Source organism: Dermacentor albipictus, chromosome 9 (assembly GCF_038994185.2).
Source record: "Dermacentor albipictus isolate Rhodes 1998 colony chromosome 9, USDA_Dalb.pri_finalv2, whole genome shotgun sequence".
NCBI classification, from domain to species: Eukaryota; Metazoa; Arthropoda; class Arachnida; order Ixodida; family Ixodidae; genus Dermacentor; species Dermacentor albipictus.
Window position 1 is genome coordinate 58,032,126 of NC_091829.1, and position 72,089 is coordinate 58,104,214.

The following is a 72,089-nucleotide window of genomic DNA, read 5'->3' on the forward strand; positions in this document are numbered from 1 at the left end:
TCTGCTGGACACTGTGGACATTTGGAAAGTCCGGTCGCTCCGCAGAAGCCACACGAGGTACAGCTGCAGAGGAGTTATTTAGCACAAGCGGCCTTCCACTGTTCCGGCGAAATCGTGACTACCAGGCGCTCTTCTTTCCGGACACGCCGATAATGGGTGTGCTAGGCATCATCCACGTTGCAAACCGGGGGGTGGCCGGCATAAAAATGCAGCGTCACCCCTTGTACGTTTCTCGTCGGCCACCCCCGCGTTGAACGTTGTATCATGATTGGCCCTCGCGTTATCGGTATGCTCAGGAGCTGTAGCGGTGCGCGTCGCCATTTTGCCCCTGCGCTCATTGGTGACCTGTTCTAAAGTTTCTTTTTTCTGCGGTATATAGGTACTTCGATAAGCTATAAAGCCCTCGCTTGTGCGCATGCGCTACGGTAGCAGTTCCGAAGATCCGGCGGCCACGTCACCATCGTAGTCTGACATTTCTCGTAGGTGGCTATATTCCACGACGGCTTTCTTCTTGGAGCCGCGGTCTATCGCGCTCACTTTGCTTGATGTTACTCTTTCTTTTCTACGTGCACAGGCATTAGGCGCCCTTGGCGATGAGCCCAGTCGGAAAGACTAGGCTAATACTCGACTTAAATCGGACAGGAACAGCTGTAAATGTAGCTAATCGTAGCCGCGCATATACTTCCGAGCACAATTATGCTAACCTGTGCAAAATAATATAGAAGCCTCAGTTTCCATTTTCGGTCGACGACGCATACAGGCAGGCTTCTTATTTATTACTTCGAGCGTCAACACATCGCGGCAATAAATTACGAGAGGACGTGTGAAAAGGATTCGCCGCAGTGGTTTTGAGGCTGACGAACGTCTTGAAATGCAAGAGCACGTACACGTGAAAAAAATATGAAATAAATTTTGGGGTGGTAAGTCACTGCCTATTCTGCCGTTGCTACAGTTTTTCTCAAGGAGACATTGCTTGCACTGCATAGCACTACTTGAATTGTAGTCAGTTACTGCGATATCAAAATACTGTGTCTTTAACGTGGCCGGCTTAAGAAGGACTGAGGTGGGGTTGACAGCAGTTTTGGCCATTTTTCTTTATTCTCCCTAATGACAGCCTAGCTTTCGTTGTTCTGCAAGAAGATTAAATACTCTTGAGCTAAAATAAAACAAACTAGTGCGTACGCTTTCTAGCCGCATTATCGCTTTTGAAGCTCGACAAAGCGCACAGTTCTCGGTAACATTTTTAGAACGCTGCAGGATGTATGAAAAAGTTACTAACGTCGCTCCTGATTCTTTCTAAGTGCGGTAAGCCAGTCAGATGGTATTGATGGAGGGTGGGGCGATGGCAGTGCACAATATGTATATATATTATTGACCTGTATAACCAACGACTTATTCTGTCCCGCTTTTATTGTCACCTCTACAGTGCGAGACCTTTACAACGAATTCACCTGTACAATGAATGATCTTGGACGCCCCAAGCCCTTCATTATACAGGCGTTTGACAGGACAGTGCAACCGACTGCGGTCTGCTCCGGGACACCGTCAGTTGCTCTTCGGTCCTCGAAGATCCAGGACTTGCGTCCAGTGAGCTCCTCAACAACACTTTTCAATGTGGTGAACGCGGTTTAAGACATTGATCCAGGTCTTCAAAGAGGTGTGACGTAATAATGAACGTATTTCTCTCGCAGTTACCACTAAATCGCGGCTGAATTTTCATTTAGAGGAACTGCCGAGAGTGACGCTGTCGAGAAAATCTCACGACAGTGCGTTTCGCAGACACCAGCGTGATCTCTGTTTTGAATATAATTAGCACGCTACGTTTCGAAGAGCTGTCAAAAAATATCTTCGCCTGCGTCTGCAGAACTCACCCCTTCGTATTCCTTTCACTGTATTGCCCGTAACAACTTATGACGGCGCCTTTCCTCAAGACGGGTGGAGCTGCGGCTTGTTGGGGTAGTTTGAGTGTCGCCTTTGCATACAAGACTTGTGTGGCATGACCAGTGGCGTCTGTCAAGCTTCACAAAGCAGTAGCACAGCCACACAGTAAGCGTAAAATATAGCGCACACGGCACGCGCTAGTATATCACAAGGTGACTCATTGCGCATTTCCTCCCCCGTTCCCTAGGGAGAGGCGGGCCAGGAGAAAATCGAGGCACCTTAATGGAGCTTGTTTGAGGGCGCTACTTTCTGGTGCGGGTGGACGGTTAGTCACGTGATAATTAAATTTTTTTTCGCGTACTTTCTTCATCAATTGGGGAAAAGTGTAAAAGGGCAGAAAGTACCTGGCAGAAAACGTGCCACATTTTAATTTCTTTCAATTTCCTTCGAATTCTTCACTGACGTACACACCAGCATTCAGATCGGTAATGAAGAATGAGCTAATTGCAATTATTCACAGAATTGCATCACATCAACAACAAAATTAATAATAATAATATTTGGGGTTTTACGTGCCAAAACCACTTTCTGATTATGAGGCACGCCGTAGTGGAGGACTCCGGAAATTTTGACCACCTGGGGTTCTTTTACGTGCACCTAAATCTAAGCACACGGTTGTTTTCGCATTTCGCTCCCATCGAAATGCGGCCGCCGTGGCCGGGATTCGATCCCGCGACCTCGTGCTCAGCAGCCCAACACCATAGCCACTGAGCAACCACGGCGAGTTAACAACAAAATTACATGCGCCTACTCTACTCGACTGTGAACAATACGTACTTGGTTATCTGCGTGCAGAATGACTCGTCTTCTAAAAACCCAATGTATTATAGCTGGGACAGCCTGCACATTCTCGCTCAGACATTACTTTGGATCTTTGAGCGTAGTGAGCGACGCGGGCGAAGATGGAGTACAATCGGATCACGGCACCTCAGTATACATTACGCCGCACGCATCCAGTGCCACCGCGCGGAGAATCATGAAAAGTTTAAATGCTAAAGCATATAATCTACCCAACCTTTGGTCCGTCGATACGTCGCATCTAACAGATGAACGGCGTCATCGCTGGACAATGGCCCGAGCTGGACAATCATCGTACGTGAGTTCCGTCAGACATTTTCGAGTCGAAGCTCCCTTCACTTTCTCGTATGGCGAGCGCCACTTTCCACTGGGAGAGGAGAAAGGAGAGACAAAGCGTGCCGCGCCACAGAAAAAGCCTGAGCTGAGGTCTTCCAAGAAATAATTTTTCAGACGCACAGATCTAGTCTGGCGTTTTCTTTTTCACTGTGCGTCCGTTCTGCAGCGAAAACGAAGCAATTAATAACATTTTCAAAACTCCGCCGTACAGCTTCGCCTGCACTTAAATCTTCCTGAACCATTATTTTTTGGAAGATCCGTCTACTACGGCACACATATAGGAAAGCACGCAGTGCCGCAAAAAAGCCTCGCTAGCACAGCGCGGAACCACACAAAGACAGCACATGGCGCTGTAGTGTCTTTTTTTTAATGTCTCCCCAGTTTTTCAGCTACAGGAATACGTATTCAAATGATACAGAAAAATTCACTTCTGACTCCTTTCCTCTAACTAGCTAACGTCACTTTTCTCACATTTGTTTCTTTCTGTTATCATTTTGGAAGATTGCTTTTTTCCCTTTAATTAACACACAGATATCTTCATCCTCGTCGGACCGTTCAATCCTATTCCCTATTTACTGAGCTTGAAAAGCCTATTCGACGAACGTTTTACTCGCGCTCCTGAAATCTTGGCTAATCCCTCGTAGCGCGTATGCGCCGGGGTTGGAGGTCATCATCATCAATATCCTATGGAAAACGTGCAGGGAATGCTTAACAATGAGGAAAGGTGGAAGAAGAAGAAGAAGAACAGACCAAACTGAAGTCATCTTTACCCGATTACGTTGTCGAATACCAAAATTAAACTTCTATCGTCACAGGGCTGGTCTGGTGCCCTCCCCTCTGTGCCCAGTTTGTGGAGAAGATGAAACAATAAATCATGTTTTCATATTCTGCCGCCATTTCACTTCTTTAAGAAAAAAGCTAGAATCAAGATTTCCACAGCTTGGTTTGAGCTTTTCAATTATAGATATCCTTTCTCTAGGAGCCTCCTCTCTTGGACAGTATGGTATGGTATGGTATGAATAACTTTATTTAGGTCCTGAGGGATCAGGCTGGGACTGATGCGGGCCGCTCCAGTGCAGTGCCACAGGTATATTTGCTCAACCGTGGAGGATTTTATAATTGCTACAAAGAGATTGTCTTGAATTCTTAAACATTTTATTTTTGTTCATTTCCTCCAGTTAGCTTTACCATTTTCAGTTTTTAATAAAGATAGCCTAATTTCATCCAAATCTTGGCCAATCTCCCACAGTGGGTGTGCGCTATCGCATAAGGAATACCATACCATACCATGCCAGTAGCAGGCTGGTTCAGTGCTCATGCAGCGGTGTCGACTTTTCCCAAAAGTCCTGCTCCGGCTACAGCTACCCGCTTCCTTCGCTCTTCTCCTGCTTCACCAGGTTCCTTCTCCATTGCACCGCTGGAACAATGGAGGGCGCCATGGGTAAGATAAAGTTTACTTCCCCGTTTTTGCGCCACTGGCGTTATCTTGAATCAAGGTTTCAAAAAGGCGCGCCACCCGGGAGTTTGCTTAACGGCGTAAGATTGAAGCCACACACACACAAAAAAGTCGGCCCAACGTTTGATGACCGCACTTCAAGTTTTCAGTGTCTCCCAACCGCAGCGCCTTTGCAGGAGCGTCCGTCGCATGTTCTTCCGTAAGAAGGACGGGTGCGACAGTTAACATGCGTAGGTGCAGAACTCACACGGTGCGACAAATACGACAAATGTAGACGTTGCAGCGAGCAATCGAAGATGCAAAAGTATATCGAGGGTAACGGGCGCACTCGTGGTTGGCAAAGCAGACGAACGGGTGCGCATCGACTAAAACATACCGGAAACCGAACACACTGTGACGAGTCAGCTGAGCGCGATATCACGTGTTGGGCCAAATTTTTGCAAGAGAGAGAGACAGAGGAGAGAGAGAGAGGGGGGAAAGGAAATCCCGGTATGCTGTTACTCGTAGCAAGGCCAGATGCAACAGCTTAAGAGACCGCCGGACGAGAGAGCAGTGACAGTATGTGCCAAAGCAACGCAATGTCCCACTCCGACGTGACCACATTCTGTGTCCCGACGTCTGCTGATAGAGTGTGCCAGAAGATACCGAAAGAGTGGCCAAAGGGTCGCGCGAATACATAGGGGAGCGTGAGGCTCTAAGATAAAGAAGAAGAAGAATGGGCGCCGGGCACGAGCGGCGGCCACGGGCGCTGCTCGTTCAGTTCTGAACGTGCCACGCGTTCCAGGAACGAGGGCGATCAGACCCCAGTACGAGGCTGTTTCTGTGCTCACCGGTTCCGCCTTTTCTGCGAAGTCTCGCTCCGTCTCGAGCCACCCACGGCCTTCCCCTTTCACCTGAGCCACCGCGTTCCTTGGCCACTGTACCACTGGAACCATGGAGTATACTGTGGCTGCAACGGGTAAGAGAAATTCTACTTTCTCATTACTGCGCCCTTCAGCCTAAATGTAGGTTTTATGAGTGCATGGTGGAGGCAAAGAACTAGGAGTGGGCGTCAGCGGTTAACAATAAAGCCGAGCAAGGTCGGCCCAAAACCTGATCATGTCGCGGGAAGGGTAAGCACAGTGCTACCGCCTTACCATTATCGGCACCGGCTGCCAGGACTGGTCACGCACAGAGCTTGCCGGGCTTGGGTGAACTTACCGCACGGCAACTGTTGGGAGCGTAATTGCTTAACAATAGTGCAGTGCCCGGGATGCCCGCTTCGATTTTCATTTGCCCGTGCTACTTGCCCTTCGTCGCCACAACAAGCACTAAAGGACAAAATTCAGCCATCGTTTATGGACTCACCTCACGCTGAGGACTAAGAATAGGCGCCGTTTTAACGCTAATATTCTGATGGGCATTTCGGTTTGACGATGCTAGGCCTAGGTGACGGCATAGGGGCCGAAAAGTGGGTCTGTCATTGTCAAGCAGATGGGGCCACAACATTAGTGTGGAGGAATCTCTCAGACAAACTGACATTTTCTAGACTCACCATTTTCCCTGCCGGCAACGACTTCCTTTATGCGAGTTAGTCATGGTACCAACGGTAGCCGCCCGGTAAACTTTCTGGAGCCGAGTAATCCCTGCGCATGCGAAGTCGAGGCAACACGGCACCTATAACGGTAAGGCCGTAACGCTATGCTCTCAAGTGTCTTGCACTGCCGCACTCAAGGGGGCGCGCTCACAAACCTGCGGCTGAATGATGATGATGATGTTGAAAAACTTTGTTTATCCTTCTTTAAAGGGAAAGTGGCAATGGAATAGAGGGTGGGGGGGGAGGAACTTCTTGAAGTAGGCCTCCTTTATCCTCTTAGCCCACTCCAGGGTGGCCTCCTGAAAATCGGGCCTAGAGCCGCGCAAGGCAGCCTCCCACTGCTCCTCACTAGATATTAGAGACGGTCAGCTTGTACGCTAATCCAGTAAACGGGAGTGGTTTGGGCGGGTTACCGGATGGTCGGGGCGTAAACGTGAGCGGTGAAGCCGCCTGGTGTTGTAGAGCTCAACCAGACAAACGCATAGCTAAAACTGCAGTAACTCACCATATCCTGCTTCGCCACTCGTGCAAATTTTTGGCAGCGGCGTAATTGTGAACACAATTACGCCACTGTCGAATGTTTACCCCAGCAGCTAAGCAGGATACAGTAATTAGCTCTGTGGTTGTGTGGTTGAGCTTTGCGCCACCAGCTGGCGCCACCGATCGGGCCGCTCACCTTTACGCCCCCGCTAAACCGGAAAACCGCCCGCGCTTTCCCGGATACCGGACGCGCTAAAAGTCCCTATTAATTTCCCGAGATAAGGGGGAAGACATTCTCACAGATGCAGACGAATACGATAAATATACATTGTTGGCGACAGAGATACTGTGACAACGACTGAAGTAGGAAAAGGACTTGCCCTGAACTTTCAACTAATCTTATTCGAAAAAAAAAGTTACCATATATAAACCAATAGAAAATGTTTGGGTGAAAATTAGCAGGCCATCGTCATAGCGAATGCGCAACAAACGTCGAGGTTAAGCTGGTTACACTTACGGCGCTACGCTAGCACTAGCGGCATGCTTATTTTTTTTGTCAGTGAGAGTGATAAACGCTAACCTAACCCGCAAGTGAGCTTTCATTCCAGTATGGAAGAGTTCAAGGACCTCACGGGCAAGCTGCTGACTATGATGGGGTAAAATAGACGCGTCCCAAAAATCCTGCGACGTCATGGAAAGCCTTCATAATCGAAGGAAAAGCAACAAGTGTTTTTCAAATTCGTCGCTCTCATCGATAAGGAACTTCAATATCTCCCGAGCACTCGCAGATTACCACGAGATTATCCTTTTTTACGCAGTGGCGATCATGATCCCTGCCTAATTTTAATTTACGCATTCTTCATTTGACTATATTGGTGGATTTGAGTGGTTTATATTGAGCAAGTTGCGTTTATCACAGGTCACATTAGATTAAACCGCCCTGCGACAGAGCGCTCGTACCGGCTGGTCGACCATAGACGGATTTCATCGGAACTTCGACGACGTGATGCTGTCACATCTGGATTGGCCGGCAGGCTCGGCTGTTTTCAGATGGAGGCATAAGGGAAAACGCGATCTGAGGTTGTACTCGGCTGGAGGCGGTCATTTCGGGAGTCGACCAGCGTTTGTGCGCAGACGCGAGTAAAAGCGGATGTGAGAGAGAAAATATGAGGGCTTTTGCTCCTTCAATATCTGGGTTTGCCCAGGTACTACAGAGGAGAAGGTTCTTTGCTCGTTTTGTCTGCGTTGATCCCTAGGCGTGCCGGCATTGTGGAGTGAGGTCGCGCGCTGTCCATGCCCATGCGCGACTTCTCCATGCCCATGCGCTGGCTGCCGGCGCGGTGAACCAGGGGAAGCAGTGGGCAGCTGACGCCCCATTTGGTGATCGCTGTGTCTAAAGGTACGTCGGACGTACGCGAATCCAAGAAGCTAAAGGTTCTAAAGGTACGTCGGACAAGTTTTCTCACGCCTTACGGCGCACTACCTTCAAAAGACCATCACTGATTTTCCGAGTGTAGCAGTAGGGGCCGTAGTAGAAACAGGGTCAGCTGTCCTGGAACACTATCTTCGCTCTGTCCGGCATACCTTTAGCTTCTGGGCTTCGAGTACGTCTGACATACCTATAGACACAGCGATCACTTAATGGGGCGTCAGTGACAACTGCGCCTCCTGGTTCACCGCCCCGGCAACCAGTGTCGGAGCGTGAACTAGCGCATGGGCATGGCCAGTGCGCGACCTCACTACGCAATGCCGTCACGCCTAGGGACAAACGCATACAAACTGAACAAGGAAACTTCTCCACCGTAGTACCTGTGCAAAGTCGGATATTCAAGAAGCAAAAGCCCCCACATTTTCTCTCTCGCACCCACTTTTACTGGCCCCTGCGCACAAGCGTCGCGCGATTCCTGAAATGACCATCTTGTCCGGGTTGAGTTCGTTGGCCCAAGCCGCGCGTGTTTTGGGCGACACTTTTGAAGAAGAAATACCCGCTATGCACTCATTGGGCATTCGACAAACCATCGAGAGAGCAGGATCGAGTGCCGAAACGTCCCCGAAATCCTATTCCCAACGAGCGCACGACGTCACGATCAAGTGCTCCTCCGTGAAAACGAAATCGAAACTGGTTGGCGGATAGCTAATGCAGTGAACTATCTAGCGCGCTCTGAAGCCAGCCAGCACTTTTCTGGGTGTTCCGGGTCCAGCATTACCACTTAATCAAAAACTTAAGCAATAAATGTGCCATTACTGTTTTGATGTCGACGAGGAGGGCGTTAGGACAATGCTGCATCGGCAGGTCTACAATGTGCCACTGACCTGAAACTATAACGGCGCAGTGGCTGCAAAACGTTAATACACGCGACTTAGTTATAGCGATTGCCTTCTCACGTCCCTGTATGCTTTTCCTTTCAGAGCCAGTAGCTGGAATGGACATGTCGAGTAAGTTTCCGCCGATAATTGGCAACTTGGTGCCCTTTACAATACCTTTTTTCTTATTGCAATGTTTAAGTCACTTTGTGAAGACCAAATACCGTGAAGGTAGCAACAATTTCCCGAAATGATCATGGCGAATGTATATTTATGCAACTTATGCGATAAAGTACGTAATGTACGGTTCACAGAGCTTCTATATACCTGTTCGAAGGCCCATTGTGCCTCGAATCTTGCATCTATCATTTGTACATAATAATAATATTTGGGGTTTTACGTGCCAAAACCACTTTCTGATTATGAGGCACGCCGTAGTGGAGGACTCCGGAAATTTTGACCACCTGGGGTTCTTTAACGTGCACCTAAATCTAAGCACACGGGTGTTTTCGCATTTCGCCCCCATCGAAATGCGGCCGCCGTGGCCGGGTCATTTGTACATGTCCTTCATTTTAGGTTTATTATAATGTTAATGACATAACGATCTCCTCTCTTGCGTTTGTGCTGCGCAATTATTTTCAAGGATCTATGGAACACCAGCGCTAGAACTACTTAACAATCAACAAACTACGTTTGTCAATTTCTGCATATTTCCTTTGTTCTTATTACTATTTTATTATGTTCGAATTTTCCTGAGGAACAAGTTCATACACACCCTTATGTAACCCCTTCGGGCACCTAATGCGTAAGCAGGTTGTTATATGGAACACTTTGTACACAACCCTTAAAATCAGAACCGTCCAAGACAAAGATGACTAAACTATGCTAGACAGGACTGGCGCCCGCCTCCGTAGCACAATTCGGCAATGGCTGTTTTATAGCGTACGCTGTTGTGGGCTCATTCCAATAGATGTTTCGGTTGACGATGGTGTCCGGTGTCCGGTAATGAGAACAATAAAACACTCGGTTCCCGCCGGGATTGGACCCGGTCCCGCTGCGTGGGAGTGAGCAGCTCTACCACTGAGCCACGCCAACGCTTCCTAGCGCACTGCGGGAAAAACGCCCTATAAGCGCGTCCTAGACCGCGAGGAGAGACGCGATGTCGCGTGTATGCCACATGGCGTCGATGCGTGCATATTTTGCATTGCAGTTGCATGTTATTACACCAGGTAGAATGCCATGAAGCAGATGCGCAGGTAGCGGTATAAGGCAGTTAAAGAAGGTTTAGGGAAGAAAGAGAAGTTTAAGGAGATGCATACAAGAACGCTAGAAAAATGTATTACGTATCTGATTAAATCAAGCTGGCGAGATGTCTATGTCACCACCGCGCTACAAAGGGGGTGCCAATAAATCATCATCATCATCATATCATGCCGCTTGTCTTGCGATACGATATGCGCGCCGCGTAGCGCCTATACGTGCGCCCTGGTAGCGGTTCAGTGTAGATAAGGAAGTCTTGAGGAAGAAAAAGATTATGGATATGTATAAATATTGATGTAATGAAAAACACGTATGATGTACCTGAATAAATCAAGCAGGCTAGGTGAATGTTTTTCACCATTCCGTTTCTAAGGCGATTCCCTTAAATCATCATCATCATCATTACCATTGTATCGTGCCATTTGACTCGCGATGTGACATGTGCGCCGCGTAGAGCCTATACGTACAAACTCTGCATTCCAGTTCCGATATATTCCACCAGGTGTCCTGACATGTAGCAGTTGCATAGAGCAGTTGCATGCTGTGCGTAGCTGGACGTTAACTCAAGCAGGCTAAGTGGCTATTTGTCACCAACCCGTTTCAAATAGGATGCCAATAACACCATCATCATCATCATCATCATCATCATCATCAACAGCAGCGTACGGTGTCACGAGCCAAGGGACATGATGTGCCACGTAGTCTGCATACCTCTGTTTACTCTTCGGTATACGTAATGGCGCCTCCTCGCAAGGTGCGAACCGCTGCTGAAGAGGCGGATCGTAGATCTATGCGCGCGGCTGCAACCAGGCAACATCGGTATGAGCAGATCGCTATGCAAAGAGCAGGACAAGCTGCAGCGCAAGCCGCAGTTTGTTGTCGACGCTGGGTGGACAGTTCAGATCCATCTCGTGAAAACGATGCGAAAAGACTTCACAACGAAGACCTTTAGTGCGTGGTGCAAGAAATGCAGCTCCTAAGGATACGCTACTCCAGCCTAACTCTGTGCATGTGCTGCGGGTACCGCGCAGGCCTGTGACTCTATTTGACATTTCTTGTTTTGAAGGGTTGATGCTGCGTAATTTTATTACCGAAGGATTGGATGTAGGATTAGCTGTTCTGCCACTGACCATCGCGTGAGTGCCTTCAGCTTTTCAAAATTTCTGATACTTCAGTCATCAGCATTTGCAAGCGTGCTTTGGCGACTTCTCTTAAAATGCGGTCGATAACACCAAGGCTCATGCGTTGCCATTCTTGAATCCTTGGTCGTGTCAACCTACCAGTTCTTTTTTTCTTACAAGGCCTTTCTTTCTTTTTTTTTCTCTTGCTTCTAGTGAATTTCAGCGTCTCCAGTAAGTAGCCCAAGGCAAATTCCTTCAATGAGAAATACTGCCGCGTATCAACTACAGCAACGCCGAGTATTGCTTTGGTTGACGGAAGCCGCTGATTCGGCTTGGTTGGCTGTCATTGAGGGCGAGTTAACAGCGACACATCTTGAAAATTGATTTCACAGCGAAGACCTTCTTGACATCTCTTGCATAGTGGTGCCTAACCCTGCGCACACGTTGGGTTACCGTGGCCATCGTGAGAGGTAGACGTGCGGGCGAGCAGAGCATGGGCGTGGGAAATTTGCTGGCCGCACGGAGCTCTGCTACTTGCCGTGCCGATCGTTCATCGGTATTTCACACCAATCGTAACAGTTAAAGTGCAGCCTAATAGAATGTGTACAACGAACATGAGGCCAGCTATCCGTTATTCGCCTGCATGTGCTACACTGCCGCCGCGAGCTGCACGGCACTCGCCTAAGACAATGTAGGCGACAGCGGCCGCGTTTCCTTGGCCGAGGGTGTGTCGGCCAACGGTGGCTGCAACAGGCTGGCCTCATCATGTAGCCTAATGCTCCAGCGCTTGCAAAGGCAATTCGTCCTTGCTGGGTATACAGCTCTCAATGCTACACCAGTATATGAGACATCACGCCAATCCACGCATTTTTTCTTGGAGTTAGCTTTGATGGAGTCGGGAATGACGTTAAGACGGGACAAAGTTTGTAGCTGCTGCAGTCGAGTCGTCTCCCCGTGGCCGCTTTCGTGTTGTAGCAGTCAATGCCATCTCCGTGGTGCAAGTGCGGGTACATGCTGAAATATGTATTCTTGATCACTTTGCATGCACCGAAGCCAGCCTGCGTTCGCATGTCATTTGATGGACGGAACATCACAGCCAACTTGATGGGACCTGTACCTTACTTTGCGCGGCTCACAAACTTCCTACGCGAGTCCTGCTCCCACCCGTACGTTTGCCCTTCCCTATGGTGGCGGAAACCCAATGTGGGCACAGGGTTGTCGCCAATAAGGAAGAGGTCTGTAGAGGAAACGAGAAGGGGAAACCGAAAGGCCCAGTTATTTTTTAACCAATACCATACAAAGCCGGCGAAAGCACAGGAAGAAATGGAACAACGGTGTTTAATTCAACGCAGAAATAATAGAAAAAGGAGAAAAACGAGAGTGGACGAAAAGTCGATTTGCCGCCGATGGGAGCAGAACTGACACATTCGGCATTAGGCGTTCGGAGGTCTGCCGGTTCAGCTGCGGCTAACCTCACATGCATGCACCCTCCGTGCAGATCACTTCCATACAGATAGCGCGCCGTATGGCTCGCAAGTAAACCGGCTAAGCTCTCTTACCTAAACTAACCTAACATATGCTAATCTAACCTAACCGCCGCTAATATAGTCCTGTAAGATTTATCCGCCGGAATATTGGACTACAGCCAGTTTTATGACATCGCGGAAAGCTAGCACCGCTTGTCAAAGTGTTTTGCAGTGCTCACCGCGGGACATAGTTCTTTTCAGTGCGTTTGTTCTAAAGCAGCAACTCAGTCGTCGAGGGGCGCCTAATTTCTTTCTTGTGCAAGCAAATCTGTTGTATCCTTTAATGCAGAGGCATACATTTGAACGGTAGGAATTTGACCGGGGACATGAGGAACGCGTCGTTCTGCCGATGATTTCGTTGTAGACCAGTCCATTGCAAATTGAGTCTGTCTGCGAAGTGTGTGATACCACTTTTCCCAACATTTATGTCAGGCAGAGTATAATCTTCGAAGTACCTGTACTACCGGAATTGATGAATGCGTCCCTTGGCGTGCATACATTTAGGCACTTACTAAATACCCTGCACATTTCTGTTTTCCTTGTTAAGTAGCGCCGTCTTCTTCCTCCTCCTCCTCCTCCTCCTCCTCCTCCTCGTAGTCAGTGTCGTCCGCCATTTTCAGACTATCTGAGTTGGGGCTATTGAGAACGCCTCTTTGGGTCACAGCCGTTTCTCCAGCACAACAGACATTGATAATTGTAAAACGTGGAGAGAAATGACAAACAGAAGGAAGCGCATTCAGCCGCCGAGTCTGAGGTCTGTTGCCACTGGCGGTGGACAGTGGAGTGTACGTTTATTGCCCGGTCACACGTCATTGTCGATGATCCGCGACGCGTTGTATGCCGCACGCCGCTGCTGTACTCGTAGTCACCTGCGATACCATTACGAAAAGTGTTGTTTCCTTCATGTAGTTCTGCTGCGTCAGTAAGCATTCCTGTTACCGATGCAAGCAAAATGTGCAGATTTTTTGTGCACCCAACCAGACAACCGGAAACCGAGATAACTGGTTTCCTTGCACATTGTGGGCTGCCCGTACACTTAAGCTAGAAAGTCGAAAAGTGTTAATTTTTCCCACCATCAAAACGATTTCCTCGAAGCGTCAAGAGCAATAGATTTATTGACACTGACGCACTTTGTTCGCTTGGCACTGCCTGTCCTAGTGAACAGCATCCGATAATACTACAAAGAACATGCCGGACGGAAAGTTTTAAGCTGCATGCCAAGTGTCGACGAACAGGATTCGTGGGAGGCACTTCAACGTTCTACGATACATAACTATTTATTGCGATAGCAACTATATTAACACTCGCAGGAGAACTTCGTGATTTTCTGTATAAAGTCCAAGGGCTATAAGATCGCGCCCGCGCGCCGTTTTCTTAGGTTTGAGGGAAAGCATGCGAAAGTGAGTCGAGAAAGGTGGTGGCTTGGTACGGCGGCGTCTTCTCGCGTGCGCAAGGGCGGGTGCAGGGAGATGTGCGTGGGCTAGGAGGGGGTGGGGTACGAGGATGGAGAGCGCGAGTCTTCGCTTCTACAGTGGCCGCGGCTGCGCACGTTGCATGCGGATTCGCACCGTCGCGCGCGCCTTATCTTGCAGGTAATATGCGCTGGGTTCGAAGGCTAGGCAACCTTAGATAGCTGATGGCTTCGTGTGTGGTGTGTTCTCACACGCCTATAGTTTGCGTTGAAGCAACCGGCAGCACGCTCGCCGCTGCTGCCGCTCTTGCAGCGTTCTTACAGCGAGCGGTCATCGAGTGAGATGTATTCATGTTTGACTTGTGCGCGCCTGACACCGTGCTTCTTAATTTAGTTAGCAAGGGCATCTCTACAGCATTTGATACAGCTGATAAATCTAATAACCCTACTGCGTATAGCTGCCGAATAATTTGGTATCGCAATCAATGCTTCACCCTTCGGGCGAAACTGTGACTTTATTACTAGTACTAGCGCACAAGTACTAGCAAATTGGCGTATATAAATGCTGTGTTATAAAAAGCCCACGTTATTACGTATGCACCAGCGTACATGTGGGTGCGTTATTGTTCATAAACTCATTGGCATAGGTATGTAAAAGCCGTTGCGCCTCCGGAACGGTGCTTCTCGTTTGTAAAGAAGTGACGAGAGGAGAGCGCGCGCCCAATTTAGCCCCTGTATGGTGCAGCTTTTTTTTTCATTTATTTCTCCTTAAAGGCCGGAAGGCAAAAATGCGCAAAATACAGCAGAAATAGTCAGTGAAGTAAAAAATACAACTGATTCTACAATGTACATATAGAGGTGAACAGCAGAAAAAAGGAAGAAGTCAGAGCAGGCAGCTATTTATTAAGATGTGTTAGTGTAGGAAACAGTGGTTGTCTGTGGCTGTGTAGTGCATTCTTAGTTTTTCGCGGAATTCTTCGCGTTCGGTGTATGCCACTATGTGTTCTGGGAGGGAATTCCACAACACTATTGCATTAGGAAAAAAAAAAGGTGCGTTCGTATATGCCATGTGGCCGTTTGCACGCGCTATTGCATTGGTATGGCTGAGTCGAGAAGACGCTTTATGTTGTGGTTCTAGTAGCACGCGGCATGATTTTGGTTGTAGAAGAAAGAGTAGAGCGGGCAAAAACGAGATATGACACGGCGTGATGCGAGCGGTGACAGACCAAGGGATTTCTTGAGTGATGAAACACTGACTTAACACGGCAACACTGATGCCTTCAGGTAGCATGTGTAGGTTTATTGACTGGTTGTTTTCACCCGAATTGATCACGTTCTCGTGACGCCTGCGGCAGAAAGGATGTTCCACATCCGCCGCCAAGGCTTGTGAATGGTGGCGCTGGCTAACGCGTCCAGGGGTCTACTCCGAAGCATAAATGCCGAAGAAAGCTAATGGGGAAACGGAGCCGCGGTAGCTCAATTGGTAGAGCATCGCAAGCGAAATGAGAAAGTTGTGGGATCGCTCCCCACCTGCGGAAAGTTTTTTTCATCCGCTTTCATCTCCATTAATTTATCGTCTCTTTATTTCATTCATTAAGTGCAAGTAATTTCCTCTATGTTGTCCTTGGTGTCAGTGTTTGTTGGCTTCTTGTGATATGACGAATAATTATCGGGCCCCTCGCTTAACGCCCTTTCTTCTCGTTCATGACGTACAAGCTTTTTGAGGTGATAAACCGAGAGGATCGGTTCTGGATCGATCAAAATGCGCGGTCAGATATGCTTGCGAGGAATGCCGAATGGACGATGCATGTTCTAGTTTTGGACGGACGAAACTGCCAGTTTTTTAGCCTCTTGTGATGCAGTGCTCAGATTACGACGTAAATAGCCCAGCGTTCGTGAAGTAGTGGAACAAATATTTTATATGTGGCTTTTCCATGATAGCGATGGTGTCATATATATTCCGAGGTATTTGTAAGCTGATGTGGCTAAATAGGGACGTTATTCATCGTGTAGGAAGGAGTTGGTAATGAGGGTGTGCTTGCGAGTAAATGACTCTGATTTTCACTTCGAGGGATATGGTGGCATATGCCATTTGTTACACCAGTCATCAACGATATGTAAGTCAAGTTGTAGTTGGAAGGAGTCTTCATACGAGTTAATTGGATTGTAAATGACACAGTCATCAGCAAATAGCCGTAATTTTATAGTAATGTTAACCGGCAGGTCGTTAATATATATCAAAAATAACAAAAGGGATAATCCAATGCCCTGGCGTACTAAATCCTGAAGTGACGCCCGTTAGTGGGGAGCGACTGCTATTAGCTGAAGTTAATTGCTTGCGTCCATTGAGATCCATGAGATTAGGTACCGTGGTAAGCCGAAGTTTGAGAGTTTACTAAGCAAAAGAGAATGAACTACATAATCAAATGCCTTTGAGGAGTCTAAAAATATGGCGTCTACTTGTATGTAAAAGTCCATGTAATGTAAAAGGCCATCAGTGAACTCCGCGAGGTGACTTTCGCACGATAAACACTTTCTGAAGGCATGCTGGTTAGGTTGAAAGAAACTGATTCTGGGTGAGTCATTAAATTGAACAATTTTATGTGTTCCAGCAATTTGGACGAAATGCTTGTCATGGAAATCGGGCGGTAATTACTAACGTTAGTACGGTCACCTGTTTTGAAAATCTTTTTTTTTATTTTGTTGCGCAATACCATTTGAGTAATGGATCATCTTCCTGGCCGGAATGCTGCTCTCATTGAAAATAGGTATTACTTCCGCTTTTCTCTAGTCGTCAGGGACGTCACCTGACTTTAAAGATTCCGTAAATATTAGGATTTTGGCTGATGGTAAAATAGTATTATTAAGAAGCTTGCTGTTAATTTAGTCACACTCAGCAGACGAAGATAGTTCATTAATGTATGCCCTGCTATGCTATGTATACCTTGAATGGTAATAGTTATATCAGGCAATTCGTTCAGATGGGAGTCGGGGGTGGTTTCAACGGAAAAGCTTCTGAAGCTAGAAAACACTGAATTATTGAGGGCAGTAGCACACAGCTCAATTTTAGTTGGCTCACCGTCGGCGTTAACAAGATCTATGGTATTGGTGCTTGTTTTAGTGGCCATAATTTGTTAGGGGTTCTTTGACTTATTGAAAGAAGGTCAGACGAGTAAAACATATCCTTTGCGTCCTTTAATTAATTAAGATAGGTGGTAACACTGAGCCGGTATTTTTCCCACGTTTGCAGATTGTTATTGCATAATGCCATTATATATAGATGCCTGTCTTATATTGTCGTGCAGCTAAGATTTCTGCGCACTCAGGTTTCGAATAGGGCATTACCTTCTCCGCCACTGCAAGCGGAAAAAACTGCATTTACGCCGTCTCATCCGGCTCAAACGTCTGATTGATACTGTTGTCTATTTCATAGCAACTGGGGAGGATGGTAAGTATATATTAATGGGAACCGTTGCTCGAACACCTTCTGAAAGAGACTTCCGTTTTCGGGTTTTTCGTCCAGAACACGAGAATATCGTTAGGCAATCTAAATAGAGTTCGAATAAATTGACGCTGTCTTATGTTTCTTGTACAGAGACTCGCTGGGGCGATGATAACGATGTAACATGCCTTCAAATTTAAATCGTTTTTCTTGAAAACTTCCGTTTACTCAGAAATGTCCCTTTCTTGAATTATTGGCTCGTCAAGCCCGCTCTCTACTGATATCAGTAGCGTCAATACATACAGACTTTGGACAGCCGTTCCCTTATATTCCACCAGGTGTCGGGACACCTAGCCGTTGCATATATCAGCTGCATGATGCGCGTAGCTGGTGTTAGATATGGGGCTGTTTCCTGCGCCTACTTCGAGTTCCCCAGACCTCATCGAATCGCAGCACAACTAATCGAGAAGCGCAGACACGCGGAAAGCACATTCCAGAGGAGCGCTCGAGCAAACAAGTTGAAGGCCACAAGTTCACGTGCAAACAAGTTCGTACGCCGCCGGTAGCTATTCACTGCTTGACTCTTCCAGAAGGCGAGGGGATAGCCCGGCACTGTTGAAAGAAAAGTGGGTCCCAAACCAAGTCGGCGGTATTGTGCCGGAACGGCCTGACGGCGGTAATGCGCCGTCACAGCCGCACGGCTGTGATGTACCGAGAAGGCCTGGCAGCGTCCCCCTTCTTCGCCTTTGAAGAAGGCATTTGCCACCACAGCGGGGCCGTACCACCGGGAGTAGCTGGGCCCTCGGACAATGGAGCCCAAGCGTCCCCCTTCTCCGCCTTTGAAGAGCGCATTACAAGTCTGCAAGGCAAGACCGCAGAGAGCCGCCGGGTGTGACACCGCGACACGGGCGCCAACCATTGGCCGAAAATGGCGTCATCTGAGTGGACTCTCCCATTGGCCGAACATGACGCGACTTCCAGTCCTCGAAGGGTTTAAAAGAAGCATTCCAGAGAGACCAGAGCATTCCCTGATTGACCTCTCTCGAACTTCTTGCCGCGGGCCGCAGCGTCCGAGTTGCTGCCGGCCCGTAATGACTGTACGACTGTTACTTGACTTTCACCTCTCTGTATATAATGTGAAATAAACCCTCCAAGTTTGTTTTCATCCCGTAGTCCGTCCTCCAACCCCTACACTGGTGCGTGCACCTGGTTAACTCAAGCAGGCTAGGTGGCTACTTGTCACCAACTCATCATTGCCATCAACGTACGGTTTCACGGGTCAAGGGATGTATCGCAGTACAGCAATACAGTTATCCTTGATATTATTGGATATCCTTGATATTCTGACATCTTAAAACGTGCGACTTCTAACGCTAAACCGTAATAGGCCCCCTTACGGGAAAATTCAGAGTTTTAGTGGGCGGCGTGACCGAACTATGGCACTAAAAGTGGCCGATGGCATAGAGTAAAACCCCGTCAAAAGCTACTCCGATTGACGCAAAATTTCTTAGAGAGGTTCCTGCAAACCAAATGTATAGATACCTTTGAAAATAATTTTAAGCAAGTGCCGGTCGCGGTGGAAATCGAACGCAGACCTCCGGGCTGCGAGGCGAGCATGCTTCCCGGACGCCAAGTCGGCTCTACGGTTCTGATTGGCTAGATGTGAGCCCAGCGCCCGCGTCATTGCGCACGTCACGCCGCAGCCGTCTGGCTGACTAAACGTGCGGCCATGATTCCAATATTTGCATGGGTCGTTGGGCACGTGACGGCGTAGCCAATGGGTAGCAGGTGGCGTGACGTCATGAGTGTATAAAATGTGTCTATAAAAAAAGCATTAGTGTGCAGTTGAATGCCGTTGAGCTGTCCTTGGAGTTATAACTCCTCGCGGGCAAGCGAGCGCGTTGAGGCGTTTGGTGCGTTTTCTTTGGCCTTACGGAGGCGGAGTCAAAGCCCAGGCTTGAGCTTGCGCATGCACAGAAGGCGCAGAAAAAAAATTGCCAAAGAAACTATAATGGCTCTATCCCTGCTCTATCCCGGCTCAATTTCGGCTGACAGTGCTGCAACTACTATGTCACCTAGGGTACAAGATCACGTGCTATTTTCTTGTTTCGGCAGTTTGCCTGTTTACCTGAAACACTGTCTCTTGTACGTCTTCCCTTCTGCTACTTCACCTTCCACACTTTCAACCCTCCTCCCTCCACGCCCCCCAATCACCTTTCACGTGTGTCTCTTGTGTACAGTAGGCGTTATTAAAGAGTTTCATAGCTAAAGAGCTGTTTCACTTTCCGTGACACGTGAAACGTTATAAGTCTTCATCTTAGCATGCGTCGCATCTCTGTAGAACAGCGGTAGATACATCGCATGATCAACATTTTAGCATTCGCATGCCATTGCCAACCGTGATAGAGCGATGAAGCAAACAAAGATGCAGTGAAGAATTTAGCTTGATATGCGTTCTGCGTAGTCAACGCATCACCGATGCTTATGTTGTGGCGCCGTCTGCTCCTTGGAGCTCAAAGCACCTTTCCAGGTCGTGGTGCCGCTTCTTTAGGCCTAGCAGGGTCAAAACAAGCAGCTAATCTCAATAACAACGATAAAGCATCGCTAACAGCTGGTCCCCAGTGCAAGATGGGATTAAGCGATCGTTGATTTTACTGTTTGTTTCTATACCTTACGAAGGAAGGCGAGTAGAAAAGCGGTCAGTCTCGGTGCCGCCATGTTGTAACGCAATCACGCTAACCCCGTGGCGGCCACTGCTATACTGCCACGCTAGAGAGGCGCGCATGCGCACAGTCTGTCGGTAGCGTACAACAGTAGCGTATCACGTGTCACGCTAAAGCTATAACGGTGCGTTCCCATCAGTAACGTCTGCAAAAATACGAGGAATTTTGTATTTTCCATGCTAAGTACGTCTATTTCGTTTTCACGTACAGACGAGGAAAAGTAAGTACAACCACCTGCACAGTCCGATACTGTGTAACTTTTTTGTTTGTTGTTTAGAAAAAAAGGTTACAGTAATAGAGCAGTCGCACGTTCTTCATATGTTCCATATAGTTTCCACTATGTAAGTCGAACATGAATGGAACAAATGCTTCGTTTACTAAGGTAAACATAATTAAAAATTGTTCCGTTTACTGCAGCCAATATATGTGAGATGAATGTCCCTGGATGCCATCTTTTCCTAAGGTGGAGCTTCTTGTCTCTGCTACAGTGTATCACCATATGTATTGTTCTACATTGCTTCCATTAGGTAAGCTTAACATATTTGCGAAAGAAATTTCCCTTGCAAAAATATGTGACCAACGTGGAACGAAATCAAGGATAGTGTAAAAGCAAACGCTCAACATCTCAGACAAATTACGCAAACTTTCAATGAACCCTTCACCAATTCAATACATTTACTTTTACAAGCGCCACATCAGTATTTAGTTTCTGTGTTTCTTGATAGGTGATTAATTTGTCAGAAGCTTGGTTGTATTTCAGTTCCTTCGAACCATTTGTAAAATAGATAATGGAGTTTGTTTATTCAATGCATGTGGTTTCTTTCTTTTTTACGTCGTGGAAGTGCAGATTCGCTGTATGCATTCCAATGACATTCATTCAAATACACTGCAAGATATTACTTCAGACGGGTGTGGAATAAATAGCATACGCGCTAAAATCACAAATTTCTAGTGCAGATCAAATGGTTTTGTTTTCAATTGAAGTACTGGACTCAAGAACTTCGAATTAGATTTCTTCGGATTACGGGGGCTCATTACGAGGGGTTGAAACGATGATTGTAGAATGCCCACGCACATATTCCACCATATACCTATCTTTCTTTCTTTCTTCTTCCAGACATGAACTGTGGTAGACTTTCACTTTCTCAGTACTTTTCAGATTTCCCCAGTTGAGTGATATCGCAATGGCGTTGCACGAAGTAAAAGTAACACCTTTACCATTTATTCCTGTTATAAGTAATGTGTGTGTTATAGAGTTGTGATTTAGTGCAATATTCAATTTTTTCACAAGTCGAACTCTCTGCAAGAAGACAACCTAGAAATCATCGTTATATAAATGAAAAAGCCTACAAAATAGAGACAGATGTAGGTACGCTGGAATACCACTGAGAAATGCGCATCATTTGGCGATAACGATTTGCGTCCGTGGTCATTCACAAAGTGACGGGCGGTGGACTGCTCTGCCAGATTATACACCGCCAGCAGCGTTTTTGCCGCGGTAATACCGAATGGCCAAAATCTAAATTGAGTGGGCCACGCAGAACTATAACAAAGGGCGAATGGGGCAGCAGAGGCGCTATTCTGGACACTATTAAATAACCTTGACATATTGTACACTTCGCCATCTCATGTCTAATTAGCACCAGCTTAATGTATACTGCAAAATTTGCTGAACAGAACTCTGCCGCAAATGTCTGCCAGAATGGTAAGTGCTGCGGTTCAGCCAGCGTGGCATTGAGGACATGGGTTTGCCTGAACTTCGTCCTCCTGGCTTCAAATTCCTTAACCACTTCGCAAAGCCGTTCATTTGATACCAAATGCATTGCCTTGCAAACGCAACAACTCACGATGTTTACGCATTCGCATACATAGGCATTCGCTTGTCTTCGCAAACGCTCTCATCGCTGGGAAGCTTGAAGTGATAAAACGTAAAAAAAAGAAGTAAAGCTAGTTCCACGCAATGAAAGCTGTAAAAGCAGAGAATCTGGTGGTCGTTTTATTAAGCTTTAAATCGTATTTAGCGTGATTTTCATGAGTATTTTGCCTCATTGTCGTCATTTTGCTGGATTCGAACTTCGGTTCCGGATTGCGCACACCCTTCGGTTGCTTGAGCTTGTGACCAAACCACAGTGTAGCCCACACGTTGCGGCTGCGGCCGCACTCACGGTCGAGGAATTCTCTCTTGAGCCGTCCATCGGCACCACTCTCCGGGGGAGGAATCTGTCTGCGTTGAAGTCTCTGCTCGGCCTCCTGCTCTCGAAGTTGCGACTTAACTTGCCTCAGCTTGCGCTTGGGTTGGGTTGCCTTCTCTTGAAAGCGGGGGTTGGCTTGCCTCCACCAAAGCTTGGCATGCACTTCTCGTTCTCGATCCTCGGCTCTAGCGCTTTCACTTCACTAGTGCTATCTTTGCGCATCTCGCTTTCGCAGTAACGTCAGCGCTGCCGCTCTCGTCGCATCTCTTGCTGCCGCTTGCTCCGAGCGTAATGAATAGGGCGAAAAGGCACGCGCCGGCGAGACACCTGCTCCTGTACCCCTCTCCCCCGGTGCGTGCTCTGCCCCCTTACGGGACGGCGGACGGCCAAGGCTCGACTTGGAACAGCTCCGCTGTTGAAAAATAGCGCCACGAGAACCTCTGAAGCCACAACCACAAAGATTACACAGATCAACGTATTGTATGTAGGCCCGTAATTCTCACGGTTGCTCAATGATCGCAGCTGTAGTGTTCCCCGTGGCATTTTCTGTAGTAAAGTGTGTGGTTTATAGAGACTCCGAGATCGAGTGGCGCGCGAACACACCGCCCACTTTTGGAGGTTGTGGTTTATATGTAGCGTCCGAGATTAGCGCCCTTACGATCTAGGCGCCCACGGTTGACAAGTGACAACGCCCTCTCCGATTTGCACGAAACGGCACAATGGTGGAATCTGGCTAGCTCCAGTATTTACACAATGCTTCAAGCAACTTTGGTAAATCAAATTATCGAGGCAGTCTATCACACGTGCGACTGCTAGATAAGCGGGTAAGCGGGAACGAAAAAAGAAAATCCGGGGCCATTCCGCCCTGCTAAGGTAGATGACCAGCGAAGCTGTAAACTTAGTTGTAGAAAACTTCTGGCATGGACTTTATTGGCAGCACTCATTGTCACTTAGTAACGAACGTTACAATGGCTTTCTGGTTGCTATGATATACACTGATGGGCATACTCGCAAGTAGAAACACATTCTTTGATAATGTACGCCGCTGGGTGGTCGGTTGGGCCGGATCGGTGTAGCATCTCAAGCGATATCTCAAGGCAGCGGTTTACAGGAAACGCGTAAACCACTTCCTCTTCGGTCCCGACACATGCACACTGTACTCACCGACAACGACCACAGGGGTAGCGTATGTTCGCAACTAACCCACGCAAAGTGAGCAGTGAATATCTGCGTTTTGAGTGAATCACAGATGCCGCAGCACCCCTCTGGGCCTCTCTGATTGGCTAAAAATGCCGCCATTACTGGAATGTACACCATGGCAGAATTCGACAATGTCAAGAGTAGTACCCCGGCTCTGCCAACGCCGCCGTCTGGCTCAGCGTTCTCCCCGATGCCCTGGCCACGCGGCTGTTTTCGGCGCTCCGAAATACGTTCTTTGAATGGCACTTAACACCAAGCTTCACTCAGATTGAGATTCAATAAAACTCCCGTCCTCCGGTTATTCCTGTCAAATTTGCCCAGAGTTTGACGTTCTGCGTGTCGAGGCCTATACGCAATGCCTGCGCATCGGTTTCTTCGGTGGAGCTCCGATTTGTTAATCTGCTAAAACCTCAACTACGTAGTACGAAAGCCAGTGAAACAAGCCCAAGCATTATTTAGGGCTAAATTCACTTTGGCTGAACCGCAAACAGAGGACAATGAAAGGGCGCCGAATTACACTGTCGCTTTTCATTGCCACCACACTAAATCAATGAGAACTCCTTTGAGGGGCTTCCCTGCGCAGTGCACGCTTATCGTTTTGGGTTTTCATTTCTCTGTTTCTCTGTTTGTGCACCTGTTCAGGGACAAGAAGCGCTTCATGGTGCTGCTCCTCTCGTGCTGCGCTGCATGGGCCGTGCTTGCGTTGCTGTTGGGCATCTATGGGGTCAGCAACTTCTTCGCCGGTAATGACCCTTCGTTGGTCGCGATGCGAAGTTTCTATACTTCTGATTTCGTCGCGGTTTGTACGCCACGTGAGATAATTTTTTTTCTTTCTCTTTTCATGGATTTGGCACGTAAAGTGGAATTTATATCCAGAGTCTAGAATGTGAATGATTATTTGCCTCATTCTTGGTACTTTGAGGTAGCTACGTAGGTTCTTGTTTAATGGTGAAATTCAACCTCTGCTATCAAGCACCGAAGGCAACTGTCATCTTATTTTTCTTAATTGCCTTAATCGCAAGTTCACTCATTATCAACACACCAGTTCAGAGAACGAGAACCTGAAAGGCACATGCAAAATATACCAACTAGAGTGCTTGTCATAACAATTGTTGGTTTTGTGAAGGGTTAATATAACGCTGACAACCATTGCGAAGGGCATTCTTGCGCTTTTTGCACCTCCAGATTGGCGCCTATACTTTCGCGGAAGTGCGTTCGTGCAGGTCGTGCATTTAAGATTTGGGATAAAAGGCATGCGCTGCCTGGGTTTTGTTTCATGACATTTATATGTGCACAGTCATTCTCACAATTGCGAGAAATAACTTCGTCAAATGTCTAAGACAAGGTGTGAGCAACTTGAGTGATAGAATGGTGTAGCAATATGACCCGCGTATATCACGTGGCATATGGCAAGACGTGGCGTATACATATAGCTCAATACATATGAATGATTTTTCCCTCTCGGACATTGCCACCGACGCCTCTGGCTTGGTGAAATAATATAGTACACGGGTAGCATGCGCTGTTGTGAATATCTCAGCCAAGTTCTTCTGTCGTAGGTGGTCCGTGGAGCTCGCAAGCGGAGCGCGAAGTCACCTTTCTCTCAAACGCTCTCGTTAAAAAAAAAGGAAAACCCATGATCCTCACTCAATTCTGTGTGCTTTATTTCGTCATAAAGCACACTCCAATACGCGGCTGCTATTGGTCGCTGCGCTCGGCTGCAGCGCGGCCGCCGCGAGGTGCCGCCATGAGTCCAGTGGCTAAGCGCATAGAGTTTCCTACAAAATTACTAGAGGGAACTCTGGCGCTGCAGTCGTTGTCCTACCATGGGAATGATGGGAAGTACATGGATTTGTCTGATCTTCGTGCTTATGGATTCAGACGTTTTTGTGGCTTTGTATATTACGCTACATAAATCTTATTGTCGTATATTTCAGCGCAATTTATATTCTTCGAAGAGCAGAAGACGCCGGGAACGCGTACAATTGCTATTAATTGCAACGATTGTGCTTGTCTATGTGCAGGCAGGCCGCCATTGGAATATGAACCTGGCAACGTTTAACGCTAGAACGTTATCTAGTGAGGCGAGTCTAGCAGTGCTATTGGAGGAATTAGAGGGCAGTAAATGGGATATAATAGGGCTCAGCGAAGTTAGGAGGCCAAAAGAAGCATATACAGTGCTAAAAAGCGGGCACGTCCTGTGCTACCGGGGCTTAGCAGAGAGAAGGGAACTAGGCGTCGGATCCCTGATTAATAAGAATATAGCTGGTAACATACAGGAATTCTATAGCATTAACGAGAGGGTGGCAGGTCTTGTTGTGAAACTTAATAAGAGGCACAAAATGAAGATTGTACAGGTCTACGCCCCTACATCCAGTCATGATGACCAGGAAGTCGAAAGCTTCTATGAAGACGTGGAATCGGCGATGAATAGAGTGAAAACAAAATACACTATACTAATGGGTGACTTTAATGCCAAGGTAGGCAAAAAGGAGGCTGGAGACAAGGCAGTGGGGGAATATGGCATAGGCACTAGAAATATCAGGGGGGAGTTATTGGTAGAGTTTGCAGAACAGAATAATATGAGGATAATGAATACCTTCTTCCACAAACGAGATAGACGAAAGTGGACGTGGAGGGGCCCGAACGGTGAGACTAGAAATGAAATAGACTTCATACTCTGCGCTAACCCTGGCATCATAAAAGATGTGGACGTGCTCGGCAAGGTGCGCTGCAGTGACCACAGGATGGTAAGAACTCAAATTAGCCTAGACCTGAGAAAGGAACGGAAGAAACTGGTACATAAGAAGCCGATCAATGAGTTAGCGGTAAGAGGGAAAATAGAGCAATTCCAGATCAAGCTACAGAACAGGTATTCGGCTTTAACTCAGGAAGAGGACCTTAGTGTTAAAGCAATGAACGACAATCTTGTGGACATCATTAAGGAGTGTGCAATGGAAGTCGGTGGTAACGCCGTTAGGCAGGATACCAGTAAACTATCGCAGGAGACGAAAGATTTGATCAAGAAACGCCAATGTATCAAAGCCTCTAACCCTACAGCTAGAATAGAACTGGCAGAACTTTCGAAGTTAATCAACAAGCGTAAGACAGCTGACATAAGGAAGTATAATATGGATAGAATTGAACATGCTCTCAGGAACGGAGGAAGCCTAAAAACAGTGAAGAAGAAACTAGGCATTGGCAAGAATCAGATGTATGCGTTAAGAGACAAAGCCGGCAATATCATTACTAATATGGATGAGATAGTACAAGTGGCTGAGGAGTTCTATAGAGATTTGTACAGTACCAGTGCCACCCACGAAGATAATGGAAGAGAAAGTAGTCTAGAGGAATTCGAAATCCCACAGGTAACGCCGGAAGAAGTAAAGAAAGCCTTGGGAGATATGCAAAGGGGGAAGGCAGCTGGGGAGGATCAGGTAACAGCAGATTTGTTGAAGGATGGTGGGCAGATTGTTCTAGAGAAACTGGCCACCCTGTATACGCAATGCCTCATAACGTCGAGCGTACCGGAATCTTGGAAAAACGCTAACATAATCCTAATCCATAAGAAAGGGGACGCCAAAGACTTGAAAAATTATAGACCAATCAGCTTACTGTCCGTTGCCTACAAACTATTTACTAAGGTAATCGCAAATAGAATCAGGAACACCTTAGACTTCTATCAAGCAAAGGACCAGGCAGGATTCCGTAAAGGCTACTCAACAATAGATCATATTCACACTATCAATCAGGTGATAGAGAAATGTGCGGAATATAACCAACCCTTATATATAGCTTTCATTGATTGCGAGAAAGCATTTGATTCTGTCGAAACCTCAGCAGTCATGGAGGCATTACGGAATCAGGGTGTAGACGAGCCATATGTAAAAATACTGAAAAATATCTATAGCGGGTCCACAGCCACCATAGCCCTCCATAAAGAAAGCAACAAAATCCCAATAAAGAAAGGCGTCAGGCAGGGAGATACGATCTCTCCAATGCTATTCACAGCGTGTTTACAGGAGGTATTCAGAGACCTGGATTGGGAAGAAATGGGGATAAAAGTTAATGGAGAATACCTTAGTAACTTGCGATTTGCTGATGATATTGCCTTGCTTAGTAACTCAGGGGACCAACTGCAATGCATGCTCGCTGACCTGGAGAGGCAAAGTAGAAGAGTGGGTCTAAAAATTAATCTGCAGAAAACTAAAGTAATGTTTAACAGTCTCGGAAGAGAACAGCCGTTTACAATAGGCAGCGAGGCACTGGAAGTCGTAAGGAAATACATCTACTTAGGGCAGTTAGTGACTGCGAATCCGGATCATGAGACAGAAATAATCAGAAGAGTAAGAATGGGCTGGGGTGCGTTTGGCAGGCATTCTCAGATCATGAAGAGCAGGTTGCCATTATCCCTCAAGAGAAAAGTGTATAATAGCTGTGTCTTACCAGTACTCACCTACGGGGTAGAAACCTGGAGGCTTACGAAAAGGGTTCTACTCAAATTGAGGACGACGCAACGAGCGATGGAAAGAAGAATGATAGGTGTAACGTTAAGGGATAAGAAAAGAGCAGATTGGGTGAGGGAACAAACGCGAGTTAATGACACCTTAGTTGAAATCAAGAAAAAGAAATGGATATGGGCAGGACATGTAATGAGGAGGGAAGATAACCGATGGTCATTAAGGGTTACGGACTGGATTCCAAGGGAAGGGTAGTGTAGCAGGGGACGGCAGAAAGTTAGGTGGGCGGATGAGATTAAGAAGTTTGCAGGGACGGCATGGCCACAATTTGTACATGACCGGGGTTGTTGGAGAAATATGGGAGAGGCCTTTGCCCTGCAGTGGGCGTAACCAGGCTGATGATGATGATGATGATGTGCTCAAATCGAAACGCGCCAAGCGTCTCTAGCGTCTCAAAGCACTGGCTTGCCCGCGATAAGTTCACAAGTGCGTTTCATTCGCTTGTCGATACATGCATCCTTGGGTTAATAGATTCAATATCAGGCTTCTGTACTAGAGTCCATGTGTTCGAATCCTGCCGTCGGGCAATTTTAATGATGTTTATTTAATTATTTATTACGCAATAAACTGTTGAAAATGACGAGTTTACAAAGTCAGAAAGCCGTTTGAAGCCAAAAGGACGAAGTTTAGGCAAATCCATGTACTTCCCATAATTCCCATGCTGGGACAAGCGCTCCCATTCTAGCTCACGTAGACACTAGCGCCAGAGTTCCCTCTAGTAATTTTGTAGGAAACTCTATGGCTAAGCGCACTGCGGCTCTCTGAGGACAGCCGCGTTTGGCTTACGTTTAGAGCGGCATAGGCACCAAATCAGAGATTTGAACTGCGTGCCACCGTGACGTCTCCGCCGTAGCCTTCGCAGTGCAAGGCATTGGAGGAGGAAGGGGAGCACAGCTGAGGCCGTGTTTGATTGCCGATAACTCCGCTTCTGCAGAACGCATTGAAGTACGTTTTGCGGTACAGCGGTTCTGAAATAGCCTATCTTCACTTTAAATGTATTTCTCCATTTCGATAAAAATGGTTCAAGGCCCCTTTAACGTTATCGTGTTGAAATTAACTTTTGCAACGGAGCTGTTACACTCCAGTTGGTCGCGATTCTTCGGGCAGATTGGTGGCGCCAGCTGGTGGCGCAAAGCTCAACCAAACAAACACAAAGCTAATTACTATATTCTGCTTAGCTGCTGGCGTAAATTTTCGACAGCGTCGTAATCGTGTTCACAATTACGCCGCTGCCAAACATTTGCACATGCAGCGAAGCATGATATAGTGGGTTATTGCAGTTTTAGCGCTGTTTGTTTGGCTGAACTCTACGCCACCAGGCGGCTGCGCCGCTCTGGCCGCTTACGTTTACGCCCCCGCAAATCCGGCAATCCGCCCAAACTGCCCCCACTTACCGGCATAGCGCACAGGCTAAAAGTCTAATACGCAGGTTTCCCGGTAAAGACTACTGTTGTGCAAGCTGCCGCTACGACGGCAGCGTGCGACGTGGGGAGTGACGTCACTACCCTTTTATATATAATTGAACCAGCCTAGCAACTGATTCCATTGTTTTTGCAACACCGCTACAGGTAGGCAACGCGTAGTTAGGACTGAGGAGGAACCGTGTAAATCCGAGGAGTGACAAAGGGAAAAGAAACGGCGATGCGAGCAGCGCAGGCGGGCTGTCAAAATTACCATTTCTACCATTACTACCATTACTGCAAAGCAAGAAAACATTGCATACCCCCCCCCCTCCCCATAGCAGCTGTAGTGGTGGTTTTCAGCAGCTTTGCTGGACATCCGGTTCCGCAGGACCAGGATGGCGAGTATTTTTTTGTTTTTACTATTAGGTAAAAAAAATCGATCATAAGGACTCGTGCTGGGATATATATAATGCAAAAAGTATCGGTGATCTGCTAGAGCTTGTGGGCCGACGACTAAGACCAACGAACCCGCTGTGCGGCAATTTAAGTAGTCCCTTTTTGTTTTCTTCCCTTAGTTGTTTATTCACGTTGTAATTAAGCCTTATTGCAAGGTGCAGTGGGGGTGAATGAAACGTTCTTATGGAAATTACATTGTAAGAATGCTTTGTCATTGCAACTGTGATCATCATTTAGACCATGCCATGCCCGCCACAAAGCCTAGAACAACGGTTGTCCTGGCTTTCCCAAGGCGGCAAATCGATCGTTATAGGAAACTCGCACATGCGGTGGTGCCATATTCCCGTCGATCTAATGCAGGTGCTGTGCAAATCGCGACGGGCTGGGGCGGCTCCCTCTGAGTGGAAACCCATCTCCAAGGCTTTGCTTGCCTTCTAATCAATCAAAATGCTTTCGAGTAGACGACACATTTGCGAATGCACGAGGCTCCGAGACGCATGCGATGATCCAGCGTCGTATGGCGCCGTACTTTCTCTCTCGTTCTTGCGGCTAACTCGTACCTCCTGCACTGGCGCAGATGAAGAAGAGGATGGCCATGAGAAGCCCGACGATACCACTTCGAAGTACGGGAAAAGCGGCGGCGGCGGCGACGGTGGTGGCGGCGGTGGCGGTACTATAAAAGCCACCACAGTGGTGAGTTTATTGCTCGTAACGGGCGCTAGTGACCACGCCGTTGAAGCGTGAGATCTTCAACGGCATGGTCAACGGCATTTATACAAATATAGTTGGCGAAACGGTGTTTCGCCAACTATGGTTTTACTAATAGTTTCGCCAACTATAGTTTCGCCAACTATAGTTTCGCCAACTATAACTGTCACTATAGTTCCGCCAACTATAGTTTCGCCAACTATAGTTTCGCTAACTATAATTTCGCCAACTATACCTCTATGTGCGGGAAGGCGGTAGTGGGCGATGCAACTGCGCGCAATTGCACAGTGTGTGTATAGATGCATATCCGTGTGTTTGTGATGCCCTGCAAGATGAAGTTGCATGCAACTGCAGGGTGTGTGCCCGTGCAGTTCCGTGCATGAGTGTGCGTGCGTGCGCGCAGTGTGAGATGCAACTGCGCACATCATCTGAGTGTGCAGTTGATGAGATTGGGTACCTCTGAAGTACCTGGCATGTTACTTGCTTACAAAGAAACAGGCTGTATTGAGAGGATAATCAAAAGAAAAAATTTCACTCGTCACACCTGTGGAGCGTGGAAGCTATAAGATATGGTTTCTATCGCGAGAGCGATAGAAAACGCCCTATATCTCGATTTCCAATTTTCTTTTAAAATCCCGATAGAAGGCCCTATTCTCAGATCTGTTCTCATATCATCAGGAAAACAGATCAGCTGTTTCCCGAACTACAGTCACCAATAATTACTCTGTGTGCTCTGATAAACTCAAGCTATACATAAGGGTTGGTTATATTCTGCACATTTCTCTATCACTTGATTGATAGTGTGAATATGGTCTATTGTTGAGTAGCCTTTACGGAATCCTGCCTGGTCCTTTGGTTGACAGAAGTCTAAGGTGTTCATGATTCTATTTGCGATTACCTTAGTAAATGCTTTGTAGGCAACAGACAGTGCGCTGATCGGTCTATAATTTTTCAAGTCTTTGGCGTCCCCTTTCTTAGGGATTAGGATTAGGTTAGCGTTCTTCCAAGATTCCGGTACGCTCGAGCTTATGAGGCATCGCGTATACAGGGTGGCCAGTTTCTCTAGAAAAATCTGACCACCATCCTTCATCAAATCCACTGTTACCTGATCCTCCCCAGCTGCCTTCCCCCTTTGCATAGCTCCTAAGGCTTTCTTTACTTCTTCTGGCGTTACCTGTGGGATTTCTAATTCCTCTAGGCTATTCTCTCTTCCACTATCGTCGTGGGTGTCATTGGTACTGTATAAATCCCTATAGAACTCCTCAGCCACTTGAACTATCTATTCCATATTAGTAATGATATTGCCGGCTTTGTCTCTTAAAGCATAGATTTGATTGTTGCCAATTCCTAGTTTCTTCTTCACTGTTTTTAGGCTTCCTCCGCTCCTGAGAGCATATTCAATTCTATCCATATTATACTTCCTTATGTCAGCTGTCTTACGCTTGTTGATTAACTTCGAAAGTTCTGCCAGTTCTATTCTAGCTGTAGGGTTAGAAGCTTTCATACATTGGCGTTTCTTGATCAGATCTTTCGTCTCCTGCGATAGCATACTGGTTTCCTCTCTAACGGCGTTACCACCGACTTCTATTGCGCACTCCTTAATGATGCCCATGAGATTGTCGTTCATCGCTTCAACACTAAGGTCCTCTTGCTGAGTTAAAGCCGAATACCTGTTCTGTAGCTTGATCCAGAATTCCTCTAGTTTCCTTCTTACCGCTAACTCATTGATTCGCTTCTTGTGTACCAGTTTCTTCCGTTCCCTCCTCAAGTCTAGGCTAATTCTAGTTCTTACCATCCTATGGTCACTGCAGCGTACTTTGCCGAGCACCTCTACATCTTGTATGATGCCAGGGTTAGCGCACAGTATGAAGTCGATTTCATTTCTAGTCTCACCATTCGGGCTCCTCCACGTCCACTTTCGGCTAAGCCGCTTGCAGAAAAAGGTATTCATTACCCGCGTAATATTCTGTTCTGCAAACTCTACTAATAACTCTCCTCTGCTATTCCTAGAGCCTATGCCATATTCCCCCACTGACTTGTCTCCAGCCTGCTTCTTGCCTACCCTGGCATTGAAATCACCCATCAGTACAGCGTGTTTTGTTTAGACTTTACCCATCGCCGATTCCACGTCTTCATAAAACCCTTCGACTTCCTGGTCATCATGACTGAATGTAGGGGCATAGACTTGTACCACCTTCAATTTGTGCCTCTTATTAAGTTTCACAACAAGACCTGCCGCCCTCTCGTTAATGCTTTAGAATTCCTGTATGTTACCAGCTATTTCCTTGTTAATCAGGAATCCGTCTCCTAGTTCTCGTCTCTCCGCTAAGCCCCGGTAGCACTGTACGTGCCCGCTTTTTAGCCCTGTATATGCTTCTTTTGTCCTCCTAACCTCACTAAGCCCTATTATATCCCATTTACTACCCTCTAATGTCTCCAATAACACTGCTAGACTCACCTCACTAGATAACGTTCTAACGTTAAAAGTTGACAGGTTCAGATTCCAATGGCGGCCTGTCCGGTGGTTCAGTGGTAGAAATTGAATGCAGAACGTTAAATGCATGGATATCCCGATACGGGCATTTCAAAACATCCTATGGCGATTAGCTCACTGCGGTATAGATACTTTCTGCTTGAAAGTAAAGATCGAAGCTGAGTAGAACATTCGGAATTCCGAACACAAATGCAAAGTGCTCGTTGTTTGTATCGTATTCGATTCCAGAAATGGCGAAATTGTCCAATAATCATTTATGCGTGGACATTGTTGTGATCGGCCGTTCGCCCCGGGACACCCTGCGGTCACGGTTCGGTCACTGACCAGCGCGGGAATACCCGCGCTGGTGAATGATACGGCTGTCACCTGTCAGAAGCAGTAACTTGCATGTAAAAGCCAGAGATGCGCTCAGTATGACCCGGCCACCACCCCTCATAGTACGATCAGTGTCGGCGAAAAGGGCGACCTACCTCCGGATTGGTGGGACCTGATGTCAGCGGCCTCCTGACACTGGATTCGCGGGATGTGATGTCACCCACCACCTCGCACCAGATTGGAGGAAGTCACTAAACAAAGATAACACACGGCATAAAAAAAGCTGCGGATGGCGGGGTTCATCAGCAACTACTACTTTATCATCAACTTTTCTGTATTTTTTTCTATTTCATTGCATTTTCTTTTACCTATCTAAATATGTAAGTGTTTGTCAAACGTCTTGAATATCGGACCCAGCCTCACGTTCACTTACCCCTCCACGAGGAAAGTGGATCCCACGTCTTCGGACCCCGAGTGGCAAGGATAACACTTATTGTGACCTCGAGCACTGGAGGCCCATGCGAGCAACATTGCTCCGAATAATTCTGAACAGGCCAAGTCGTCGTCATAGCACAACCCGCCGTGGTTGCTCAGTGGCTATGGTGTTAGGCTGCTGAGCACGAGGTCGCGGGATCGAATCCCGGCCACGGCGGCCGCATTTCTATGGGGGAGAAATGCGAAAACACCCGTGTAGTTAGATTTAGGTGCACGTTAAAGAACCCCAGGTGGTCAAAGTTTCTGGAGTCCCCCACTACGGCGTGCCTCATAATCAGAAAGTGGTTTTGGCACGTAAAACCCCATAATTTAATTTTTTTTCGTCATAGCACAGAGGGCACACTTCCTGAGCGAACTCACGGGACAGAGGACATATGCTAGCTGATTTGCTGTCATCCGCTAGAAATGCCACAATGTTAAGCAGCCTACATATACGAATGTGTATGAATTTCGGCAAAATAATTTGTTATTGAATCGGTCTAAGCGTATATCCACATTTTAAAACAACGTGTGGCGCTCCACTGCCACACTTATCACCATCAACGAACACAACAGTCTATGTGCATCGGGTGACGTGCTATTTTCTCGTTTGATAAGCTAATATCGTGGTACCACAGTACCACAGGTAAGGGAAAGTTATTATTTCTTGTTTCTTACGTGACCTGGCGTCAATTTGCGGACGGCATAACATGCGCTTACAAATAAATATATGTTTCACTCTTTTGATAAATAAAGAAATGTTCGATATTCGAATGGCATTTTCTATTTCGAATATTCTTATTAATCCCACTGTGAAATTTCACTATATGGACAACCTGCAGATTATCCATGCATGCTTATGCATGAACGTGTACGAGTTCTGGATGATTGGCGTTGTCACGTGCAAGAACACAACACACTCCACGTGCCATTTGATCAAAAAAAAAAGCGAGGACGAAACCTGGGGATAGGTTTTCGCTGGAAGTGCTCTTAACAACCAGCTCTGGTTACGTGATGTCGACAGTGTAGTCGAAGCTGACGCACTGAAGACGCCCAGTACAAAGGTGTGAATCCAAGAAAGAGATGATTAGTGCAGGAACACAGGCGCATTGCATGCTCATCACAGCATTTGTAACGTATACGGGCAATATTTCTCGATTCATCATTCGTCTACGCTCTCCTTTGCAATGAAATTTCAATGGAGGTTATTTCTTTTCTAAACGCAGGCGAATGCTAGCAAGACCCTGGCAACGACTCCAGTTGTGATTGTCACGCCACCAACGGTTCTTAAGACTCCAAGGCCATCAGCTAGCACTCCTAAAGCAACGCCCAGTGTGACAACGCCGACTCCATTGACGACCCCGCCAGCGCCTACGACAACAAAGGCGCCGCCACCGTCGACACCGGCAAAGAAACCGCCGACAACAACGAAGCCACCACCGACAACGACAAAGCCGACAACGACAACGTCGCCACCGACAATGACGAAGCTGCCACCGACAACGACCAAGCCGCCACCGACAACGACCAAGCCGCCACCGACAACTACCAAGCCGCCACCGACAACTACCAAGCCGCCACCGACAACGACCAATCCGCCACCGACAATGACCATGCCACCACCGACAACGACCGAGCCGCCACCGACGACTCTGTCTGCCGCGGTGACCACGTCGGAACGTAAGTCGTCGTTTTACGTGCACCCATCTGTCTACATTGGCGAAATAATGTTTGTCGCTGCGAGGGAAGCGAGCGCCAGAAGAGGAAGACGCCTGAAGGTCGAAAAGAGAATAGCCGCGTTCGCGTTCTTTTCATTTGTTCTTCGACGCCGCGGTGCTCACTGTGCATGTTCGCGGTATCTATTCTTTGCGTGTGTAGCAGTACGCGATTTTCCTGTGGCAAACCAGGGGCGGCTTCCACGAACATTTAATAACGAAAATAATAATGAACTTGAGAACGCGTTCTAGTGAGGACTGCGAGTTTTCTAAGGAACATTTAAAAGGCGTTCTTAAATTCGTCATTAGTTTCGTTATTCAATTCGTTAGCATTCCCATGGTTACCCAACGATAAAACTGTTCGTCCATGCTTCCTTCGCGTAATACAATCGCTTTCAAGATAGAGCGAGCCAGCTATGTAGAAAGACACATGATTAGCGTCACGAGAATTTGGGGTTGGGCCAACTTGAAATCTGGGGTAGGCCAAGTTAGATGTGGAGGTTTTGGGGCGAGCCAACCTGAAATTTGGGAGTGGGCCAACTTCAAATTAGGGCACTGGCCAACTTTATATTTGGGGTTGGTCAACTTGAAACTTGAGGATGTCCCACCTTATACTTGGGGATGTGCCAACCTAAATTTGGGGGCGGGTAAACTTGAAAATTGGGAGGGGGGCAAACTTGAAAATTCTGGATGGGCCAAGTTGAAATCTGCGGTTGCGCCAACTAAAATTTGAGGACGCCGACCGGACGCCGCCGCCAGATTCTTCTTCTATACGGTGCCCTTAACGCTATCGCATTAATAATTACTAGAAGGGACTGTGGCAGTGTGTTTCCGGGAGCTGCAGTGGGACCGCTTGAGTCAGCGTGGTAATTATGGCAAGTATATGGATTTGCCTAATCTTCGTCCTTCGGGCTTCAAACGACTTCGTGATTTTTAAACTCGTAATTTTCTACAATTCACTGCGTAATAAATAATTAACTCAACATTATTCAAATTGTCCGACGGCACGATTCTCAGACAGGACCTCCAGCACAGACGCCCAATATTGAAACCATTCCGCCACGCACGCAGGCATCGGCATGCGACATATAACGCCCTTATAAAATTATCGCGGGCAAGGCAGTACCTTGAGACGCTTGGCGCGTTTCCATTTGGCCACCTCGACAAGCTGTACCGTCGCTATTAGTACAGATTGTGAGTTTTGGCAGGGTTTTCTGCACTTAGAAAAGCATAGATTGCTCTGCGATTCACGACAATGAAGGCATACACAGCGTAATGAACAGATACACAAGAACGTCTGAATCATAAGCACGAACATCAGACAAATCCATGTACTTGACATCATTGTCATGGTAGCTTGACACTGGTTGCGCCAGACAGAATTCCTTCCATCACGTTGGAGGAAACTCTATGGCGTCGACGGTTCCGTAGCTTGGCTCGTGCTGTGTGTTCCCGGCGCTGAGTTTGCACTGGACCGATACACGGCAGGGAGGTCACTTCGCTCGCTGCTGCTGCCGCGCTAGCTCACGCCAGCTTTGCGACAGCGAGTGTCCGCGCTCATCGACCATGATGCGTTCACGTTTGCTGTCCGCGCTGACACCATTCAGGTTGATTTAGTGAGCTATGGAATGTTTCAGGCCGATAAAAGTGTTATCCTTAATTAGTATAGTTGTCTGCAATTTGCTATCGCAATCGACGATTTGCGCTTCTGGCGAAACTGCGGCTTTTTTATATAGAACTCTACTGAAAATTTTCTGCTGCGGATCGTTCAATACCATGGGAATGGCGGTTAGTACAAGGACTTGACTAAACCTTGTGCTTGTAGCTGCAATAGATCATGGGACATTCTTCATTGTGCGTTGTGATTCCCAATTTCAAAACATTCGTCGTTCTCAAAGCATAGCCAGGCAACCCAACTTTGCGCACATCATGAGTAATCATTGCGAAATGAATCAAGTCTACACTTCATACAACTGACTGTGTATCGAGGCAAGGCTGCCGTGTGCGCCTGACCGTAAATTTACACGGATTTCGCACGACAGGTCCGGGACTGCGTCGCTACACTACCGTGTGCACGGTGAGCTACTTGGACGTTGGTCTGTCCTTACCTTTGGCCGGCGAGTGCGACATTATCTTCTACGACTCGTTGCTACTGCGCCCGGAGGACACATTCATGGGCACGCTCACCAATGCCTACCTGAAGCCGATCTTCGACGCCGCCAAGGAAACCAACATCAGCCACAACACCGAATTCGGGATGTCCGTGCACGCACCGTAAGCAGTGTTGCTTGGTTCCTCTCCTGATGACCCAGACGTGGGTTTTATGGGGACACTAGAGAGCAACAATAGTTGAGAAATTGCATTTTGTCTTCTGGTGAAGGACATGTCACGGCAAAAATGTTAAAAATTGTTTTACGTAGACAGTTTATGTAGAGTCTAAGCTCGTTCGCTTTCCAATTCTGCAGAACGTTTATGAACTGCCGAATAACTCAATTCACACCTTACCTACTGCAGGACAATGGGTTTAAACTTTCTTCTGGTTTCTGTAAACTTTTCATTTGTAGGACTCTAGACAACAACACAAAGAATATAGGCTCTTTATGTCTCTCTCTCTTTCTCTGTCTGTTTCTGTCTCTTTGTCTGTCTGTTTCTGTCTCTTTGTCTGTCTGTCTCTTTGTCTCGTTGTCTGTCTGTCTCTTTGTCTCTTTGTCTGGCTGTCTCTTTGTCTCTTTGTCTGGCTGTCTCTTTGTCTCTTTGTCTGTACGTCCGTCCGTCCGTCCGTCCGTCTGTCTGTCTGTCTGTCTGTCTGTCTGTCTGTCTGTCTGTCTGTCTGTCTGTCTGTCTGTCTGTCTGTCTGTCTGTCTGTCTGTCTGTCTGTCTTTCTGTCCGTCCGTCCGTCCGTCCGTCCGTCTGTCTGTCTGTCTGTGTGTCCGTCCGTCCGTCCGTCCGTCCGTCCGTCCGTCCGTCCGTCCGTCCGTCCGTCCGTCCGTCTGTGTAAACAGTGACAAGGTTACATGATTCACCCAAGTACAGGTCATGCAATTCTCGACATTCTATTACGTGGTTACTAGCTTTTAAAGTGACTAACAACCAATTTTCATAGTGCGTATATTTTTATTGCAATGGAAAGCTTACCAGTCAGTGTGTAATCATGAAGTCGCGTCTTGGAACCTTCTTTATCAGAATTTTTCAATATACAGTGAGGATGTAGTCGTTCACAGGAGACATCCTTAAAACGGTGATAGGTGAGCGCGATAGCGATTATAGGCTGGCATTATTAGGAGGCAGACAAGTGCGGCCGTGACTGTGGGAAAGTATTATGTTGTTTAAGAAGTTGATGTTCCTGGGTTTCATGTTTTCCGAAGTTTTAAAGTGTCTAAGGTATAACAGCCCCGTGTTTTCGTGATTTCCTGTCCAATAGCTTGAGTATTTAACCTGTCAAAATAAAGCCAATCGGATCGAAAACGAAACGACACTTTCACGTGGGATACTCACTTCAGCGTGCTGCTGTAGCCATGCGCTCGAGTTCGATTTCTGAAGCATAGAATAAAGCGCAAGTGATGAATAATATAGCAAAAACAATTCTAGGCAAGAATTAGGTTGTACCTAATAACAGCCGATTTACGCACAGTAATCTCATAGACTACATATGAAGTACGAAGTTTTCATCACCAGGCCTGGCCACATACTGGTTTTTGAGTCTTTCTTTGCCAATCAAAAATGTTCACTCGAGAACGGCCTGCTGAATTCTTATCACCATAAATCATGGTCATTTCATTTCCATCAACGTCCCAGAACACATTCTGGTCAGTTGTCAGTCCCTTAAAGGGGTGTGCCAATAGTGAGGTTTTGCACTGAATGAAATACGAATCGAATAGTCCCAGAAACAAATCGAATCGAATATGAATAATTTACGAATGGTTTCTGAAGAGTGAAAAGCCGTTGTCGCAGTACCTATAAAAGATTGTTCGCGTCCTAGTAGTAAAGTCAGCAAGATTCTGTCATTACGTAGTATGTTGTGATGCCTTGTTTATTAAAAATAACACAGACATTCTGATAATTGTATTGATTTCTGCTGTTTTACGCACCAAATGCCCGATTTTTTTAAAGGCCTCCAATGCCTCCAATGCACGGGATATGGGCGTTCTTGAATTTCGCCTCCAAGGAAGTGCAGCCGCCGAGGCCGGGATTTGATCCCGCGACCTCGTGATCAGTAGCACACCTTAGCCGCTAAGCCACTCCGGCAGGTAAATATGACAATGGTCTGCAAATGGGAAATTAAGCATTCTAAGTCGGCTGTTGCTTAGCTTTTGATTTTGTTGCCCAAATTTCACTTGGCCCGCCCCCAAATTTCAAGTTGACCCAACCGCCAATTTAAGGGTGGCCAACCTCCAAGTATTACTAACCCAAAGCTTTAAGTTGGTCCAACACCAAGTTTCAAGTTGGCCCGCCCCCAATCTTCAGGTTTGCTGATCCCAAAATTTCATGTTAGCCTGCCCACAATTTTCAAGTTGGCCCGACAAAAAATATTAATTGGCCTGCCCCCGAATCTTCAGTTGGCTCACGCCCAAATTTCAAGATGGCCCATCCACAAATTTCAATTGCTCAACCCCAAAGTTTCAAGTTGCCCCAGTCCAAGTTTCATGCGGCCAACCGCCAAGTTTCAAGTTGGCCCACCCTCAAATTTCAGTTGAGCCCCTCCCTATTATAAGTCTCCCCATCCATATTCTATTAGCCCTATGTACCCCTACGCGTAAAGTGTCACGCTTTTTGAATTTGACGTGATGTTGCTAACAAAATTATCTCCGACCAACTTCTTATTTTTGGCTTCAATTGTTCTTTATCACTTACAAAGCAACGAACATCGACATTTACTGTACTAACGAATAAATTTCGTCGCAAATAAAACATTTTTCAGCAGATACAAGCACTTACCTTTTCGCTAGACAGATTTTGCTGGGGTACTCGCGAAAGAATGCTTACACATTAAAATACAAACGGAGCCATAGGAGAAAACATGACGTTTTTTGAGCACACATTGTTCTTTCAGGGGAAATTATCGCTGTATAGCCTTTAAACCACGGTTACTTAAGCGACGTAGCCTGCCCCACTACACAAGTTCTCACGTTTTACGTCTATACTATGCCCGCAGTGGTGAAAATTTACCATACTTTTGTTCCGATGTTATATTTAAGTGGGTGCAGTTGAAGTTTTGTATCATTCGAAAAGCATTCGAAAGACATTCGCATTTACGAATAGTGACTATTTGATTCCGAATATTCGCACACCCCGACAAGCTTTCCCAACAAAATGTTAGCGAAAGCGTTTATTACATGCGAAACGTCGCTGGATGTTTGTGACAGTCACTATTTTATGGTTACTTTGACGAAATTTCGTCATCTTTATCTTCTTCGCAGCGCAATCAACGACTTCTCCGCCGAGGTCAAATCAGATGCCGGGAAGAAGCACTACAAGGATCACTGGCAGCACAAGATCTACCACTGGGGGGTCCTCAACATCCACGAGCTGATTGTGAAAAGCAACCCAGATATCCTGAAGACGGCGCTCACCGTACTCAAGGTTAGCTAAGGCAGCAGATATCGTTAACGTTGTTTCAATCATGCAACGTGCCGAGTCAAGAAATGTACAGGAAATAAGTGACGCTAATTTTGCGCTTACCTCAAGGAAGGATCAATTGAATGACAAAGTATGTTCCCGCAGTCAGAATTCAGTACGTTTTAAAAAAAACTCATTGTGATACTGATACATGCATATTGCGTATTTCTTGTGGACGATGCACACGGGCGCCCTGACGAAGACGATGAACGCTGTGTGGCTCTCGAGACTGTCGGTTGAGCTGGCCAGCGCTGCAGTTATTCTTTGTAAATATACTTTGTAAATAGTCTCCAATTCTTAATCCTTAGTTCGCGCAACAATAGGATGCACAAATGAACGAAGACACGTCTCTTTGTACTGCAAACCGAGATCTGAGAATATCATTTTGAGCTTTAGTTCGGCTTCCTAGAAATTGATAGTGTATGGGATCGGCACTCGGTAACTCGTGTTCATGCCCTCAAAGTAAGTTATGGTTCTGAAATTTTCGGAATCAAAGAAGCACGGTGTCATTCCTGCGCTGTTACTTTTGCGCAAACGGTTGGTCGCCAATCTGAAAGCTTAAGTGGTGCGTCCAACCAACCAAAACTGGATACTAAATTTTATTATTCTGCAGTTTTACGTGTCAAACCCACGATCTGACTGTAATGTAAGCCGCAGTGGGGGGCACCAGATCAATTTTGACCAGCTGGTGTTCTTTAATGTGCATACAATACATGATATACGGCCTTTTTGTTTGATCTCGCTCCTTTTGAAATGCGGCTACCGGGGACCTTGTTCTTGTCAGCGTAACGTCAAAGGCACTAGGCAACCACGATGGTTGGATCGCAAATTGGTTGTCATCCTTTATGAAAATAATTGATCACATAGGCTAAGAATGTTCTAGAACGAACGCTGTGCAAACGTCATTTCCATTTCGGCAGAGGTTGACCAGCAATTCTGCCCCCGTTCTTATAAAGTCCGAAGATTTCGCAGGAGTAGTTAAAAAGTGGTGGCGGTATAAAACACTGCGCATACCTGTGTGCGATGTGTGACATGCGTTCTTTATTGCATTCCATTGTCTAGCGGCAAAATGAACATTTTGCAGATGGTCAGATGCCCCAGTGTACGATTTAAAGAACGTTTGCTCTCTGTTAAACATAATGCGCCTTCCCATCAATCAGCCCACTGTGACGGTCGTGTAAGTGTACGAAAACATACATTTCAATCAAGGCTGATAGTCCATCGACTATCCAAATTATGGAGGCTTGAGCACCTTCACGAAGTTGAGTGCCCTCCCAGCACCTCCCCTGGCGCCTTTAACGTATCTTAGGGAGAAGGGAGGGGGGGGGGGGGCAGGTAATTGGGCTTCTCCTCTACTCCGGCCGCGGCTGCGCATGGCTGTCCGCTCGGCAAAGTGCATACGTGGCGGGCCATGCGGCGTGTCTAGGAAGTAATCTGCGGCGGGAGCAGAGGTCAGGCGAGCAAAATTGGCTGGTCACTTCACATCCGTGCGCTATGCTTTAGGACGCCATGCTACCTGGACCGAAATTTCTTTTGCCGAGCCCGGTATGATGAAAGCGGTGATGGCAAAATCACCGCGTCTTCCTCCGGAGCGTCCCCATTAGATTTCTTGGCATTGGAGCAGTATAGCATGACGTCACAGCTCCAAGTGCACCGACCTTGTGCTATCTGGGAGGCGTTCACGTGTGCCGTCTTCCCGCGCGCTGTATAGCGTTACAGGTCGCGTGATCTCGAGCCATGCACGCGTTGATGAAAGACGCAGTTCCTCCCCCGCGCACTCAACGAGACCGGCGTTCGTCTCTACGCAAGCGTTGTGAGAGCGAATGCAGGGGTTCTACTTGCGAAAACCACGATCTGATCACGGGGCATGCCGTATACGTTAAATAATTAACACACTCCGGAATATTTACTACCCGGGTTCTTTAGCGTGCACCCCATGCACTGTACGCGGGGTTCTTTTCGCACTTCACCCCCATCGAAATGCGGCCGCCGCGGCCGTGATTGGACCGCTTAGCGGCGCAACGCCGAAGCTACCAAGCGACCGCAGTGGATCTCGATGACGTCGAGATCTTGATGACCTCGAGGGAATGGAGCTCTCTGAAAGCATATCACCGTCCGCAAATGTGCACACCACGCTTTGAATTAGATATGGCGTTAGAAGATGCAAAAAAGTACGGCAGGTTCACAAAGGACCAGCTCTGGAGCTCTGCGTGCTCTCTTCGTGTCTTTTCGCTGCTTGCACGTTCAATCTTGCTGGGAAGCACTCGTAAGAAGTTATTTGAATTGAAAGCACAGTGTTTCAAAGGGTACGTGAGGAAGAGCTACAGCACCGATCTTGAGATGCTAACGGTAAGACGGATTATTAAAGGGCTAATGGCTATGCGGCACTATTCTACACAGGGTAACCTTTGACGATTTCAATTTGTGACGCAACTACTCGCAGGAGCTGGAGGACATTGCTACAGCAGCGGGCAAGAACGCCTCGATGGTTGTGGGAGTTTTCTGCAAGGCCCCCGCTGGCTGTGGTAAAGTGGCCGAATACTTCAAGTAAGCTTTCACCGTTCATGCACTCAAATCGACGAACTCACTGTAAACGTTTAGGCGCCCGTTGTGGGTAAAATTTTTAAGGGAAATTTGAATGTCTTTTGCCAACGCAAATTTGAAGTATTCATTATGGTATGTGGATCGCAACGGATTTCAAAGTTTTCTTATACTCATGAAAAGTTGGCCATACGAAATGCGGATACAAGCCGAATGCCAAAAAATACCACATACCGATCACGTCTAAATTTTTTGAAACATGAATTTTTCACCAACCCATTCTAAGCTTCATGTGTTAATACCGCTCAATCATTGCACAAAACGACATTGGTAACAGCTGTTGGTAGTGCCTGTCTATTAGTGTAACAAAATTTACGGGGAATGTTCTTTTTAAAGAACTCACCTGGCATACCTAACACACCTCTAAATGTGACAGTATTTGTAAACATGTCCGCTAATCAATATTAAAGGGACACTAAAGGCACATAAACTGGCAAAACATTCCAGAAACCCCCAGAGAACATTTTATGCTAGGAAAATGCTTACTTAAGAGGCGATCGCGTCTTAAAGGTCCGCATTCCTCCAGCGCTACTCAAGTCACATGCCACGAGCGAGGAGGTATGACATTGCATATGTCATCACCACCCTTTACTGTCGTCGCTGATGAAAATAGTGCCCGACAGCCGATGCGGCGGCTTCTAGAAGACAAGGTCTTTAGCTGATTTCAAGCTGATTGGGCGCATCTGGGATCTGGGTATCTTGCAACCACTTTAAGAAAGAAAACGGTCAGTTAGATGAAAAGTAGGTGTCGTATGAGCATGACAGTGGTATTGAATGATGTCTCCTCATGTCTAGAAGAAGGAGCAACGGTCAGCAACTAAGTATCTAATAAAGAGCGACTGCAAGTAGCCGTAAAACATCGTGAGACACGAGTCTGTGTCACTGCCGCCCTCTGCAATGCCAGCGCCAAGTGCAACCGAACTTAACTGCATGCCGCGCCTTCGGCCAGATGGCGTCGACTGGCCGAGTTCGACTAAGTCCGACACGCTAAGTTTGACAGGTTAGGTCCGACACGCGACTAAGTTCAACAGTTCGGCTTTGCTACTGTGCAATCAGCCGTCGGAAATGCACAACTGAGTGCTCGCCAAGGAATTGTGTTCCGTTCGTGCTACAAAACGTGCCACGGTAGAAGGAAAACGTGTGCAGTAGTGAGCTTCAAAAACAGTGACCGGCAATAAGCCGCTCACTACGACTGTATTATTGCGATAGCAATTATACGGACACTCCAGGCGAATTTCCGCCGTCGCTGTGATGTCTCGGATGAAGTTCACGTGCTATAAAGCACGACGTCGTCTCCTCGCTCGTGCAAGGGAGCCATGAGGGGAGGGTTCGCGCGCTAGGAAGGGGTGTGTGGATTACGGGCGTCTCCACATCTACTTCGGTCGCGGGTGGGCACTGTGGTCGCTGAAAGCGCCCTATCTTTTAGGCAATCTGCGGTGTCTATCAAGGCCAGCGGAACCGAAAAACACGAAGTGCACGCAAGGTTGGTGGCGTTGTGTGAACTGCGTTTGCTGTGTTCTCAAGCGCCTGTGGTTGGCACTGAAGCGAGAGGAAAGACGAAGGGGAATTCGCTCGCCACTGCTGCCGCACTTACTCAGGCCAGCGTTCTGACAGCGAGTGTGCGCGGCCATCGAGTGAAATGCGTTCATGTCTGCTTGGGCTAGCATGACACCATGCTTTTTATTTGTTAGTAAGCGGATGTTTACAGCGCATTACAACGATACTAACCGTACGGCGTTGAGCAGTCTAGTATTTGCCGTAGCACTCATTGCGTCGCCTTTTGGTCAAAGCCGCAATTTTAATTCGGGCAACAAAGAAAGTTCGTGGTTGTATTTTTTTTTCGTGATGTGGGCGCTCATTTAATAATCCCGCAGCGCGACTGGAGGGTGCGTCTGTCGCTTTGCGGTCGCTTGACATTCACGCGCATGCTGTTGACTCCTTAGCGCGAACTACGCGAGACAGCCAAGCATGCGCAGGGCTGGCTACACGAATCATAAACCACCAAAACATGAGAGTTTGGGTGGGGCGTGCATGGTGTGAGAAACAAAGAAAAAGAAAATTTTGCTATCTGCCGCATCATTATCAAGGGCAACTTCCAATAGGTTTTTTTTTTCTATGAATCGATTGGGAACTGGACAAGAAGCATTTTCTTCGTTCTTATAATGTAACGCAATGATCTTCTTTATTACCACTGGTTCATTACTAGTAAACAAAATTAAATTATGGGGTTTTACGTGTCAAAACTACGATCTGATTGTGAGGCACGCCGTAGTGGGGGACTCCAGAAATTTGGACCACCTCGAGTTTTTTAACCTGCGCCTAAATCTAAGTACACGGGTGTTTTTCGCTTTTAGCCCCCATCGATATGCGGCCGCCGTGGCCGGCGTTCGATCCCGCTACCTCGTGCTTAGGGCCGATTTACGCTCGAGCCGCCCATCGCCGCAAGCCGCACCGCACGCCTGCGGTCGCGCGAAAAATTGCACGTATCTAGCACTTGTGCACAAATTACTATTTACACTGTGTGCACAGTGTATACCTTACACATTCTATGCCGAAATTTGTGCGCAAGTGTTTGATACGTGCAATCTTTCGCGCGACCGCACGCGTGCGGTGCGGCTTGCGGCGATGAGCGGCTCGAGCGTAAATCGGCCCTTAACCGCCCAACACCATAGCCGCTAGGCAACCGCGGCGGGTTCAGCACAAGTAACGTTTTCTTCCATATTATAATGCGATGTAACGATCTTTTTTATTATTATTATTGTGACTGGTTCAGTATTAGTAACAGAATTATGAGCCGCTACGTCATCGGGCTAGTGCCAAAATATGCACGTAGACTGTCTCGAATCGTGTCCTATATTTACCGCAATCTCTCGCTTACTGCAGCTAGGTTCTCGAAAATATTGAAGCCGAAGACGTGTATGAGTATTATTCTAAGCTTGAATTAATATAGTTGCTTTCTGTGTCCCTTTAGGCAATACCAATCAGTAATAATTAGTAGAGGCGCTGATGATATACATTAGATGCAAAACATTTAATATGCAGGTATACGGGCAGGCGTCCATGGGTACGCGCTTAGCGAATACGGCTAGAAACCGGCGCTTCATTTCGTATAGTTCACATCTGATCTGGCCGAGGCTCGACGTGATGCAGTACCTCCACACACATTCTCTTACGCTATAGCCGCGTAAAAGCACACAATATACCCACCTCAGCCCACCACGCATATCAGTCCATCTCCACGTGAGATCTTTTATTCCAGGACTGTGTACCTACCGGACGGCATCGTTATTTTGAGCCACATGTCTTTCAACGACAACAACATCACGGGCTGCACCATATTGCCGCCTAGCGTCTTTGAAGAAAAGGGACACCCTCTTCCCGAATTGAAAACCTTGTCCTACTTGTATTCGATGGTGAGTTTAAATATTCAGAAAGCAGGTGTTCTTGCATTCAGTAATGTGATTAACAAGAAAACGTACGCACCGTAGAGTTCCTACGTAAGAGATATTGCATGGTTGTGTAACGCCAAACTGCTGTATCGACCTTTCCAGTGACGCAAACGGATGTATTCGATTTGCTGATGACCTGTAACAAGACACAAAAAAGGACATATTCTCTTGTAATGACACATATACTCCCCATGTGCGACGTATTTCTGCGATCGAAAAGGAAAGTCTGGTCCGTAAACTCAATGCCTTCAATTTTATTGCTATATCTTTATCTTTTTCAATTTTACAACCAAGCTGCCTTTTATGTCATGAAAAATGCGGGCTTATTATGCCACCCAGCTTTTTAGTGCAGCAAAGGGACCGAAACATATTATTAAGGCAAAAGCCTTAAGTGGCTCGTTCAGCGCCGTCTAGTCCAGCGATGCGAAAAATCAGCTATGCAAGGAGTATCATCATTGGGAATGGCTCATACCCACGTAAGCAAGCAAAGATGCAATGGCTGAATATGAATGGACAAACGAAAGAAAGGAGGAATGAAGGAGAAAAATATAACACGAAAGAAGAAACGAAAGAAGGAAAGACTGAAAGAAAGGAACAACGAAAGATGGAACGAAAGAACCTTTAGCTGGTGCATTAGGTGCACGCATGTGTCGTTCAGTTGTTCCACCTATAGCTCCATACGTTTACTACGCACTGCGGCTCATTATGCCTTGCAAGAAGTCTTATCCCCTCTGATCGCATAATTTAATGCATTACCACGTGTGCAGCAGGCTTCCGCCTTCACGTGTTGCAGGAGTGTAACATGCTGCCATATTTTTTCACCTTCATGTTTCCTATTCATAGCTGCATACGGTCGGGTGAGCTGCAGTTGTCATTCAACTACTCGCGAGAGAAAGCTATAGCGTTAAAACTCTTGGCGCTGTTTCCGGTTCTCCTTGGCGTAACATGCGACGTCAAGCTTCGTGTGACGGTTAAAAAAAACGAGAAAGAAAAGCCCTCCGTTGATTCTACAAATTCTACAAACCCGATACTTGATAAAAAAACGAACATTCTTATTTAAAGCGCTAAGGAATTTTCAGTGTGGAATAACCTTGCTCTACTCAATACCGGCATTTGAAGTGACAACAAACGATAGCGTAGAACGATGAAACTTTGCTAAATAAAACCACTAAATTAGAACAACACCAAACTCGGTAGCGGCTTTCTAGGCGTCGTATACATATATAACATATATAATATATTGTGTGTATATAACACATAGAAAATAGTGCAAACGTGCATAGCAATAAAGGCACGTTAATACGAATGGGTGTGCATAATGATAGCAGGATTGTGCGACCTTGCTGAATCACAACCCGATTTCCGTCGAATCTTTTTCTATTGAGCTAATAAATTAGCAGTTTTAGTTGCCTGTAATTACACGATTTCAAACGTTGCCCGCATGCGACCCGCCCATGTTAAACCTTGATCGTGTACATATAACGTTTTGCAACCACTGTTAAGCAATTTTTCTTGTGAAAATGTCATTCATGCGCACATGTTTTACGATGAAGTCGATTTTGGCGTATTGGCAGCGACCGCTGTCGGGATTTTGTAGTAAAGGCGACCATGTTTAGCTCTTATCGGTGGAAAAACACCAAGCTTACGGTGGGAAATATTCTTGTTATTAATACATCGGTCTGTCTTTATGTTAGGCGGGGTTGTCAGTGGAATTGTATTGGAACTAATTTTTGTCCTACATTACATTGAATTGCTCTCTATGCAAACCTATTTGCCCCTCCCCTCTCCTTTAATTTTATTTTCTGTTCTGAATGCAATTGTTGTTTTAGTTATGACATCATCTGTCTGCATATTAGGCGGAGTCGTCAGTGAACCTCTACTGGAGTCTAATTCTCTCTTGCATTGCATTGACTTGATGTGTATGCAAACCTATTCATTCCTCCCCTTTAGTTTTGTTTTTCGAATGCCTGCAGCTGTTTCCTGCGTTAATATTTGACGTTTGAACTAAGCATTCTGTTGCCCTCTACAATATCACATTGTCTATAGTATGAACACCAATTACGCTGTGAAATAATCCAAGCCAGGGGGGGGGGGGTGTTGATATCCCGGATAATTTTTCATCTATACCATTGTGGTCAGAATAAACCCCAACTTTTCTTCAGCAAGCTTAGTGTGCTTTTATATACTGCACTAAGGGAGGCACCTTTTGAACGACGTGACATGTATATATGACGAAGCAAGTTCCGGCTTCCACTGACTTCGTTATAAAGAAACATTAAATTAAGTATTCACATAATACTCGCGGTAACGCATAAGTAAGCCACTGTGCAAACACGTCGTAAGTCCATTCTAAATATAGCGTTCATATTGCTGCCCCTATGATGTCAGAAGGAAAACAGAAGAAACGAAATCTTCGCGAATGTATGATAATTTGAGGAGTGTATACATCAAAGACATCGAAGAGGTCTAAGCGAGTACTCAACCCTTCAGAAGTACCAGGGGCCGTGCAATGTTTGCTGGCTTTTCTTAGCGATGAACGATTCGCCATAGACACCACCTTGGCGTTCCCACCGACACTTTGGTCATCAGCGACGCGGCAGCTTCGGGCCTTCTTCGCAGACGGAGTTGCTAGACTACGCCGTCAGCAATTGTCGCCGTGCAGCCGCACAAACTGCTATTTGCAAAGTGGAGCCGTTGAAACGCGTCGAGCGGCAAGCGCAAGGTAGCACTCATTTCATAATAATTGCTAATTAAGTTTCAAAGTGAACATTCGGGACTCAGAAGCAGGTTGCGCTGCTGGCTTTTCATTGATTGACATTGGATTGCAGCCACGCCACCGTACGCATAGCTTCGTCAGCGCGCGAACCCGGATGCAGAATTTGCCTTCAAACCTCGACGCGTTGTCCGACGGTCAGCTACGTTTCCGTCTGCAAAGTGTAAAGTTTGCGTGCGCGCTCATTTCTTTGCTCTCCAGAATGACGCCGTGAGCACGGTTAAGCACCTGCAACGGAACGAGGGCCTCGACACCATGTACGCGGTGTCGGCGACGATGGCGGGCCGTTGGTACAAGCCAAATGAGTCCGATATCTATAACCTTAAGCCGGGAAAGTACCACGTTGGGAAACCGTGCAAATTAGGAGACTACCCCCAGGTAGCGCACGTACAAGCCGTAAGTCATGTTCATTAGTCCAATTGTGATCCTTTTTTTTAAATTTAGAGAACGTTTTCACTAAGGTATAGTAATGTGTGTACGCGCGTGCGTGCGCGTGCGTGTGTCTACGTGCGTGCTTGCATACGTGTGCGCGCGTGCCGCCTGTCACGTTCTACGATGCTGGAGGACCGAGAGACACCGCCGCCCTGCAGAACGCTCTCGCCGCTATGGCGTTTCTCAGTGAGTTTCTTCTATTTTATTAATAAGTAATCTCATACGCACGGAGTCGTCGCTATGTCATGCCGTTATCGTCACTGTTGTCGTCAATCCATCCTTTTCGCATCGTCGCCTTGCCGCAGTCATCACACACGCGCTCACCTACATACAGAGTAAGTGATGTTCGACACGCGACGCCCATGACTAGTTTCCAGCTCTTGCAATCACCTCCGTTGCACGCAACAAGCAAAAGCATGGCCTTAGAGATTCGCTTCCGTTACCCAGAGTGAGCCGTTTCTGGGGTGCCGATTTGGACACGGCGACGGGCGGCCGTTGTGCGTCGCCACTAGAACACTTGCGAGCAGCTCCACTGTGGCGAAATTGCAAAATACGGGGGCGTCGCGCAGCAGACGACACGACCGACCATTGCACTGCCCGTCCTCCTCCGTTGCGGCTTTCAGGGCCTTGGAAACTAGAAAATGTTTTTAGGACCGCTAATTTGGGAAAGGGAAGTTATTTATATGAGGCAGGGCATGTCCATGATCATCATGAACGACAGAAAGAAAACCCCATCACCATTAGCTCGCGGAGCCTAGCTACGATGTAGTCCCGGAATTATGCATCCTCAGCGCTAGGCATTTTTTTACGTTTTACAACGTTATGCATATACATGAACATATTTTTGCAGTTAGACAATGCAAGGGGCACGAAATCGGTAAAATATTCATAGAAGGTCACAGGGTATTCACAGGGGTCGAGGACCACTGCAAACACGCCGCTTCTGAAGCCTTTGAAATTGATGAAAAGGGATGGAGTCATCTACAAGCTGAAATCAGAGCTGGAAGCCGAAAGCAGAAAGGTTTACCCGAAATACAAAACGCTCTCTGCACTCGGTGATGCTACGCTGGCACGGTATTCCACACAAACATACTTACGCTGATTCACTGTTGTGCAGCTTTAACCAGGTGCTTAGCTTTATTTTCAACGAAGCCCCTGAAAGTACGTCAGACGCAATCGCGAACATTCATGAAGTGTACTCGAGAGGATCGCTTAATATAGCTTTCCGGGTACATCCGACGTACTCATGGAGTAGATACACGTCAAATCAATGCGCAAAAAGATTCGCACAAAGCCGCATTTCGCAAGGTAGAGCATTACTTTCGCAATGAAATTTTGATAGTCTCCCTAAAATTGCATCAATGAATGAAATCGGCTCTGGCAACTTGTGTAGCCACTACGGATCTGAAAGCTGATTGTTCAAATGACAAAATAAAAAGTTATTCTTCAGGACTGTTCATGATACACGCATAGCTTGCCACCACCAATGTGCCAATAAGCAGATGTAAAAATAGCGAAGAGCAGTAAACGTACTTAAACGAATTACGACTGTGGAACGGATGTACATGGCTCTTTGGTGGTTGTGAAGTCTCACTGCTTGCTGTGATCTTGCCAAATGAAAGGGGCGAAAAAGGTTTGTGTCAAGACTGACAAGCAGCAACTGCTCGAGCAGCAATAACAAAAATTAAATGTAACTAACAAAAAGAAAAGGACGTCAGCAGGTTTCGAACTTCAGTGCTCCTACGTAGGAGTCGGAAGATTCTACCCATAAGCTAAAGAAGCACGCCTGTAGCCTCGGGCTGTATTTGTCCTATGAGTCTGCGACTTCCGATTGTTAAAGCACCTCTCGTACGATTTTTGCTTATTTTGGCGTTTGCGAAGACCAGGCTTTGCGCATTCTCGGAATCTTCAACTCTAACCGTTTATTTACAACGTATTTAATGCTTACAGTCACTTGCAAGCGCCTCTTTCGTCAGAAGAGAGAGCATTCAGCCGCGCTGAAATCGATTGCCATCGAAGCAATCGCTACTACTCGTACATTCTCCCGTGATACGGCAGTGATCTGCCTGCCTTAGCTGCTATTTTAAGTGGCCGAAGCAGCAACAAAGTATAAGTTTCTATGGACAATCGCCGAGTATGCGTTTAAATGTGCGCAGAAGCGCTACGTTTCGCACGACACCATATATTACACACACGCCCTACAAATAACGAAGTTTTCATTAATGGTTTGCTTAGTGACATAATTTTACGGCGCATTTTTCCTGGCGAAGACTCTAGAGGGAACTGCGTATAAGTGACAAAGCAAGCGATACAAGTTTCATGTATGTTTCTAAGAGAAACTGAAGGCCACGAGCGATCAACTGTTATGCCCAAATTTGCGCTTTCCCGCTGCGGGTTTGTTGACGTTTCAGTAAACGCGCGGTTCGGAGTTCAGGCTTCGACGTACTTGCAACAACAACACGGATGGTTTGCCACTATTCACTGAAGCAAATCGCCAGCACTTCTATGCTTCACCGCAAATTGTAGTTTGGCGAGGACAACCCGAAAACGCATGCGAACAAATAAAAATAAAAATGTCGCTACTGCCGCCAGCGAGGCTTTAAAGCTTTTAAAATTGACGACTGCGCAATATTTAGCGTTGTGACATCATTTTTTGTGAACCACATGAAAAATTCTAGCTATGCATGGCTGCGTATACGTTTACTCTGCGGTACAACTGCACAAGTGACCAGCTCCAAACTCATTTTGCCGTTGTAGTGATGGCGAAGAACCACACTGTCAAAACAGTGAGCCATTAAATTTTTATTGGGTAAGCTCGTGCCTAGAAAAACAAGGAGCACTCAAACCCACAATAGCGACGAGCATAGTCACCGGCCGTCGAAATCTTATCGGTACGGGTCAAGGATGCGTATAACTCATCGTACAACCAAGCCTAATTGCTGTTGTTGTTGTTTGGGGGCGTTCCGGAATGTACGCCACAATTCGATAAGGTTGGCAACACTACACAAGATCCACAACAACGCTCAAAACGTTCTGTCCCTTGTTATTCGGCAGAAGATGTGCAGAAGGAGATTGGAAATGTAACGTATCAATGTCGTAGCGGTTCATCCACAAGAAACGTAACCATTAAAACAATCCAAGCAATTAGCTGGGAGGCTTCTTATACACAGTCGGAAAAATTATGGAATCGTAGCTAGGTCTGCACGACTTTTGCGATTACCGCCGACAGTGGCGGCTATGCAAATGTGTGTGCGCACGGGAGTCCCAGTCACCGTACAGTGCCGTCGTACCTGAAAAGCTTGAAGAAGCTTGAAGGTAGCATACTCGTGGCGGTCGCTAATTCTTACTAAACGATATAACGTGTATGGCTGGACGTGTGCGCTTACCTCTGCCTACGAACCAAGCGGATCTGCGTTTGGTGCGGCGCTCACGAAAGTGGGCCCACGCTGGGAATCTGCAGAAATGCGCCGGTTCGTGCGCCTTTGCCGTGCGCCTTCACACTACATACGACGCAACAAACTTCCATGGATTTGGTAGAACACGGCATTTTCGCACGCAGTACAAACGAAGCGAAAAAAACACGCCGCGCAAAGCGGTGACACAGCCTCCGGGCCCTAACCGTAGTCATCATCATCAGCCTGGTTATGCCCACTGCAGGGCAAAGGCCTCTCCCATATTTCTCCAACGAACCCGGTCATGTACTAATTGTGGCCACGCCGTCCCTGCAAACTTCTTAATCTCATCCGCCCACCTAACTTTCTGCCGCCCCCTGCTACGCTTCCCTTCCCTTGGAATCCAGTCCGTAACCCTTAATGACCATCGGTTATCTTCCCTCCTCATTACATGTCCTGCCCATGCCCATTTCTTTTTCTTGATTTCAACTAAGATGTCATTAACTCGCGTTTGTTCCCTTACCCAATCTGCTCTTTTCTTATCCTAACCTAACCGTAGTCGCCCCAGCCTATTCCGCGAGATGTCGCCACCTGTTCAGCTGTCCAGTGCTAATATCTCATTTTTTCACTAAAGCCCCTTAGATTTCGTAAATTAGCGGCACGCTTGGAAGAATGCCACCTCCTCCTCGCGCGTTCTGGCCGAGGCCGACGCCGCGTCGCTATTGGCCTAATAGCATTACATGGGCCCTCGCGCCATGCATCGGCGCCACTTTTGCTCGAGAAGCGTCTACGGAGTGGCGAGGAGCGCATGTTGGCGCCGTTGCTACGCTTGAGCAGTGTAGGCGGCGCCACGGTCGAGGAGGGAGCGTGAAAGAGAGGAAAAACGACGAGGAAGGAAGGCGCAGGAGGAGAGTGTCGCTACTTTACGATGTTCGAGGGGTTTCTTTTCACGGACCTGTTACGCCATCTAGTAATATTTTACGGAAACCGAAACCAGGTTAGATAGCCAACAAACCTGCGAAAGCTGTGCATAAGAGCGCGCGGACTGCGTGGAAGCCATGCCATTTTAGTTTCCTCTCCTTCCTTTCTTTTAATATTGCGCATTAAAATAAATAAATCGATGCTGTAGTCTAGTAGGCGTCGAGCCACAATTCTCAGTACGTTCGCTCTGCCTTAGTTGCCTTTCTCCCTCTCCACTGTCTTCCAGGTGTGCGGCAACACAAGTTTTAATTACACAAACACCTTCGAGTACAGAGATCGTTATGCTTGCGGATACGCCTATGACAAGAATCACGGATTCACGGTATCCTTCGAGACAAATGAATCACTCAAAATAAAGGTGAGCTTCTAATGCCGTGCTATCGACGACACTCCGGAATCCTCGCATTCTTACCGCGCACCGCACTGCTATTAAGAATCGCAACTTAGCTTCATGCAGTGCTAAAAAATTAACACCTTTAAAGCGTAATGCGGGTGCAAATTATTTTACAGCGTACTGTGGTAACACTATACACACATAAAAAAAAAGAAAAAAAAAAGGCTGCTGACCTATGCAACCTTGAAGAATGACAGCCTATTTTCCTGAATGGTGGTTTTTAGGAACGTAAGCATTTTTATTCCTTGCCGATGAGGAAACCTGTCCCGTCCGTCCGTCCGTCCGTCCGTCCGTCCGTCACGTCAGACGCTCGCTTTCGAGATATGGCCCGCAGCAGCGAACGAAGCGACCTTGGTGCTGCTCCAGGCTTCAAGGAGAACTAAGCGCCGAGAACACAGTGCACACGAAGCTATCAGCACTAGGCGCACTCTGTGCTCATTGCAGATAGCTTTCGAGACACGGCCCACGATGCAGCGCCATACGCAGCCGCCCCCGGAATACGGTTGATCACGGTTGATAACGCCTCGCATCGAGAGAAAGCAACGTCATCGACCACGCCTACGTACGAGGTCTACCAAACGTGATACTATTCAATTACCTCACGAACTACAGTACGCATGGGCAAGAGCTCATCTTCCACGAAGCAGCGGCACCATCTAAACGCACCATCACACAACATGGTTTAACATTGCTACTACTCGCTTTTTGTTCGCCATCTCATGCTGGTCTCAGTTAACACGTAAGTGTTGCAAGCGTGCTTCTCCCTTCGCGATGCCTCGGCAGTGTTTGTCGCAGTTATACCAAGCAGTGCAACATACGACAAAAGAGCAGGACATTGGTAGCAATTGGTGACGCATCATTTAGATAACTCCCGCAGGAAATTCTGCGAGTAATTTATGTTTTTTTCGAGAGCTTGCATTAAGAACGTCAGTTGAACGTCAGAAACATAAATCTTTGCGCGTTAAGGGGTTTACTACAATGTTCTCATACCGGGACTTCAAAATTAAGCTTTAGGATTTTCTTAAAATTAGGCTCTGGGAGGCACGCGAGTACCACCTGTAAAAATAAGTTATGCGGCCAGGGGGACAAAAAATGAGATGATAATTGTCGCTGTCAGCAGCCCAATTACATAAAATTGAATAATTAACATTTTGTTGACTGCACTAAGTGGGTATGTTTGTATTGAAATGTTAGAGGCAGTCGTGTTTCTACGCAGTAAAAGTTAGAATTCTTCTAGCGTGTCTGTGCTCCGAAATATCGGACCCCAAATTTTAATTTTCGTTCGCGTGATACGAGTGCAACATAGTGGGGATCGGCGCAAATCTCCTCCCTGATGTGACGCGGTTGTTGCGTGCGGCGTTCTGTCTGACAACACTGCGGAGGCATAGCCAGAGATGACAACTGTTCCCCTTTGCGTACATTGCAGCGCCGCGTGCGCCATCAATATCTGTACAGACGGCCCATGCCTTCGTGCGCGCTGTGTGTTCGTCGTTCTTGCATTAAGGGGTAGACCGCACGAAGGTCACTTCGCTCGCTGCTGCTGACGCGTTGCTGACACCAGCGTTTTGACATCGAGTGTCATGTGTTTATGTTTGCTCGTGCATGCTGGCACCATACGCTTGTAAATTCACTTAGCAAGTGAACGTATCCAAGTTTATACGGCCGATAAAACTACAATACTTCGTATAGCTGTGCACTAATTAAAAAAAACTTGTGCCGCTTTCCGGCACAAATCTCAAGACATGTGACCTTTCGACAGCCAATTAGAGAGTCAACATGGTGAACAATGGCGGCCGTGCAGCCGCCTAACGTGTCGAGAATAGAGCCCCTCTGTTCTATCTCAACAAAAATGTGTGCGAAAAAGAGGTAGACGAGAAAGAAACGACAAACCCCCGGTTCTCTCTTATTTGAAAGCGAGAAGAGATGACGGCCCGAACTGTGGCAGAGGCACCGCTGTTCTCGTTTCATTTGAAGCCGACGACACGTACGGTTTCACTGCACTGTGCGATAATACTCGCCCTGTAGTGACTACACTGCGATATTGTAGCTTCTGCTTTCCTTGACAAGTTCAGGAATCCGGGACATAGACTACTGAGGCGAAGCCGACTATGGGGCGACGCGGTCGGCGTAACTCTGCGGGAAGCATTCTTTTAAATTTAAAAGCATTGCGCTGCGATTCCATTCCACGAGACATTGACTGTTGAGCAATGCCTCGTGGAATGGAATCTTCACCCAATGCTTACGGATGTGTGGCGCTGTTTAGTGCTTTTAGATAATAAGGAAAAGAATGCGTCGGATGACTGCAAAATGAAAGCAATGCACAATGGCAATGAGAAAGAAAATCATCTTACTTGTATATTTGAAATTTTAGCTGAGCCACGCTGGACTGTTTTAAATCCTTATACTCTTTCTGACGTTAACAGAGACATATCTGGGAACTCCTGGGAAGAGGGATAAATATAGAGGGATGACAGGCATGTCTTAGCTGATTGAATAACTACTTACCTGAGTATCATGTAGTCTAGCCTCTCAGGCCATGAGCCCAGGTAAAATTAAACACATCAGTTCAAACAGTATATTGTGTAATCACCAAAGTATGGAGCTTCTATTTTAATCGTTCAATGTGAATTTTATTACAAAAATGACAGTTACAAAAAATTATATTCGTGATGGTTGCGGCAAGGGAAGCGATATCAGCTACACCCGTAATTATCTAATCATCTTGTGGATATCCCAGGCTTTCAGGCTGCTATAGAACACACACAACGCGGAAAATATTGCTTGACTTGCATATTGCCCGGAGCAAAGCATGACCTAGCATTCTCGACAGGAAAGTAGCGAGCGTAGCGTTTTCAAGAAAGGAAACGCAAGCAAGACAGATGGCGATTATTGTTGTGTGGCAGATATACACTCCAAAGGGTGTCCATTTGTTTGAGGGTGTAATAATGACTGGACGGCGCGCGCTGCAGCTTCGGTTATCCTTCGGCCACGCGCTCCGCTCTTCGCGTTTCGTTTGGCGCCGAATGGTGTACCTCATGTTGTAAATGGACGCCTTTTGAGCTCAGTGACTCTTTCTGTCCTCACGCGGCCGCTCGCAGTTCTGCTACGTTTTCGACAACAACACGGACCTACTGGTTGGGGTCGCCGCCTACGACGTGAACTACGACGCCGCGCCCAAGAACTGCACGTCATTCGAGGGCCCCCCCTGGTCGCGGCTGCTTGTTGTCGACAAGATTCGCAAGATTCTCAACGTTACTGGCTCGTACGCACCGGGGGTATTTTACACAAACTGCAGATCTGGTGCGTCCGTTGCGCGTACCATGCCCCTTTGGTCATGCCTCTCTCAGCTATAGAATTGTATGCACAGATGCCCTCTTCTTTTGTTGTTATACAACAATTTAGGCTGTAATTGATCCTTCTATTTCATCTTTCACTGTAAGCAACTTCCTTGTGTAGGTATCATGGCACTGAGCGAAGACAAATACAGTGAATAACTATGAATGTAATGAATTAACGCATCGAGAACGCTACATGTTGCTTGCTTGCCTCTAAGCTAATAATCTCGATGCACGTAAGTTCTGCTCACCTATTGAACCTATACAGTACGAGATTAGGAAAATTACGTGTACAGTAAGTACAGTGGTCTGAAAGTAAGTACATAGTAAGTAGATATAAAGTAGATAGGTTCCAAAATAGCCGGAACATTTTTTACTAATGCACTTCACTTATTTATTGAAACCCAGGTGAAGCGATATTGTCACGTGGTTAGTGACGTTAAAGAACACAGTAGCAACGCCGTGAAATACAAAACAAGCTTTTATTGGGCGAACATGTGTCCACAACACAGGCTACACTTAAAGCACAGCGAGAGCGGCGAACACAGTCGGCGATCCTCGAAAATCTGCTCAGCGGGTCAAACGCGTCGGCTTTCATAGATCAGTCGTCGAATGTTCCAGAGTAATCGCTGGGACCCACATGCCTTCCACAAAGTTCTTTGCCATTCGCGTGGCGCATACATTCAATCAGTTTACACAAGGTTCGGCGACAATAGACAGCGGATAGAAGCATCGATAACATTCTAGAAACTTCCGATAAATTTAGCCGCGTCCTGCGCTGAGCGATAACATTTCGTGGGTGGTAAAAGCGCTCACCCGTAAAAGATAAACCAGTTCACGTGTCAATATTAGGAGTGGAAGGGAGACTTCTTTTTTTTCTTGTTTTTACCTTAGAGGCATACGTCTCTGTGTGGCTGCTGAGAAAAAGCAGTGACTAATCTGGGTTCTTCTGCTTTTTTTTTGCAGCACTCGAGAACCGAAGACGACCAGGAAGGTAGCTGCTCCGTGGTCGTTTCCACCCGTGCGCGTCACCCAGACTCCGTTCAACTTATCAATAAAAACAATTACTGCCTGAAGCAATTTGTGTAGTGCGTGTGTGCGTGTGTGCGTGTGTGCGTGCGTGTGTGTGTGCGTGCGTGTGTGTGTGTGTGTGTGTGTGTGTGTGTGTGTGTGTGTGTGCGTGCGTGCGCTTGCAGAAGTGTGGACAAGCGTGCAGCTTAGAAACCCTAGAAATAACCCGCCGTGGTTGCTCAGTCGCTGTGGTGTTGGGCTGCGGAGCACGAGGTCGCGGGATCGAATCACGGCCACGGCGGCCACATTTCGATTGTGCGAAATGCGAAAACACCCGTGTACTTAGATTAAGGTGCACGTTAAAGAACTCTAGGTGGTCAAAATTTCCGGACTCCTCCACTATGGCGTGCCTCATAAAGCGATTTCGGCACGTAAAGCCCGTAATTTAATTTTTACACCGTAGAATTAGACACCGTACTACAGAGATAAAAAAACGCAAGTTTCAGCAAAAAAGTGCCCATCGGAAGAGAACGAAGGGTTAGAGAATACGCCCCGTCTTAAATAACCATGCTGGTGTACTAGCAGATCTGTCCTCCTCTGATATGGAAGTGACGCTTCCTCTCTTGGTTAAGCAGGGCATATGGGATGCAAACCAAAGTGTCCCAAAGTGAGTTCGAATGTCGGATTTTTAAAGCTTTATTACTCTTTAGGGCCTTGACTATGGTTGGATGGTAGAGCACCGCGTATGCAAGAACACCGGCTTTTTCGTTGACGCCGATGTGGGAGCGAATCCACTGAAACTTTACTGTGAAGCTTTTGTTGCGGCGTTCTTTCACGAGGGCCAGTGATTTGCGCGGGAACTTTATGGACGGTGAGCCATGGTAGAGGTGTTGCAACGCGTCCTTCGGGTCCGTGAGCAGAGCCACATTCTGTGGAGGCAAAGTCTTCAGTTTTCGCAGAGCAGCGGCAATTGCCACGCCTCCCACAACTGTCGACGAGGCCATACAGTCCGAACGTCCAGACCAATCTCAGAGAGGAAATATAGAGTGCAGCTGCACATCTGCCTTCGTCTGCTTTTACAGAGCCATCTGTGTACACTTGTGACTCTGTGACATCTGTGTCACAGAGTCACAGAGTCACAGAGTCATCTGTGACTTGTGACATCTGTGTGACTGGGATAAGTCGTGCTCAAATGTTCGAGAACTAGTGACTTGTCTTCTGCAGATGGAACGCAGCTCTTTGACTGCAATCGTGGGGCAGATAAGTTGCCTGTGATTTCTTCGAAGGTCCAAGGTGAGTCCACCTTTTCTCTCTGTCTCCAGCACCGCCATCCTAAGACGTGTTTAGAAGCTATACAGAGAAAGGGCCTTCGACGGTGCCTGAGAGGCACTCAGCCGACATCGAACAAAAAAGTGCTCTACGAGGCTGAGTCACGCACTCTGCGACCTCTGCGACTTTAGGATTCTCAGACTCTCATAACCCAGCTACTACGTTTGAGAGACTGTTCACCAGGCGAAGCTCTTTTGAAGAATTTATTGTGGCTAAATGCTTCCTGCATCATTGTTGCCGCTCACGTGCATGGCTTTTAGTTCATACTTTCGGTTTGTTTCTGCAAATCATGACAAAAGGAGGAGAAGCGCTTTAGAAAGCACCAACAGCGGCTACATCAACTGGATATATATATAAATATATATATATATATATATATATATATATATATATATATATATATATATATATATATATATATATATACATACATATATATGCTTGATGAACTGCGATAAACTTGCTTGATAAACTGCAGGTGAAACCCACTGGTTTGGGGGTAGATGAGCGTGCAATGAAACAACAGTATGCAGCCACGCTGGTAAACAACGACCCAGCCACATGTGCCTTATACTTTGAACATATGGTTAGAGTCATAATGAAGGTGCTGCGAAACTCTCGCACCAGTCCGTTTAAGCCTTTCCACGTGCTTGAGTGTTTCAAGTGAATTGAGTTTCAGCACTGAGGTAGCCCTCACGCTCATCTGCTTCTATGGTTGAATCAGGCCCCCGACGAGGAGGTCGAGAATGACTTGATGCCAAACACGGTGGCCATGGCCGAACACTTGCTGCGTGTCGACCATGACGTCTTGGAACGGCCGAGACGCAAGGAACACCAACATACACACACGTGTTACAAGGGCGGATGGACAAAATGTCGCTTTCACGCTCCGCTCTGGCCGATGCTAAGAACGAAGGTACTCACTCCGCTGCAGCCGCCCGCCGACGACGCGGCCGAGTTGAAGCGATACCGCTTTCTCAAGAAGAAACACGAAACGTTACACCTGGCTTTGGGCACTAGGGAGTATTGGTCGTTTGAGCTGTTGTGGAAATACCACTGGATACGTGGGTATGACGAGTACGAGGAGGTGATTCGCCGCGGGTTGACCAGGCTTATGCTGCTGCTCAAGAAGGGTTTGACCAGACTAAGGTGAACCAGTTCAACCCCTGGACAGCTTCTGTGCTCAAGTGTAACATGGATCTACAGGTCATATTTCATGTTTACGCCTGTGCGTCATACGTCGTGCAGTACGTCAACAAGGGTAACCGCGGTGTTTCCAACTTGGGCAGAGCCGTCAAGCCGTTGATCTACGAACATCCTGTGGCTCAACTGTCGTTTGAAACCTCAATGCAACAGCTCGGAGTAAAGATGCTGAACGCCATCGAAATCTCGGCGCAGGAAGCGGCTTCGTTTCTTCTCCGGTGTGACATGTGTCAAACGAGTCGTGACGTCACTTACGTAAACACTCACTTGCCGGAGGAACGCCATCGGAGCCGTAAGACGAAGGCTGACATGGAGGAAGAGAGGCTGCTACCTACCATTTGTGACATTTGGCGCAAGAGTCCCGTCGAACGATACGAAGGACGGCCGCCTGAAATGGACGTACTCACGCGCGCCGAATTCATGGTGGAGTACAATACAGGGAGACTGAAGAAGCGACAGAAACCGGCGATTCTCAGATGCCGAAACTATAGCGTCAACGATCCGGTAAACTGTAAGCGCGAACACATTGTTTGTCGTTTCTCTGCAAGCGAGAAAAGGAAAACAACCCCAGCGATTCCGGACACCGCCCTTAGTTCAGCGCTTTTACACCACGTGGCGCACGGACCTTCAAGATTCATGATTCGCCCACAACGACGCATGCAGTGTACTGAACGAAAGCAAAATTCACATAAGAAAAGTAACATCATGCGACAGCGGGTGTCGCATAAGCAAAAACTCTTTTTTGTCACTGCAGTGCTCGCAAGCTGAAAAGCACATTTTCAAAGAATAATGCAAGCTTGCTAAATGGTGGTGGTTTCGGAATATGCAGACGCAGGCTTGGCGATTAAGGCAGAAAGCTGGGCTAGTTGGTGTGTCATCATTATTCAAAAGACTAGCGCAAAATAGCAGGGACAAAGACAGAGAAGACGACAGGACGAGCGGTAAAGCGCTCATCGTGTCGTCTTCTCTGTTTTTGTCCATGCTATTTTGCTCTAGTCTTTTGAATAATGCAGGCTTGGCGTCCTTAGTCTCGGATAGCCTCGGCTTACACTTTTGCGTGCAGGCGCCCTGTTGTCGAGTCTTTTTTCACTGCCGTAGGCATCGATTCCTTTTTACTGCGAAGCTGGAGAGCACTACCGCCCAAAGAAATTTTCGTGTCGTTGTAAGCAAAAAATTACCTATACGTGGGCCGATGCCGAAGATAGTGCAATGCCGGCCCGACCCGCGGTGGAGGTGAAGTAGGCGTTAAGCACTCCCCATACGTGGGCCGATCCCGAAGATCGTGCTACACCGGCTCGACCGGCGGCAGAGGTGGAGCAGGCGTTAAGCACTCCCCATACGTGGGCCGATGCCGAAGATAATGCAATGCCGGGCCGACCCGCGGCGGATGTGAAGTTCGCCATTAAGGAGCCCACATACACAGCTTCGCTGGTCACCCTTCTTCACACAGTTGAAAGGAACTGATATTTTTTTTCTTTCTTTCTTTCGTTTTTTTTTTTGCTAGGTAACGCGTGCATGCCGAGTAGCCTTTCTTAGGGTTTGGTAAGCTACGGGAGTAAGGGCAGAAATCCATCTTTAATTGATTTCTCCGCTTGTTGCGCGGCAGATCCTTGTGTGGCATATAGCGCTGTTCATTATTGCGGGACATCTTGTGTGACATTTGGAAAATGTCGGGCGCTGGGACAAGGATAATGTCGCGATTTCATTTTGTTCATATTTACTTTCTCGCCTCGAGATTACATATGCAGTACCAACACATATTGTAACTATAGGGTTGCACTCATCGCGAGCGGTAGTCCCTAAGGAAGAAACAGAGTCCATGATAAACAACCCTTGTGTATTCGTGCATGCTTGAATGCCGTCTTGAATCCGACACCAGGTAGGAGACGCCAGCGCGACGAGCTTTTCGAGGGAGATCTCATGACGCTTAATGGCCCATAGCAACACGCGGAATATGAGAAAAGTCGTTGTTCGGTGCTCCAGATTACCTTAAGATCATCTGGAGGTTCTTCGAAGAGTACCCAAAGCGCGATCCGCAAGCGTTCGGACTAAAACGCAGCCTCCACGACTGGGGATCGCACCCGGGACATAGTGATCACGAATACAGGGCTATAGCCACTGTGTCGACGCAGCTGGTAGCTTTCGAAAGGGCAAGTTCACTGGGAGATCAGGAGAGTCCACGCGCACGCTAGGGCGCGCCTTCATGTATCATAATTTTCTCGAGTGTTATCGATAGTTCTGTATTCTAATCACCGAAGCTTTTTTGCAATCTGGACTTTTGTACTTTTGTGAAAATCTGAATTCGTACTTTCTGAAAATCACGCAAGCACCAGCGATTACTCTGAAACCTTCGTAGCGATTTTGCAGGGTAAACAGAACAGAATATCTCATTAGGAAGCACTTGAGAAAGGAGGTACTGAATCCTTGACAACGTAAAAGTAATTTCTGCCATTATATGAGGACCAAAAGCCAAGTTGCCTTCGAGGGGCAGCATTTGCAGATGCTTTTACGACAATGCATAACAACACTGTACGCGTATGAAAATTATTTGCATGAAATTTCACTCAATGCATTGACTGCTCTTTGGCGCGTGTATTCCTACTGCCGATGTTTGTATATACCATAAAATAAGCTGATGATGGTAGTGAGACTTAGTTATTAGTTAGACTGTATTGGGTAATTTTAGTTATGTTTTATTGCGGCGGAACTTCGGAAGTTTAATGGATAGTTCATTTTATCCGTACGGAAGCTGTAAAATCTTTTAGTCTTATGTGACTTATGTGACTTTAGTCTTGTGTAAAATTGACAATGAAGCATAGACATGACAAGTTATACCCCTGTCGCACGGAAAGATTTGATGTCATTCGAATCGAATAGCATTGGATGCATCGAATGCCATTCGGTCTATTGCGGTGCTGCACAGTAAGATATAATGGCATTCGCAACTGATAGCAATGACGATATGGAACGAAATTGGCGTAATTCAAGGAAATTTTGCGCCTATAATTCTCGTTGAAGAGCTTTTGCGAGTACTTTTAAAACGGACGAAATCATTTTGACGCCAATTCTTCACAACTAAAAGCACCTCTACCCACACATCCAATATTGCCGACCTCCGCAACAGACTACTGACGCAAAGAGTAGTAGCGCTTGAGCACAGCCCATGGTGAAAATGTCGCGGCAAAAACATATTTCCTTTTTATAAGTAAAAAAAAAAATCTTTTGACTTTGCTGATGCACGCATTATTTTTTCGCGTTGCGTGTCGCTGTTGTCCATCTGGGGTCACGTGTATACATTCTGTTCGAAATTGAATGCGAATGAGTTCCCCCTAACTCATTGGTTGGCAAATGTCATTTCATTCGAATGACATTAAAATTTCCCGTGTAAATCGCAATTAGGGTGACTATCTGCGAATGCCATTCGATTCGAATGTTACTAAATCTTCCCGTGTGATAGGTGTATAAGCTTTCATTTTTGTTTGCACAATTACTTTTATATATTTTTCCTATGAACAAGTTTCACCGGCTAACAAAGGTTAAATTACCGCTTCTTGATCTTTCTCACAAATTACACATTTTTTTATGCTGTAGTCGAACCTTTCGTAATCAAATTGCACGCGCAATGCGAATACAAAGGTACAATCTTCAAATGCTTGCAAGCACCAAAAATTACGCTACAATTTACAACGAATCATGGGTGAATATCCGTCAATCGTTAGCCCCAAATCACTTATTGGACGATCGATGTCTACGATCGGAACTATCTGTCTGCTCGAGTGTAACTCGTTTTGTGCTTTCCCGTTCCCCAATTAAAGAGTTAGATGCGTGATTCAATGTTCTTGCTAGTGTATTCACCGTCACTGTGACCGGATACACCCAGTAAGCCATGAAAACAGCGTAAACATTGTTATCGGCCAGCGAGCTCACCAATACCTAAGACTACCACCTGAGTACGCTCATCTGGGCGAGAATACTGGGAAGATCATGGCCAAACCCGCAGTCCCAATGACAATTGCTGCGTCGCCAGCAACAATCGCGCTGCAACAGACAATGGAGCCAACGTTCTTAAGGAGATTATCGTTTAAGATACGGAAAGCTGGCTGGAAACCGAAGCATAAATCGCCGGCATAAAAGCGTACGAACTGTATTGGAGAGGTTTCCTACAAACGTTCACGATGGCCATGCGCAAGGAGCGGGTCGAAACTACGATATAAACTTGTGCGCAGCAACCAAATGAACATATCGCAATCTTCACGGAAGATATGAACCGTCTGTTAGGCACGCTCACTCAGACATGTCGGAGAAGAAAGCGTGTTTCCTCATGTGCCGTTTGAGGTAACAGATATATGCCGGACTGATTCGTCAACCGGTCAAGACCGTCGCAAAATTTTTAACTGAAGCCACATCGACAAGACGCTGGAAATGGACACTCGGCAACATTGCCCGGCCTAGGAAACTCGGCTGATCCGGTGGCAGAGGTTATTGGCGCCATCCATCGGGAGGGCGGGAAAGCATATCGGCTTCCTTGCATGACCTCCTGGATCAGCGCGCGCCCGCACTCGCCGATCCAGGAGGTCGTACAGGATGTCTCGCAACAGCCTCGACTTCGACGGTCGCCGCGCGTGCTCGGCGGCCCGCTGCCTGCTTAGCCCGCGGCATGACGATTCATATTTCGTTATCTGCTGTTATCGGGAAGCGTGCGCTGCTGGCCATTGACCGGCGTGGGTAGTTTCGCCACTTTCGTGGTGCTCGATAGCTGTGTGCTTGTGCTCTGCGATGTTTCGTAGCGCTCAAATTGGCATTGGCAAAATAAAAAAAACACACAGAATGCGCGCGTACAGGCAAAAATAAAAGTAGGCGGCGCGCGCGGCAAGCGGCAAAGGAAGCGAAACGGGTCCGCATAATAAAAAGAGAAAACGCTAGGGAGAGGAGGCGCCATGTGGCTGCTGTTCCTGTTGACATGAGAATGTAAACAATCGTTTGCGCTGCTATTTCGCTAGAGAATCGCCCTCCTGTTAGGGCCGTAACTGAAGGGAACCTTGGAGCTTGCGTCGAAAGTGCGTCTGCTCGAAAAGCGCCAATGGCAGCAATGCGGGGATTCACCTAGGCGGCATAGCAGCCTAGCGCTTTCGCTGCAGTGAAAAATGCGGGCACTGGGCTCCGACATGCTCCCACAGCCTATTTTAAGCCACTTTACTAAACTTTATTTTTGTATCTATACAATGTACTGATGACAGGGGCACAGACAGAAAGGCATAAAATCAGCTTGACTAGGTCTGTGTCACTTATCAGTTTCTTTGGCATCGCATAGCAATGCGTGCATAAATACAAGACGAACAGATGGATTGGAAAAACAATATAAATATAAACAATGTGTGGATAAATGGGGCTACTTGTACTAAGTAATTTCGCACTGCGGCGAAAAATTGACATCAATGCAAAGTTTGTAATTGTCATACAAATTACGAAAAACAGGAACAGGAAAACAGCAAACTGTAGACAACATGAATCACTTTTCATTTACGGGTAACATTCATATAAATAAAAATTAAATAGGTCACTGTGCAATTACAGCTTAGAATGCGTGTACATCAGAACAAAACACAAAGAAAAGCACTAAGCATTCACATGAATGCCAATATGAGTGCCAAATTTGGGCACCTAATTGAAATAATAAGTATGGCGATTAATGAAGAGAGTTAAGTAGGAATGGTAGTTCATGGCGCAGCATTTCATTCCCGCAGTTAATTCTTGAGTGTGGAAAATGCGAAGTTTCTCTGTGACGTGTACTGAAACTTCGTGTATTTAATGTTAGCCTTGACAAGTGCTCGAGAAAATTAGTTGCATTACTCAGTTGCGTACAATAGGAAGCAGTTGGTCCATGCGAAAATGTTTATTCTTTACATAGGGAAATGAACATAATGAAATGCTGGTTCAAACATTTGATAGACACAGCCAGACGCAAACTACAAGAAGAATGTTTTAGCGATGACTAGCAACGCGTCAAGTAAACGTGGCACTTGCGAACCGGGCCAGGCGCATTCAGCGTACACATACAATCAGGCAAACTTCGTTTGGAAAACGATCCGAAATATGCATTACACTGCTCGAGCGGCGCCAAACGAAACGGTTGTGTAATGGTACAGGTGAGCCACAGATAACAAATTCTGCACTTTCAGCCGAAGGTCTTGCTAGTGTCTTTTAGAAAACTACGCGTTTGGAAATAATGAATATGCTCTTCCAGAAAAGTCTGGTGCAGAAACGAACGGGTGGTGGCACGGTGAACAGCTTCCACGGCTCAACTCTTATGCTACCCGTGCAAAATACGCTCACCCAGCATAACAAACGCCTTTCTAACAATGTTCTTATACCAAAAAGAGCAAAATTGTTGCATTGAAGTGTTGCAAATTGAAGTGTTGCATAGAAAACACTTTACCGTTGAGCGAGGTGACAGATTGAAAAGTGCGGTGGGGTGGGCCTAACCAGCAGCAACTGACCGGCCCATCATCAGCTTCTCTATGGAAACGGGATGTGTCGCCGTTACCCCGTTGACATATGATAGGCTGTCAACCTTTTAGGTCAAGTGGAAGCGGACATCGCTACGCTGCCTGGTGGGTGGTGACATCCTCACTTCCTCGGCCGCAAAACGGCTCCAGTGTCAGCTCTTACGTAGGCATGTTTCTCTATGGTTTCACCTCCTACTGACTGCATCCGCTACAAAGTGAACGACCCCGTGAAGTCGGTCACTGCTTGGCTGCAACTCAGCGGAGGCTCCGACGACTTTGCCGATCGTCGTCGCCGGGACACTGCTTTTTGACTGGAATGCCCGCAGTACACTGGGCCGATGCGTGGACGGTATCTGAACCCATATCTGGTAAAGTAGAAACAACAACCGATGGAAGTGCGTCGTCGCAGTTCGCCGAAATGCCGAAGATCATCCAGCGCGGACGCCAGACCAGTCTGCACGATGAAGCAACGACACGCTGCCATTTCGATGAAGCTCCGGAAAATAAACTACGCTGCCTAAAGAATAACTGACGACGCAACGTAACAGAGAGACAATACACTACAGCCATGATCCGACGCCGCGAAATAACTAAGACCACGAACCATCAACCTCGACGGGCTTTTCTATTGCCACGAAGTCGCGCTTTATTGGGCACAGGAGGCGACTACTCCGTCATGAGTGAATCCTTGACAGCGCAGTGGGACAAAGTTAGAATTGCGTGGCAAGACCCTCCAATGCGAGCAGCTGGTGGGCACCTGATAAAGTGACTGCAATGTTGCACCTAGTCGAACGCGAAACCTGCGGTGCCACCCTCGCGTACGTAACCTACGCTAATAAAGCAGCAGTGAAAGAATCAATCGTCATCGCGGGGTTCAAGCTAGTTCAGTTGAAAGGATCATAACTGCGGCTGTAAACGCCTTGTTACCACACGTCACCGCCAAATAACGTATCGACGACGCCAGCTTTCTGCGGAGCGCCGAAGAATCGCGACAACTCACTCGTCTATAGGCATCAACCACCAGCCAAGGACGGAGAGCCGACGCTATAATCTTCGGCGACGCTTTTTGGAACACCAGCGTGGCGACCGCGTTTAGATTTGCACCCCTATAACCAAGGGCGGACAGCCGACGCTACCCCTACAAGCCGACATGGAATGAGTGAAAAGCTAATTCGATGTTATTACACGCTCTACAAGAAAATTCACTGAATATGTGCACGTAACTTCTATGTACTGCCGGCTGGCATGCAATCACAGCGGCGCCGCAACGGCTCTTAAGTCAGGCTCACAGTCAAGTCAAGCTCAGGCCTATAGCTAAAGAACTCTGTAATTTCGTTATTTTTCTTTCTTTAATACGACTTTTGTTTTTAGCTCTCGTGTGGCACTAATAGTAATCGCACGATACGTTTTAGGATGGGCGCAATGACACATGTACTGTTTATTCTTCGGTGTACGCGTTTCACCGGTTAACAAATGCTAAGTTATCGCTCGGCGCATAGCGCGCTTCCATTTATAAGAACATTCAGGGTCCACCTCGCCAAGTTTATCTGTTGCCTATGTTGTAGTATAACCTTGTGTAATCAGATTGCATGCGTGACGAGACTACTGTTCCACATTCTGTAAAGCGCTTCAACACATGCGATAACGCTTGAATCTTCGAGTAAACTTTTGTGCATAACCGGCGCCCTTAAGTCGCAGATGTGTTTTCCGAGGGTCGTCACATGTGCTCGGTGTTGTCGTTCAGACAGAGTGAATCTTGTTTTCTGGGTACAGTTTCGTTCGATAAAGGATTGGTTTCGTGACTCCCGGTTCTTTCTACTGTGTTCCTCACCGACAATTCAAAATGAAAATACCGACAAATTACTCACATCTTAGCGGAACGTTAGTCGTTAGTAAAAAAACAAACCTCTTATCCAAGTGGAAGGTATCTGGATTGTCTCGCATTGCTTCAGTTGCAGATGCTCCTTCTGCACCAAACAAAACGCGAACAGCGGAGCGCATTTCTGAATCACAACTGAAACAAGTGTGGACGCAGTCGGCTAGGCTTGCTTCACTGGGCGACGATGCTCATCTTAAACTGCGTTATTTTCGTATCTGCTTTCTTTCATTTTTGTTCCCTCACTTTGCAATTAAAGGGAAACGAAATAGAGAAGAAAATGTCGTAATGAAGTGGCAGCATCATCGACCAGTGAGGTTAAACCAGAAGAGTTCGCCTCTAAATGCTGGACTCGCTGACGGTGCACACTAAACTTTTGTGTTCCGCTTCGGAAACGCACTCTGCCGTTTGCGTCCTATTCGGTGCCGATAGCTGAACATTTAAGCATGTTGTGACAAGAAAAGGGACAACAGAATGAGAAGCACCTGTTGCTGGCAAACATGCGCACATGCCCAGAATATTTCCCAGAAACTTGTGCTCAGTAATTGAATTAGGGAAATGCTAAATTAATGGAAATGAAAGCGGATGAAAAAAACAACTTGGCCACAGGTTGGGAAGGATCCGACGTCTTCGCATTACGCCTGAGAGGCTCTATAACATACAAGAATTTTCGCTCATGGGGACGCCGACGTAGGATACCGACGCGGACACCGGATTTTCGTTCACGTACGGCGCCCTTAACGCTTTTCTTTTAAAATTGATGCTTCCATAAGAGAAATACAATATTCGCAAAAGACCGGTTATTTGGGGAAATGAGGAATGCAGCAAGGTGCGAAAGAAACACTACAAAGCATTGAGCATACTTCTTCGATACCCAAGCACGGAAAATATTATCGAATCAGAAAGGTAAGTCATAGAGCAGTTGACACAGTGGCAGGCTGAAGAGCAAGCTGGGGAATATTTGGAAAGCGGATGTTCATCGCAACATATATTTTTGTTGCTTCGGGCAGGTCATCGTTAAGGCAACTTTGGGTGCGGTGCATTTTTTCTTGACAATCAATAATTTTTTTTTACCTAGGTATGTATAAGCTGCGTATTACTCGTTTAGCAAGCATCAACATTGTGGCGACCATATAGAAACACTGTTATCATTCATTTTTCGAGTAAGATATTACATAAATAAAAGAATTTGCTACACAGTGTCACGCAGCAGGACATGTACTGCGTAAATTTAATTATAAATTTCACTCACAAGAAATACGTAATTACATGAACAATATCCAGCTCATCTAGCACTTGATATTATTGTTTATTGACAGACTTATTTAGAAATAATTGAA

At 46.9% G+C, this 72,089-nt stretch overlaps 1 protein-coding gene across 1 annotated transcript; it reads left to right on the forward strand.

Annotated features, from left to right (window-relative positions):
• The first annotated feature begins 5,271 nt into the window (after window positions 1–5,271).
• Window positions 5,272–59,899, forward strand: LOC139050131 (uncharacterized). The gene is made up of 14 exons (XM_070526343.1): window positions 5,272–5,489; window positions 8,997–9,023; window positions 11,486–11,503; window positions 24,409–24,509; window positions 30,723–30,838; window positions 35,363–35,816; window positions 37,894–38,125; window positions 41,269–41,431; window positions 43,911–44,014; window positions 47,328–47,481; window positions 50,492–50,686; window positions 55,322–55,453; window positions 58,588–58,751; window positions 59,791–59,899. Exons 4-14 carry the CDS (start codon window positions 24,425–24,427, stop codon window positions 59,897–59,899), a joined length of 1,908 nt encoding a protein of 635 aa, XP_070382444.1. The 5' UTR covers window positions 5,272–5,489; window positions 8,997–9,023; window positions 11,486–11,503; window positions 24,409–24,424.
• The last annotated feature ends 12,190 nt before the right edge of the window (window positions 59,900–72,089 follow it).

Excerpts from the sequence above, each read along its gene's own strand:
- LOC139050131 (XM_070526343.1), top strand. The coding sequence starts at position 24,425 with ATGGTGCTGCTCCTCTCGTGCTGCGCTGCATGGGCCGTGCTTGCGTTG. Across the intron at positions 38,126-41,268 it reads GGGATGTCCGTGCACGCACC|CGCAATCAACGACTTCTCCG; the intron begins GTAAGCAGTGTT and ends TCTTCTTCGCAG. Across the intron at positions 55,454-58,587 it reads ATGAATCACTCAAAATAAAG|TTCTGCTACGTTTTCGACAA; the intron begins GTGAGCTTCTAA and ends GGCCGCTCGCAG.